We start from the raw sequence: 72089 nt of genomic DNA on the forward strand, positions 1-72089 counted from the left end.
GCAAAGCCTTTTCACACCAACTCCACAAGTATTCTTGCACAGTGCTCCTTTCTGTAAACAGGCCTTTAAATCTCGTTCTTATCTTGTTGCATTTGCTGTACATTCAAAGATCAGAGATGAAATGTCAGGCTCAGTCTTCAAGGGAACTTGGTGTTCACTATTCTTTCGCAGACTTCAAACTGAGAGGATTTATGTGGCAATCTTGCTGGATACTGGGGGTAGGAAAGATGTTTTTCCTAGCACATAACAATATTTAAATGAACTGTGCAAGTATTTCAGAATATATTAGTATTATGATCACACAAATGAAACACATTTTTTGTTTATTCTAGAGTGTGTTGAAAACAAATACTTTACTATGATCAAAACAAATAATGATACTACGTGATACCGTTTCGACACATCATTTGTGCAGTGTTAAGTTTTATTAGCAATACTGTATGCCTATGGAAATGTAACAGTCATTTCAAATGAAAAATGTGTTGTCTATAATGGCAGTGAACTACCTCAACATGCATAATCTGCTCTACACCACTCCACTCTGCACCTCTCCATGCCACTGCACTCTGCACCACTCCACCTTACACTACTCCACACCACTGCACTCTACTCCACTCTGCACCACTCCACTCTACGCCACTTCAGTCTCCACCTCTCTATGCCAATGCACCCTACACCACTCTACTCTACATCACTACTCTCTTCATCACTCCAGTCTAGGCCACTCCTGACTACTATGCACAACACCACTCTATGCTTCTCCGCAACACTGCACTCTGCGCCAGTGCACTCTAAGTCAATGCACTTTACTCTGTAACGCTCGACTTGACCCCCCTGCAGTCTATGCCAATCCACTTTATGCAACTATAATCTACTCTGCACCAATGCACTCTCCATCACTGTACTTTACACCATTACACCCTATACCACTGCACTCTACCCTGCGCCACTAAACACTGTGCCACTTTACTCTACTCTGAAATAGTCTATTTTATGCCACTGCACTCTGTGCTACTCTGTACCACTGAACTCTATGCCACTGAACTCTATGCCACTGCACTCTACGTGAATGCACTCTACACCACTGCACTCTACTCTGCACTACTGTACTGTATGCCAATGCACTTATACCACTGCACCCTACGGCACTCTACTCGGTAACACTGCACTCTATGCCATTGAACTATATGCCACTCTACTCTGCACTACTGCGCTCTATGCCAATGCACTGTTTGCCACACTACTCTGCATCACTGCTCTATGCCACTGTGTTCCTCATCACTCCACTCTACTCCACTGCTCTCTATGCCACTCCACTGTGTACCACTCTGCTCCATGGCATTCTCTGCCACTCTACTCTACACCACTGCACTCTAAGCCACTCAGCACAACTGCATTCTTCCACGCAACACTCTAATCTATGACACTACATTCTATGATGCTGCATGGTATGCCGCTGAATTATGTGTTGCTGCCCTCTATGCGACTGCACTCTGCATGACTGTACTCTGCAACACTGCATACCAATGCGCTCTACATCAGTCCACTCTATGCCACTGCACTGCACTCCACTCTGCACCACTGTACTCAATACCACTGCACTCTATGCCACTCTAATGAACACCACTGTACTCTACGCCACTGCAATCTATGCCACTCTACACTGCTGCACTGTATGACACTCTACTTTGCAACACTGACACTCTACTACGCAACTCTACACTGCACTACTGCATTCTATGCCAATGCACTCTCTGCCACTCTACTCTGCATCACTCCACTCTACACCACTGCACTTAGCAGCACTCCACTCTATGCAACTGCACTCTATGGCACTGTATTCTGCTTAGCACCACTCTACACTACACTACTCTAGTCTGCACCACGGCCCTTTGTGGCACTGTACACTACACCACTCTTCTCTTCACCATCCACTCTTTACCACTGCACTCTGCATCACTTCACTGTATGCCACAGCACTCTACTATCCAACACTTTAATCTACATCACTGCATTGTATGCACCTGCACACTATGCCACTATACTCTGCAACACTCTAAGTCATTGCACTCTACACCAGTCTTATCTACTGTATGCCACTGTACGCAACTCTACTGTATGCTACTTTAATACACAACACTCTATGCCACTCCACTCTACAACATTCTACTCCACTCATTGCCATTCCACTCTGTGACACTCCATGCCACTCTCTTCTACGCCACCAACATTTAGCCACGTTGAACAGCAGCCATGCTGCTGATGTACAACTTGGCTAAAACACATTGTCAAAGCCAATATCTCTTGCTTGGTCAAGAGATATTGGCTTTGCCAATGCTTGTTCTTCCACTGGCTACAGCATACAGCCTGGAGCAATGAGTCAGCCCACTGCAGGCATTGGTCAACTTTAAGGTGTGTTACTGCATTCAGCTCTTTCACTAGGAGCACATCCACACACAAAGCAGTTCCCTTCTGTGCCAGGGGCTAACATAGCAATGTGTCCTTTTTGAGAGCAACAAAATCTGTTTGATTTCTTTTTTATATTGTTGAGGCCCAACAGCTTCTCCAACAACAACCATGGCAAAAACAAAACAAACATTGACAAAGCTAAAAAGCTGTCAGTCAACGTAAAACCTAGTGGCTTGTCCAGTGCTTGCTATATATAAATGGGAGGGGTTCAACATGTGAGAGGGTTTATCCGTAAGATGTAGCCCTGTCCAGCGTCAGATGCCCTTTATAGACTTCTCCTTTAGCCACAAACGTAAATGCTACAGCAATCATCTGCATTTTCAGTTTCTGGAATTTCTTGTCACAATGACACCTCTTGTAACAGCTAAGTTCAGCACCAATTTATTTATGCAATGTCATATGGTATGAATGTGGCCCTAAGGAATTACACTTTAAATTAACGTCAGTCAAATTCAAACAAAGTAAGTTGAACAACAGATGTGCATCAACTTTTAAAGTGCATCACTGATTAAAGGGGCATATGACCGCCAATACAGACATACTAACCCGTAACATTAAAAGAAAGTCAGATCATCTGGCAAAATATAACTCAGGCAGAAAATTAGGGGTAAAACGTTTGCAAAATAGATGGGTAATCAGTTGGCGTGGATGAGAGAAAATTAAATAGGCTAAGTCCACATCGAAAGACAAGGAAGCAATTTTGATGCTGCAGAACAATGCAACTGAAGTAGAAAGCGAATTAAATAAGTACAGTGCAGAGGTTAAAGGCCATCAGTAGGCTTAGATACCACATATAGAGGGAATTAAGGACTAGGATAAAAATGCCTTGGAAATAGGACAGTTTCACTCCTTTGTTGTATTGTATAGTAATTACATTTATATAGTGCCTTCTATCCATGACAAGTTGTGGAAGTGCTTTACCTTGGGCAGCACGCTGCTCCAGAACCAAGGTAATGTTCTCTTAAGGAAACTATTCCATGCATTTGCTCCAGTTTCTATGTAGTAGATTAAATTGATGCAAACTAGGAGTTGTCTTTAGTGGGAGAGGGGGTATGTGTAGTTATGCAAGTAGTTAGCAATATTAATAGATGACCTACAGAACGTTGGTTATTGTTAGGTTGCAAAGGTATGACTTTTAAACGAAGGTATGTGATCTTTGAAACAAGATGTTGGGAATTTGTAGAATGCAATAATGGAAATTAATGCAGACATGCAGGTGAATTACAGAAGGCCGTGCTCAGAGAGAGGAGGCATACAGATAGTCCTGGCCCCTTGATATACCTCCATAAAAAAATTGTTGTCCAGAGATTTTAATTTTTGATTTATGTTTTTGTATCATTAGAGAAGTAGTTTAGCTTGGGTAGACATTGCTAATCCGTTTTTTTTTTTCTGGATTACATTTTTAAAAAGTGGCGGATGTATTGCACTGATGATGTAATATTTCAGAAACTATGAGACCTTTATACTTCATTTTGGTGTCAAAACATAGGTTTTGCGGGTCAAGTAGTCTTATAGTGACAGAAAATAACTCCTCAGAGCAACCTTTCCTCCATTTTCCAAACTGGCGGCTCTAGAATGAGGTGTTTTAGCCATCATATTGGTCATTTATTATTTTATTTTTTCTGTTGATTTAAATTCGTAAATAAGAACGAAGCAGGTGGTAACTGAGGATGTTTATCTCCTGACAGAGTGTTGCTAACTACAAAATCTGAGGACTCCTTCAACAAAGAAAAATGTGTTATATGCCATACTAATTAGAAAGAAAAGCTAACATCAACTGCTGCTGGATAGACAAGAGTTTGTGATGCTGCAGTCTGCAGGAATATGGCAAGACTATGTTCACAAAAAATTCAAAACTGATGGGTGAAGAGGATGAAATATTTGATCATTGTAACAAGAAGTGCTGCAAGTAGTATACGATGGAAATAAAGCCTGGAATAAAATTGTCAAAAAATAACAGAAACCAGTGAATCACAACAAGAATCTGAGTCTTTTGAGAAAAACAACAACCAAACCCAAGGCCCATCCACTTACAAGATTGATGGCTACCCCTCGTCCACCTCCAACAACTGATCAGAAAGCAGAGGATCGTCAATGTGGTTTAGCCAGAATGAAGGCCAAGGGGATTGGCAAAAGAACGCAGTACAGAGTATGTGATTCTCAAAGGCCAAACTTGTTTTATCTGCTGCTAGTTTCTTCCATGATGTAGTTTTCAGATGAGTAGATTATCTAAACAGCGAGGTGAATGTATTTGCAGCAGATTTGTATGCCCACCGAAACTGCATGCATGCATACATTGGAAAATATGAATGTACAATGATTTCCAAGCAACAACGTAATTGCAAGCCTTCAGTTAAGTTTGCACTCTTTGAAAAACCAAATGAAGATTTAAAGCCACTCTTGAGTGCTGGCTACCGATGCACACGCAGTGAGATAAGATAAATAATTGTCAGCATTGATGAAACTGTATTGATCCATGATCATGAAATTACGATTTTTCTGGTGAAAACATGTATTGAGAGAATTCATTTTTGTCAGTCTAACAAAAAGAATGAGCCACTTATGGTATTCTCAGTTGATTTGACTCCTGAAGTTCTTATTGCCCAAATAAGATCATAGGATCTAGTAAAATCAGCAGGTACCATTTTAAGATGCAAAATTAGAGAGCTAATCACTTCAGTTAATAGGATTGGTTTATCAAGAAGTTATAATGACATAGTATGGAGCAGGAACCTGTTAGCAGCTCAAGATTTAAAATCTTGTGAATCTGACAGCACACCACCTCCAAGTCACTTTCCCAGGAAATAATTCACAATTGCTGCTCTTGATAATTTTGATTTTTGAAGACAGCTCTTCTTTGTCTGGAACGTCCAGCACACATGATACTTCCATGGTGCTTTTTCAAGACTGTACCAATTAAGTAGCTGCTGGAAAACAAGCTGTGTCAGCTGTAGGCATAAACAAAGCTGCAAACTTATAATCCAACTGCAGTGCCAACGTGTACAAAATCACTACAAGCCATCAACATGCCCCAGTCTACCAGAAAATTTCAAAGTGGCTAAGGATATGGATCTTCTTCTACCTGATGCTGCTGTCTGCAAAGCTGATTTAACTGAATTTATCACATCAATTATTCTGTGTGGACTAAAGCATAAAGAAAAGCCAGTTCCTCTGTGTGCTGGATTTCATGCTCTGATCTCCCAGAACACCGTCTCACTGAAGAAGGATGGGTTTTTACCAGTAATACAATCTGTTCTGCTTTACTGCAGACTGAGAGGACACAAAAAAATGGAATGCCAAGAATGCAGCACTCTTAGTCTGAGTAATGACTTTATTAAGATGCTTCTCAAGTCTCATGCACAAGCAAAAGTTACGTGAGCTTTTATTTCAGATGCAGAAACACATGTGCAACTCTGAAAATGATCACAACAGTGAAATAATACTGATCATATATATATATATATATATATATATATATATATATATATATATATATATATATATATATATATATATAATATTCACACACGCACAACGCAAAGCTAAAAATAAGAATTAAAAATGCATCACCATGGGGCTTGACATCAACATCATCCCTTTGTTTGCCAGCATCAGGCAGTGGAACCCGGACGACCGGAAAGAGAGAACTACCCGCAATGGGATTAGGTTCTGAGCAAGGCGTCCCTCCTCAGATGAGCTCCGTCTATCAGCCATCAAGCTCCCACTACCCTATATACTTTAAGCAAACTGGAGAGGAGAATTCTGGAAACTCCCCCTCCCATCCGGTAAGTTGTTTTTCAAACGCTGGTCGTACCAGGTCAGTGTTGAAAAGAACACGCTAGAGACTGTCCAAATCTCACAGTGTTTTTCTAAAATTGAGCTGTTCCCTTCCTTACCATAAACATTCTCAGCCTGGTACATCTTATCATCTGTGCTCTTCACTCCCCAAGGTATGTACCCATCCTTCAGTGAAAAAGAGCGAAAACACATCGCATAAGCTGTGCGTGGAAAAATACCTGCACCACCAATGTGACGGTGTGTGAAGCTAAGCTAAGCACAAAATGAAGTCAGCAGTCAAGATGGAGCTGGTGGATAAAAAGAAATAGCATTACACTCCACCCTTTGACCAGTGACTCTCATAACATACTGGTGTGAAATTAACTCTTTTTGGTTTAAACATTGTAAGCAAATTAGGTATGCATTGTACACAGCAACACAGCATTACCATGATGGAAATTGCTACAAGTATCCCACCCAATGCATGGCATAATTGCCCAAAATCGGGCAACCACTGCAACAACCAGTCCCACCACCCTTTGTCTACATCTTGTTTTACTCCTTGCACCAATTCATGTAAAGTGTAAATATGGGATTGGATGGATTTAGAGTTGTCTGACAAATTAAAGCAATACAGACCATCAAATTCTGAGCAACCATGATCATGCTTAAGCAGTAAATAGTCACTAGCAGCTCTGTTTTGCAATGCTGCTTTCCTTGTACCTCGTATATCTAGCAATAATTCGGCCAAAGCTTATGATTGATATTCTTAACCATTAAATATGCTAGCTTATTAATAATTTGAGTATTATAAATGGCTACTCCGGGTACTCCGACAATAGAAAGACTCAAGCTTATATATTCTGATTTGGATAATAATTGAATTTCGGAGTCACAGTCCTTACTTAATTGAACTGCGTCCCTTGGATGGCGAATATGTACAGAGTGAAATGGAAACATCATGAGTCCTAATCGTGTAAGGCTATACGATCCACCAGTTATATTAGCAGGAATGTATGTAAAAGTGATATTTCCACAAGAGAACAACCATCCCACTGGTAGTTTGACATGTTTGATGTGACTATCGGCTGCCACAACTTGAAGGCAGGCCATGTGGTTGGTCATGTTTTTACAATGTTTATCAGTTCGGTAATAACATAGAGTTTGTTGTTCCCATGGTATCTCTTGAGGAGACCTCGTTTTTGCCTCTATGCGCTGTTGGTTGCATTTTCCAAAGTCATGAGAATTGCAAGACATGCTGTAACAGACATCACCGGTGGTGATATTGTACACAATTATGTGGGTAATGCTTTCCCACTTTTCGTCAGTTGTTTCTTGGCAAAACCTATAATATTCATAGGGACTAAAATGGGATACCACATCGTTTTCTTGGACATCTCCATCCCTGTTAGTGGGGTTAAATATTCCAAGTAGTGTTACGACTCTGTCGTCCCATCTCGAGGGGGCGCTGTAAAGGGACTGTCTGTAGCCTGGGAATCACCTTGAAAACTCATCTAGAGTCCCTTTCTGACTCCTGTTCGTTTCCCTTCACACTATGGTATGCTTTTGTAGAATTACATTTGCTTCCTGGGACTGCAAATCCCATAATGGACAGCCTGGTGGTCAGGAAAGCCTGGATTCTGCTATACATTGTTTTCTATTGGAGAAGTCCATTTGTTCCTTTTCACTGGATTCTCTCCTCCAGGACTTGCGAGTGTCTGAAACTACAAGCACCTGAGACTTCTCCTGTGCAGCCCAGTCATGTGATTCCACCAGGGGTTTGCTGCATCCTGGAACTGCTTATAAGCAGCTATTTCCTCAAGATCCTTGTTGTGTATTGGAGTTTGATTCCTTTGTGTTCCAGACCCTTTATCGGATGGTGTTCCAGTCTTGTTCCTGTTCTGTTTCAGCTTGAACCTGCTTTCTGTTTTTCTGCCCTTTTCCTGCTTGTTCCAGCCAGAGCATGCTCCCTGTCTCTTAGCCTTGTTCCTGTTTGTCTCTTCCAGAGCCTGCTCCCTGTTTCTCAGTCCTGTTCCTGCCTTGTTTCAGCCTGAATCTGCTCTCAGTTTCCCAATCATGTTTCCTGCTTGTTTCATCTCCCTGTGTTCCAGTCCTGTTCTTGCTTATTCCAGCCAGAGCCTGCTCTCTTTTTCCCATTCCTATTTCTGCTTGTTCCAGCCAGAGCTTGTGCTCTGTTTTCCAGTCCTATTCCTGCCTTTGCTTCAGCCTGAGCCTGCTCCCAGTTCCTGCCTCCTAGTTTGTTCCTTCTGTTTCCGTTTCCTCTTGGGTATTTGTGTCTGGTAAGTGTAAACACAGTCTTCACCTGTGTATAAATGTTTTCCTTTGTACTGGGGTTGGCTCCTGGTTTCCAGGAGGCAATTCCAGCCCCCATTGTTTGTCTAGTGTTATACGTAGTCTTTAGTGCCTAACTGTGACAGTGTGCTATTGCTGTTTTTCCAGGAATTGCCACTGTGTTTCCAGCTGGACCCACAAGGGCTTGTCTTATGTATGTAAGTACAATCCTTGTTTGTGCTCTAAGGGTCCAGAGACAGAATCACTTCTGCTGCCTCCTTTCTACGGGACTTGTGGGGTGACTATCTGACTACCTGTTGCTGTGGGAAGTTCTGAGCCCTTCTCTGTGTACAACCTTAGTGGTAACCCCAGTGTGTTTGTCCATTAGTAATCCGTTTCCTGTTTGTTCACACTAATGTTGCTCTGCTTTTACTTTCCTGTTTCCTGTGCCTGTCCATAGCTGTCCTTTCTCATGAATGCCTTTAGCTGCTCTTCTGCCCCAGTACACTACCTCTTTGGGATATCCTGTGACCTCAAGGGGTGCCCCAACCAGAGTCCTGATCAGACTCACCCAAAACCGTGACAAGTAGGACTTTTGCAGGTGTTGGTATTGCAACCAGACAAGTAGATATGATGTCCAACATACTTTGCATGGCTCCCATGCAAAAATCTGATCTGTTGAGTACCACTCTTGCCAGACTATGTTCTAAACAGTAATCTTGCACCAATGTTTCTTTGAAATGTGACCCATTGTCACTCTGGAATTGGAGTGGGACTTCATAAAATAACATTAAAAAGTCCAGAGTTTTGATGGTATTGTACTGAGTGGCATGTTTTCAAGGGACGGCAATAAGGTAACCAGAATAAGTGTCCACTACTGTGCACCCTTATTGACACCCTCGAACAGTCGGTAATGGCCCAGTTTAATTAGTTTGCCATATCTGCCCTGGTAACTTCCCTCTCCCCAACTGACCTCTGAAAGTTTGTGGGACAGATCTCTGTTGTGTGTGTTGACAAATAGGACATTGCATGATCACAGTTCTCATCAAATCTAGGAGAATGTGCATCCCACTAATCTTTGCCCATCTGTAAGTGGCTTTCTCTCTCAGGTATCCACATTTTTGGTGCATCCATTTAGCCATTCCCAGGAAATTGAACCAGCGTTCCAGTGAGTCGGTGGGACAGTGGGCATCAACATGAAACACAGTTACAGTACTTTGCACCAGCATTTCCCAAATTTCCTGTCACAACTCTTTGCCCCACACCTCCTTTGAATGTATTTGCCAGTTATGTGCATGTCATGTGGAAAGCCAGGTGGTTAACCCATTGGCTGTGGCCCAAGAATCAGTATAAATGTGACAAATTCCAGGTAATTCTTGTTTCAGTGCCTGATACACAGTGTACAATTCTGTATATTGACTACTCTTCCCTTCTCCTGTAGTGGTCAACAGCTTCTTGGTGATCGGGTTGTATGACACTGCTTTCCAATAACTTTTGCTCCCCACATACTTGGCTGAATCATCAGTAAACCATACATTCTTCCTATCCTCAGGAGACAAGGATTCAAGTGGCTCACCCCATCTCACTGGTGACTCTTTTATTTGCAGTACCTCCGGAACCCTTTCCTAATCCTACATGGGGGCTTGTGACACCTGTTCATGTAGAGATGTCATGCCTGCTGGTCCCACTCAAGCCCTGTCTTGTATGTACCATTTCCAACATCTGATACTAGTTTCTTGTGTATGTCCTATACGGTGAGTTTTAGGTGAACTCATCACCCACAGCATTTTTGGAATCTCAGATCTCAAAAAATCACATTATGACCTAGGGTCATTTGCTCAGTATCCACTAGAGCCCAGTAGCATGCAAGTAATTGTTGCTCAAAGGGACTATATCGCTCCCCATCATCAGGTAGCATTTTAGTCCAGAAACCCATGGGCACCCTCGTTCTTCCCTGTTTTTGCGACATGCTCCAGTTTGCATTGTTCCCTTGAATGGTTACATGCAACTCAATGTCTCCTTCCTGTACTGGCCATAAGTCTAAAGCATGTTGAATGACCGCCTTTGCCGAATCAAACGCACACTGCTGCTGTTCATCTTATTCAAACTCATGCTTCTTTTGTGTCACTTTATACAAAGGGGTTAGAATCTGACTCAAATGAGGAATATGCTGTCTCCAAAAACCAAACAATCCAATGAATCGCTGTGATTCCTGCTTACTACGGGGAGTTGCAAACTCTAAAATCTTTTTTTTTGTCTGCGACAGCACCTCTCTACATCTCGGTTTCCACTGAATTCCTAGACACTTCACACTTTCAGAGGGTCCCTGTGTTTTGTCTGGATTAATCATCCACCCTTTGTTCTGCAAAAGGTCCACGACCTGCTCCAACTGAGCCTGCACCTGTTCTTGTGTCTCTCCTTGAATCATCACATCATCAATGTAATGGGTCAATTTCACCCCTGGAATGACAGATAGTTCATCCAGGTGCTCGGCCACCAGCTGGTGACAGATGGTGGGACTATGTATATACCCTATAGGTACAGATAACATTCGGCATGGTCTGCCACAATCTGAGAAAGCAAATTGTTCCTGACACTTAGGGGCCAATGGTATAGAAAAGAAAGGATTAGCAATATCAGTGGTTGCATACCAGGTCCCTTTACGTTTTTGTATTCTTTCAATCAAAGTGATGGTGTCGGGACTGTAGATGTCAATGGGGGGTGTATGTTTATTCAGCTCCTAGTAATCAATCGTCATTCTATAGCACCCGTCGCCTTTGGGCATGGCCTCAAAGGATTGTTCCATTCAGTGGTGGCTGGAGCTATCAAATCAGCCTCAATCAATTCTTGAATAGTTTTACTTATTTCCTCATGCCCTCCTGGAATGGGATACTGTTTCAGGCAAATTACCTTGGTTGCTGGGGGCACTTTCACTGGGGGTGTCTTCAGATAGCCCACCATCATGGCTGCTACTTGAAATGTATCTCTTTGATCCAAATGGATAACAAACATCATCCAGATTCAAAGCCATTCCCTTTAATTCCTAATATATATTCCTTAAGGGGCACAATCAGAACAGTATGGTCTCTTTTTGGTGTTCTTCCTGTTTTTATTTGAACAGTAGTCTGTACAGTAGGAGCCTTTTTCCCTCCCAACCCTGTGATGGTGTAGTGCCCACCGGTAAACTTTTTGGGATTTCCATCAATTAAAGAAGCCTCCGCACCAGTGTCAACTAATGATCAGACTCTTTGAACATTTTTGTGTTTCCAGTGTATTTCTAAATCAACATGGGGTCTGTTAACTTTACGAGCCCATCCCTGTACCAGAGCTTGGCCTGTTTCCTAATCTGATTTACATCTGTCAACTTTTGCCCAAGTCAGGTCTGGATATATGTTTTCATATCTGCAATCAGATACTCCTCCTTCCTAGCTCTCAGTTAACCACTCGCTGTCCAAATCTTCCTTCTCTTTCCCTTCCATTTACATCCTTCTGCATCTGTGGCTGGCCATGATTCGCTCGTTTATTATCCTGCTCGTTTACTTTTCTACTGCCTTCCTTTTGGTCCAGCTCTCTTTTGAGGCACATCTCCCAGAAGCTTTTAGGTTCTATTCCATCAATCTACTCCTTGCTGACACCATCCTTCAGTAATGCCATATATCTGTGCAACCCTCAGATCTTGAGGTTCTCTCTGGTTTACTTCAGTCTCCTAGCTCGCCTAGCTTGCGAACTGCCTCCAGCACCTCTTTTAAAAATCTGTCTTATTAATTAGGAGAGTCATTAATACTTGCTTGTAAGCTGGAAGGGCAAGGCTAATTATTTAATTTCATACTGAAATGATCAGTGGAGCCTCATCTAATAGAATAGGAATTTTCATACTTTCTTGTTTAATTCTTTGCAAAGCATTTCTCAACGTGTACCAAGGCATATCATTTGGTGACCAATCTGATTCAGTATGATATTTTTGATAACAGCCATTTGTAACAAAATTGTCACTCCTTGATTCCCATAATTCCTGAATTGTTCTTGTATTAAAGTCTCAGTGCTAAGAGTACAAAACGTCCCTGAATCTCCTGCATCTAATGTCATTCCTAAAGCACCCATGCCAAACAACCTCACCATCCATGTAAGCAGTGCTTCCCCACTTTTCGGTTTAAATCTGTCCATGATATCATTAACTTCTTGCTGAGTGTCATTTTCTAGAGAATGCTTTTCCCTCCTCCCGGGTTCTGTGAGGTGCCCTGTATTTTACATCTAAATATTGGCTGTGCATGAACCAATTTTGGCTCACCTGTTTTAAACTGGCATCCACCTTTTTTAGCCTCTTCATTACTGCAATTTGAAAAATCAGTGCTGTCCCAAATATTCATATCCGATTCTTTGGAATTCCAATCTAATCCTGCTTTGGCAATTGTTAAATGAACTTTCTTTTGATTTATTTTACCTCTGTGTTTTTTAAATCTGCTCTAAGCAACTTTGACAGCTGTCCTTTCTGTGGCAGACTGATAGGTATCGACCTTATCTTATTGCAATGACTTATTCTGACAAGACAACATGGTTACAGTATTTGTAGTTTAAAAAATCTGCCTCTCTAATTGCTGGTTTTCATATTCCAATTGCTTACATTTTTCATGCATTTTTCTATAAGTCGATGACAAAATCCATCCCCTTTGACCTAAAATAGGTTAAGAGGTACTTTTTTTTAAACATAAAAGCACATTCTGGGGTTCAGCTTCACCAAGACATTCACCCCACCATTCTGAAAGACCCAAACAACAAGACCATTCATTCATCAAGACATTATAAAGCTCTTTGATGCACCCTGGAATCTCACATGAGACTGTGCTTTTGACTTCTTGCCAAACATTTTTAACTTTCAAATGTATACTTTTCAACTATTCCCTCGTACTGCTGACTACGCCAGATTGCTCTGCTCTACTGCAGACCAAAAGGAGACAAAATAAAAGGAATGCCAAGAATGCAGCACTCTTATTCTGAGTAATGAATTTATTAAGACTCTTCTCAAGTCTCATGCACAGACAAAAATAACGTGGACTTTTATTTCAGATGCAGAAACATGTACAACTCTGAAAATGATCACAACACTGAAATAAAAATGGTAACTGAATTCAACAATGATTATATATATATATATATATATATATATATATATAATATATATATATATATATATATATATATATATATATATATATAGAGAGAGAGAGAGAGATTACGTCTTCGTGCATGCACAAAGCAGAACTAAAAATAAGAATTAAAAGTGCATCACCATGGGGCTTGACATCAACATCATCCCTTTGTTTGCCAGCTACAGACCGTAGAGAACTACCCGCAATAAGATTAGGTTCTGAGCGAGGCGTCCCTCCTCAGATGAGCTCCATTTATCAGCTGTCAAGCTCCCACTACCTTATATATTTTAAACAAACTGAAGAGGAGAATTCTAGAAACTCCCCCTCCCATCCGATAAGTTGTTGTTCAAATGCCGGCCATACCAGGTAGTTGTTGAAAGGAACACGCTAGAGACTGGCCAAATCTCACAGTGTTTTTCCAAGACTGAGCTGTTCCCTGCCTTACCATAAACATTCTAAGCCTGGTACATCTTATCATCCATGCTCTTCACTCCCCCAAGTTATGTACCTATCCTTCAGTGAGAAAAGGCGAAAACACATTGCACAAGCTGTGCGTGGAAAAATACCTGCGCAACCAATGTGACGGTGTGTGAAGGTAAGCTAAGCACAAAATGGAGTCAGTGGTCAAGATGGAGATAGTGGTTAAATACAAATAGCATTACACCATCTCCAGGCACAAACTGTGCAACAGTATACACAGCTTTAACAAAAAAAAAAAAATGTGCATGCTCAGCTTCAAGACCAGCCTATCCTGCCAATTTTCTGCGATGAAGGTGTTTTTCGTATTGTAGCTGACACGTTTATGAGCAAACCAGTAGAATTTGATGATCTTTATCCAATGATGGACATTTTCTACATGCCAAAAGCTGCATTGTGGTGTGCAGGAAGTTATCTCAGCGGATGTGGCACACATAGTGCACTGTTTGAGGCTGAAATCTTTGGAAGCAAAACGGTCCAGTTAGTATTGAGCGGAACTCTTTATGTTATTTTGTTTCAAGGGATGCTCATCATATCTGAGGTTATAGAAACAATGCATTGGAATGCTTTCTGGAACAAGAATGACAAATTAGGTTTTGCATATCTTATCTCAGAAGTGAACAAGGCACAGGGTGCACTTTATTCGAAAGACATAATGCAAAGCCAGGTATGGTCACTACGCTACACTCAGTTCAAAATCAGAAAGCCCGAAAACCAAGTTTGTAGAGTTTATCAAAGAATGTGAAGAAAAATCAGACCTTTGCAAGTACCGGGAAAATGTTTTACAAACAATAGCTCTGGTGAAGAACTTGATACATGCTGACCAGGAAGGTGATTAGGAGCTACAACTCAAGACTGTGGAGTCACTGATTACTGGGTTTTGTAAATTAGCTCGCATAAACTATCTGAGATAAGGGTCCTGGTATTTGGAAAGAGTAAAGAAGATAGAGGTGGAAACCCATATCTCTACAGAAAATAATCCAAAGATAAAAGATGGTGATGAAAGAAGGTTCAGTGCTGTTACTTCAGGTGTGAAACTGGAACATATGATCCAGAGGTCACAGAAATTTTCTAAAGGAATTGTTGGTCAGACGCGTAGACATGAATATGTTGCTCAGTGGCAGCTAGTTTACCATAAAGTCCTTTCCATTTGCAATGTTTTCAGAGAGATGACAAATTCAAAATTAATGGACCATCGTGAAACTGTTCCTTACCACGAACTTGTGGGAAAGAGAGGGAACATTTAATAAACACGTTGGCAGCCTTCTTCATTTCATGCAGCAGCTGAGCCTTTGCAACTACCCAAACAATATATGGATATCAATATAAAGACATGTCTACTAGATGTTGTGGATCATGTATCAAAAATATACTCAGAACTGAAGCAGGAGAGATTTGTATTGAAATAGAACAAACTGTTTGACATAATCACTAAAGCTAAACTTCCACACTTCAATTGCCATTGTAAGAGGTTCATCCAACCAGCCACTGCAAAACAGGTTACAAAAAAACAACTTTTGCAAGCACATCGAGAGATGGATGTAGCAAAATAAAGGGGTGAATTTATTTAGGACATTCTGTCCCATGATCTTCTTCCAACAAACCAATTATTTGATGGAGATGCTGCAACCAAACCAATGAAGCACAAACCCGTACAAGAGCTTGAAAAAAAATTATTACCTGAAGAATTTCAGTTCAAAAAGGTTTCCTGATTGAAAACTGCTGTTGTTGTGGACTATATGTCACAATTGCAAATGGTCAAGGTTTTATCCATGCAAAACTTTAGAGAGGTTGTTCAGACTGTTCTACTGATATCAAAGTCAGTGTGCACCTTGCAAGACCTGCACATTGTCTTTGGCAGTTATCTTTAACTATCTGTTGAAGAATGTGAGAGAATCAGACAAATGTCTACAAGTGGAACAATTGACCTTGCCTGCATCAACAATTTGACACCTATACCTTTTCAACTTGGTAAATTCTGGTCATCTGCATCAAACAAGATGAACTTGGAGATGTTAACTCGTCAAAACATTGCTGATGCTTTGGTGAACACTGAAGTTCCAATCATTGCAAGTGGAATGGTTGTCAATGAGATGTTGGTGCCTGCAGAGATACATTCAAAAGGTATCGGCCATATTGTTCAAGAACTTTACAGCAAATTGGAGGAAGCTGACCTTTGTGTTGTGCCACATGTTGAGTGGGCTGTTCAAAATGGTTCCAATCGAGGCACTGTACTGTCACATGCCACAGATGTTATTATTGTGCTACTTAGATTTGTTGCAATGTTCATAAGTCAAGGATTGTCAAAGGTATGGATACGGTATGGAACAGGCAAAAAAAGACACCTAATTCAGTTTCATATTCTGTACAAGAAACTTGACCCAGAGAAGCCCAGAGTACTTATCAAGGCACATATTCTTACGGGTAATGACTCTGGGAGCAAAATTGGACCAAAGCTTGGAGCTTTAACTGCTGAACCTGTGAAGTTTCTAAATTGATTTGCTGAGACAGAAGAAGAATGTGACTTTAAAGTTGTAGAAAAATACCTTATGCGTGTGTGGAAAATGAGTTCTGACTCACATATTTGACAATCTTTGGTACAGTGGTTTGAAGAGATCAGTCCCATTGAGTGACTTTCCACCAACGTCATATTCTATGCAAGGACACATTAAAAGATCGTTTTACTTGATCAGAAGATGTGTAAATGTTTTGGATCATGCATATGTAAAGACAGATCCTTGTGAATTTGGTTTGGAGGACATTGATGGGGTGCTAAAACCTATGAAATGTCTCAGTCCTCTATGCACAGAAGTTACACATACATGTACTTGCAAAACCTGTGCTACAAAAAGATATCCCTGTCGATATGCTCTTCTCAAATGTTCAACATTCTGCAAATGTACCACTAGCGATTGCCGAAACGAATAAATAAAGTGAACTATGAAGTTGTGTCTAAAACAGGAGTGATAAACATTATTTTTTTCATATTCAGATCATATTATTGTTTGGTGTATACATAAAAAGGATTAAAAAACATTATTATTTGTTTCATTTCTATGTATGTCTCTTGTTCCTCTGTTATAGCCGCTATTTTGAAAAATGGCAGAAGGATTGCTCTGAGGAGGTATTTTCTGTCTCTATAAGACTATGTGACCCCCAAAACCTATGTTTTGACAGCAAAATGAAGTATATAGGTCTCATGGTTCCTGAAATATTTCATCATCACTGCAAAACATCCACCATTTTTAGAAATGTCATCCAGAAAAATTCGGCCCAAATTAGCAGTGTCTACCCAAGCAAAATTTCTTCTCTAATGATCCAAAAACATAAATCAAAATTGAAAATCTCTGGACAACAATGTTTCTATTGAGGTATATCAGGGATTAAGAGGATGAATAGTAAAGGCAGGTTCATATTAAAGAAAAGGAGAGGCAACAGTTGGAAGTTTTATGTCAAGGTCCATTTTTGGGGGAAAACACACAAGATGCTTTTGACATGCATGTAACATGACAGGAACATGCATGTAACTTGACAGGAACATGATAGGAATATGCATATAACATGACAGAAAGACCCTCATTATGAGTAGACTGTTAAATTCCAAACCCTCAATATAAACAAACCCCTATCTGCACAGGGTTCAAAGTTATGAGTAATACAGACTTTATCAAACTCATAATTAGTCAGACTACCGGAGTTCAATTTTGGCAGATCCAACCTGCCGGAATTTAATTGTGGAAAAAATGGCAGATAATTATCGAAATATGAGGATTTTGGTGCCATATGCACCACAATTCTCATGTGTGACCCTAAAATGTTGTATTAGGTGATAATTGTCATGCTCAATAAATTCTGACCCTAATGGAGTCAGATTTTATCAATGTGAAAATGATCACCCCAGGTATCAGGCCACTCTTTATGATAGCCATAGAGATGGTAGAAGCGAGTTCCAAAGTCATGGCACACGGTCTGAAAGTGGTTGAGCCACAGACCTCTTTTTTTTTAATCAGATGTTCCAAGAGAAGAAAATCTGCCTATTGCAGGCGCTGGTGTCCACCAGACACTTTGTGCTTTGCTGCCAAGTATAATGGAATATCAGTGTGCACGGTTTTGTGGGCGATAAAACCATCTTCTGATGTGCTCAAACATAATCAGGACCTATGGACAGTTAAAAGCAATGGCGTGATGTGGTTACATAGGGGGTTATTCTAACTTTGGAGGAGGTGTTAATCCGTCCCAAAAGTGACGGAAAAGTGACGGATTTACCACCAGCCGTATTACGAGTCCATTATATCCTATGGAACTTGTAATACGGCTGGTGGTATATCCGTCACTTTACCGTCACTTTTGGGACGGATTAACACTCCTCCAAAGTTAGAATAACCCCCATAGTCTCCAACCAGAATCATAGTGAACTGCCCAAGTTAGCAAAGCCAAGAGAAGTGATTCAAATTTTAGGTAAACTAATGAGCAGCAAATTTCATAAGTTAAGTCAGGAAAAAACAAGGACTTTTACGAAGGTATTAAGGACTTGTTCAGGTGTAAACTGGCTGATTGTCCAAAGCGATCTCAGTTGAAAGTGAGCACTCTTAGCCATGGCATTAATTTGGGTTACGTTTATTAAACAGGATGGAGCTCCACAATTTTGCATTGTCAACGAGTTGAGGATGCTAAAGAAGTCGATCCATGATTGCACATGTATTACGGACTTCTAATGACAGATTAGCAAGATTTCTGCTTTTGAATGTTGAGCTTCAGGTAGTAGGTGGTAATCCATCTTTGTACTGTGTCCAAGAGTTTACAAAAAAGAGAGATGTCTTTAGGAGACAAGATTGTAAAGTACACCAGTGTAATATTGTCATATTGATATTACAGAATACCATAATTGCTGAGGATTTCAGCAAGTGGTTATATATAATGTGAACAATGTAGGGGGCAGTATGGTACCTTGAGAGACACCTTGATGCAGAATGACGTGCTGTGAAATGCTCGATTTCACTGGGCCAAATGGTGTCTTCCTCTGAGCTGCACAAATGCATTTACTTTTTTCATAGCGTTAAGCAGCTTTCTTTTATGGCAATCTTGTTTACAGGCAGCAGCGCATCCACTCTTCTGCTCATGCTGTGTATTATTTTTGTGCTCTTACCATATTGTGTTCTATGCTTACCTACAGTCTTCAGAATCTAACTAATTGATTCTTTATAGATATTGGTCTATCTCACAATGTGTGACCACATTCGGATCATTTCAATTCACTCCAAATACCCATGTTCATTGCTTTCACTTAGGGGTAGAAGAAAAGCCTCTGTAAGAGCAAGGACATCTTAAGGATTTGTGGATCCCTGGGAAGGCTTAACTTAGGGGCCCTTGTTTGAAGCAGCCTAAGGGTTTAGGAGTATGGTAATACAGTTTTTTTTTAATTTTAAGTTTTTAGAAGACATAGGTGGTCATTCTGACCTCGGCGGTAAAAGGCGCCTACCGCCGGTCAGAAATCCTCCATAATCCCGCCGCGTTCGCGGAAACCCGCCAGCCACAACAGACCGCCAGACCAGCGGTCGGCGGAAAAGTGGAGGTGACAAAATCTCCACCGTCACGCCAACAGAAATACGCCCATGCCATTACGACCCACGAATCCACGCGGCGGTCTTTCCAACGCGGTTTTCCATTGGCGGGACACACCGCCGCGGTCAGAATACACACAAACGAACAAAACTCAGCCACATTGGCCGATTTGAATTCCACACACCTGATACACATACACACACCACTCCCACACACACAATACAATATAAAACACACACCCACATCACCCACAAACCCCTACGACCAAAAATTCCGAAAGAAGGCCAGAGCGAGACACCACCATCCACAAACTAGCAGCCACAGCCACTCAACACCATCACCCACACAATATCCACACACAAAACAACACACACCACCACACTCAACACACTTAACTACACATACTCCACCCCACATATCATACACACCACCCCATGGCACCCCAAAGACACCCCCGCTTCTCAGACGAAGAACTCAGGGTCATGGTGGAGGAAATCGTTCGGGTAGAGCCCCAGCTGTTCGGCACACAGATCCAATACACCAGCATTGCCCGGAGGACGGAGCTATGGCAGAGGATTGTCGACAGGGTCAACGCTGTGGGACAGCACCCCAGAAATCGGGAAGACATCAGGAAGCGATGGAACGACCTACGGGGGAAGGTGCGTTCCATGGTATCCAGGCACAACATCGCCGTGCAGAAGACTGGCGGAGGACCCCCACCTCAACCCCCACAATTTACAACATGGGAGGAGGAAGTCTTGAACATCCTGCATCCTGACGGCCTCGCAGGAGTCGGCGGAGGAATGGATACTGGTAAGTTGAAGCTTCACTACTGCTTCCCCCCCACCTGCATGCCAAATCATACCCCAACCCTCACCCCCATCCTCGAACCCCACCCTCACCCCCACCCCCATCCTCACCCCCACCCTCACCCCCACCACCATCCTCACCCCCACCCCCAGCACACCTATTCCCTGCCAATGTCTCACCATCACAACCCACACATCCCAAAACCTAGGCCTGCATGCGTCCACTAAGCATGGACACCCATCACCAAAGCATGCCCAATGCATATACACATCCCCCCCACAAGCCACCCTCACCAAAGCCCCCACACACGAATGCCAGCACGTGGGGACACGGGAACCCACAGATACACCCATATGCCACACATTGAAACTATAACCATACCTCTATACCCCTGCAGGACCCGACCGTCAACACACCGCCGCGGAGGGCCCAGAATTCTCCACACCCCCCACCCAAGAGGCCGTCAGCGATGACAGCAGCTCTGTCGACCTGGACACCGATGACCAGCCCGGACCATCGGGGACCTCTGGACAGTCGGTTCCCCTCACACAGGCACAGGCCACTACAGACCCAAACCCCTCTGGGAACACCAGCACAGCTCCCACCCAGCGGGCCCATGCCTCTGTCTCCAGGGCGCGTCAATCTGCGGTGTGTCTACCACTACAGGGCACCCAGGATAACCCACCACCCCAACAACAACAGGGACCTGGGGGCAGTGGTAGTGGGCACACCGGCCAGGGGGCAGAGGCCCAGGGAAACAGGGCAACTCGGAGGGCAGCTGTGCGACAGGGGGGGGACGGGCCCAGGGAACCCACTCTCCACGAGGCCCTCACCACCATCATGGGAGCATACAACCGCTCCCAGGAGACGATGGTGACGGTACTGGCCCGGTTCCAGGAGATCCAGGTACTGCAGGAGGAACACTATCGGGGGTACAGGGAGGACATCAGAGCCCTCACCTCCACCCTGGTTACCATGGTCGGGCTGCTGCAGGACCTCATCAACACCAGGACGGACACTCAACAACAACAAAGGGCCCCTGCCACTAGCCTGGACCAAGAACAGCCAACCACCTCCGCCGGCGCTAGTGGACAGGAGGCCCCCGCACAACAGCAGCCCACCAGACCCCCACCTCCTGCAGGAGAAGAACCACCCCGCAAGAGGGCCCTGAGATCTCGCAAGAAGACAGAGTAGGATGTCAAGACCCCCGCCAGCAAAGGATACCACCTGATGTCATCCCACTGTCCCACATTGTCACCCTGTCCATCCTTGAACTGCCCATGCTCCATCTCTCCACAGGCCTCTGGACAATGCACCTGTGTGACTGTTACTCTGGACTCTGCCATGGACATTCCTTCACCATAGCCCCCACCCACTTGAAACCACCCATCCCATTTTGAGCACTTAAATAAACACCTATTTTGCACAAAACTATCTGGAGTCTGGCTGTGATTTCAAAATATTGTAATTGACATGACAGTGCAAATATGTCCTTGTACATAGTGAAGTCAACAAACAGCTGCCACAAAGCTGTAGTCCATGGGGAAACGAAGCACAGGACTCGTAGTGGGGACCCCAGATCTGAAATAGGGAGGGAAAAGCCACAACTCAGTCATCATACACTGGGGCAAATAGACAGGCAGCAGAGATGCAGGAGAGTAGTTCAGATTTACTAAATTATCTTTGAATTGTTACCTGTGTCCTATTGGAAGTACTGTTCAATGATTCTGTCCCTGTTGTCTGTTTCAGCCCCGTCGTCTTCCTCCTCGTCACTCTCCACAGGTTCCACCGCTGCCACAACACCACCGTCTCGACCATCCTCCTGCAGGAAAGGCACCTGGCGGCGCAAAGCCAGGTTGTGAAGCATGCAGCAGGCCACGATGATGTGACACACCTTCTTAGGTGAGTACATTAGGGATCCACCTGTCATATGCAGGCACCTAAACCTGGCCTTTAGGAGGCCAAAGGTGCGTTCGATCACCCTCCTAGTACGCCCATGGGCCTCATTGTACCGTTCCTCTGCCCTGGTCCGGGGATTCCTTACTGGGGTCAGTAGCCACGACAGGTTGGGGTACCCAGAGTCCCCCAATAGCCATACACGGTGTCTCTCTAGCTGTTCCATCACGTAAGGGATGCTGCTATTCCTCAGGATGTAGGCGTCATGCACTGACCCTGGGAATTTGGCATTTACATGCGAGATGTACTGGTCAGCCAAACACACCACCTGGATGTTCATGGAATGGTAACTTTTTCTGTTCCTGTACACCTGCTCCCTGTCTCTTGGGGGAACCAAAGCCACATGGGTCCCATCAATGGCACCAATGACGTTGGGAATATGTCCAAGGGCATAGAAATCACCCTTCACTGCAGCCAATTCGCCCACCTCAGGGAAAATGATGTAGCTCCTCACGTATTTCATCAGGGCAGACAACACTCTGGATAACACCTTCGAAAACATGGGCTGAGACATCCCAGAAGCAATTCCCACTGTTGTCTGAAATGACCCACTTGCCAAGAAATGGAGTACTGACAGGACCTGCACCAGAGGGGGAATCCCTGTGGGTTGGCGGATGGGGGACATCAGGTCGGGCTCCAGCTGGGCACACAGTTCATGTATAGTGGCACGGTTAAGACGGTAGGTCAGGATAATGTGGCGTTCTTCCATTGTCGACAGGTCCACCAGCGGTCGGTACACGGGAGGATTCATCCGTCTCCTCGCCAAACCCAGCGGACGGTGCCTAGGAAGGACAACATGGAGCACACAGTCAAGCAACCCACAGGTACGTACTCACAGCTAGCACAGTAAACGATTCTCTATGCAGTGAATGGCGTGTCTGAGTGGCTATGCAAGGCCTAGGCCTGTGTGACGCAGTTGAAATTGAGCCATGTGGACCCTCGAAATGGCGGCTGCCTGACCTGTGAAGTGTGACAATGGGATGTGAGGTCAATGCGCTGGCGTGGCACACCGCGGCGGTCAGCGGTCGAAGACCGCGGCGCGAAGCCGCATTGGTTAACATTGAAGTCTATGGGTTTCAGGAGCCAATGGCGAAGGGCGCCGGCGGTGGCGGCACGCACCGCCGCGGTACGCACCGCCGCGGACGTGACCGCCATTTTCTATCTACTTATCCACTTGCGACTTGAACTTTCACAGGAGAGGACCTATACTGCAAGTGTTGCTGTGACCTCGGTCTGGAAGGGACAATGGCTGCTGCGCCTGGGGAAAGGGCCCCTGCCTTCACTGGAGAGGAGTTGGAGAAACTTGTGGATGGGGTCCTCCCCCAGTATGCGCTACTCTACGGTCCTCCAGACCAACAAGTGAGTTTAATTCAATATGGATTTGGGGCCACTGGCTGGCTTGGGGGCCTGGCGGGGATGGGGGGCATGTTGGGCCTGGCGGGGGGCATGGCGGGGGGCCTGGCGGGGATGGGGGGCATGTTGGGCCTGGCGGGGGGCATGGCGGGGGGCCTGGCGGGGATGGGGGGCATGTTGGGGCTGGCGGGGGGCATGGCGGGGGGCCTGGCGGGGATGGGGGGCATGTTGGGCCTGGCGGGGGGCATGGCTGGGGGCCTGGCGGGGATGGGGGGCGTTGGGCCACTGGCAACGAAAATGCAGACAAACTTGAACGTGGTATTTCTCCCTCCCTGTACGTGTCACATAGGTCCGCGCCCATGAGAAGATCGGGATTTGGCGTGCCGTCGCCAAGGAAGTCCGGACCCTGGGGGTCCACCATCGACGGGGCACCCACTGCCGCAAGAGGTGGGAGGACATCCGCCGCGGGACCAAGAAGACCGCTGAGTCTCTGCTGGGGATGGCCTCCCAACGTAGGCGGGGTGCCTGCCGTCAACTGACCCCCCTGATGTTCCGGATCCTGGCGGTGGCCTACCCTGATTTGGATGGGCGCGTGAGGGCAGCACAGCAGACACAAGGGGGTGAGTCCAAGCATTATCTACTCTGTTGTCGCGCAGTGGAGGTGTCTGGGTGGGGGAGGAGGGCTGTGGGTCCCCCTAGGCCAGGGCGATATCTGTAGGCTGGGCACCCCCGTAAGCCCCTGTGTCCCCAGCCACCACCCTCAGTAGTGTGTCAGTACAGCCATCCCTGGGCCGTGTCATTCATGGGTGCAGTTGTCAACTCTAGGCGTGTAGGGCATGTTCCACGGAATGCGTAGCGGATCCCAAGTGCGCAACTTAGTGCAGGGGGCATCTGTGTCTGTCATGTCCGCTAACTGTACCGGAGATCCATGTACTCAATATCCCTTTATTTCTCTCTCCCCCCCCCCTTTTTGTTTGTCTTTCTGTGCTTGTGTGCATCAGCATCATCAGGCGGAGGAGAAGTGGCATCGGGGCAGGAGGGAGCTGCATCTCACATGGCCCAGGAGGGCCATGCCACAGAGTCTGACTGGACCAGTGAGACGGAGGGCGAGGGGAGCTCCACAACGGGGACGACTGGACCCTGCAGCGACACGGACACGTCCTCGGAAGGGAGCTCCCTTGCGGGGGTGGCACCATCCGTGCCCCCCGCCATTACAGGTACAGCCGCCACCCAGCGCACCATCTCCGCCCTCCCAGCAGCCCCTCAGCGTTCGCCCCGTGCCCGCTCTGCCAGGAAGCCGGGCATCTCCTTCGCCCCAGGCACCTCAGGCCCTGCCCCTGTTACCCCCGCTGCCCTCAGTGAGGAGGTCATTGACCTCCTCCGAACGCTCATTGTTGGGCAGACTACCCTTTTGAATGCCATCCAGGGGGTGGAGAGGGAGGTTCATCGCAGCAATGCGTACCTGGAGGGCATTCATTCGGGTCAGGCTGCCCATCAGCGATCGTTCCAGGCTCTGGCCTCAGCACTGACGGCAGCCATTGTCCCTGTCTCCTGCCTCCCTCTACTAACTCCCTCCTCCCAGTCTCCTGTTCCTCTGCCTGTCCCACCCACACCATCAGACCAGCCTGCACACACCTCAACACCCAAGAGAAGCTCATCCAAACATAAGCACCACAGATCACGCAGACATTCACACACGCAACATTCCGATGCAGACATGCCAACAGTCACTACCACCTCTGTGACCCCCACCTCCTCGTCTCCCTCCTCCCTCCCTGTGACGTCTACACTCACACCTCCATTCACCTCACCATCAGCCAGTGTTTCCATCACCAGCACACCCTCCAGTCCAGTCCGCACACGTGCAGTCACCACCCCCACTGCCATTTACACGTCCCCTGTGTCCTCTCCCACTGTGTCTGTCACCCCCTCTTCCACACCACACAAACGCAGCCACCCACCCACCCAACAGCCATCCACCTCACGACAGCCTATCCCTCCTGCACCTGCACCCAAAGACAGCAAACGTGACTCACTTACAACCACATCCTCTCCCTCCACTCCCATTACCACTGTACCTACCACTCTCCATTGTCCCAAGAAACTCTTCCTCGCCACTGCTAACTTCTTTCCTGACCCTGAGCCCCCCCCTCCTTCTCGTCGGGGTAAGAAGAGCACCTCAGCCACCACCAGCCCTGCAGCCCCCTTGACAAGGGTGCAGGGGTATTGGAGCCCACCAGCCCGCATGTCTGGATCTTCGCCCAGCAGCAAGGGGACAGCCAGCCCACCCCCTGGGAAGAGGAGCAGAAGGCGGAAGGGGCGCCGCAGGAGCCCGGCTTCTACATCCCCCCCGGACACCACCCAGACACAGTCACCAGCCACAGCTCCAAAGGGAGGAAAGGGCCACAGACTCCCGACTAAGGAGGGCAAGGGCAGCAAGTCGGAGAGGTCAGGCTGCAGGCCTGCTGCCCAGGAGGAGCCCACCACCCCCATAGCCGCTGGCCAGGGAGGACCCAGCCCAGCTGGCCAGGAGGGCCCCACCACCCACAGCCCAGGTGGGCATTGAAGGAGCACCATCCCCGCTGCCCAGGAGGGCACCACCAGGCAATGAGCAGTTGGCCATAGACCGGCTGCCGTCTCAAGCACCGCTGAACTGGGCCCCGCCGTCTCAAGAACCGCTGAACTGGGCCCCGCCGTCTCAAGCACCGCTGAACTGGGCCCCGCCGTCTCAAGAAATGCTGAACTGGGCCCCGCCATCTCAAGCATCGCTAAACTGGGCCCCGCCGTCTCCAGCACCGCTCCGCTGGGGACCGCCGTCTCAAGAACCGCTGAACTGGGCCCCGCCGTCTCCAGCACCGCTCCGCTGGGGACCGCCGTCTCAAGAACCGCTGAACTGGGCCCCGCCGTCTCAAGCACCGCTGAACTGGGCCCCGCCGTCTCAAGCACCGCTGAACTGGGCCCCGCCGTCTCCAGCACCGCTCCGCTGGGGACCGCCGTCTCAAGAACTGCTGAACTGGGCCCCGCCGTCTCAAGCACCGCTGAACTGGGCCCCGCCGTCTCAAGCACCGCTGAACTGGGCCCCGCCGTCTCCAGCACCGCTCCGCTGGGGACTGCTGTCTCAAGAAACGCTGAACTGGGCCCCGCCGTCTCCAGCACCGCTCCGCTGGGGACCGCCGTCTCAAGAACCGCTGAACTGGGCCCCGCCGTCTCAAGCACCGCTGAACTGGGCCCCGCCGTCTCAAGCACCGCTGAACTGGGCCCCGCCGTCTCAAGCACCGCTGAACTGGGCCCCGCCGTCTCCAGCACAGCTCCGCTGGGGACCGCCGTCTCAAGAACCGCTGAACTGGGCCCCGCCGTCTCCAGCACCGCTCCGCTGGGGACCGCCGTCTCAAGAACCGCTGAACTGGGCCCCGCCGTCTCCAGCACCGCTGAACTGGGCCCCGCCGTCTCAAGCACCGCTGAACTGGGCCCCGCCGTCTCAAGCACCGCTGAACTGGGCCCCGCCGTCTCAAGCACCGCTGAACTGGGCCCTTCAAGGCAAGACCCGCTGAACTGGGCCCTTCAAGGCAAGAAGCGCTGAACTGGGCCCTTCAAGGCAAGAACCGCTGGCCCTTTGGCAGACGTGGCAGGGCAGGATCTGTCTCGGGCAGGGCTGCAGGATGTCCTCTGGCCAACATGCCTCCTCCAGTGGCAGTGGAGTCTGTTATGGACTGTTTGGACTGTGGCTTTGCTCTCCCCAGGATGGCCCAGTGGGCAGGCCACCCACTGTATGGACTGTATGGACTGTGGCTTTGCTCTCCCCAGGATGGCCCAGTGGGCAGGCCACCCACTGTATGGACTGTATGGACTGTGGCTTTGCTCTCCCCAGGATGGCCCAGTGGGCAGGCCACCCACTGTATGGACTGTATGGACTGTGGCTTTGCTCTCCCCAGGATGGCCCAGTGGGCAGACCACCCACTGTATGGACTGTATGGACTGTGGCTTTGCACTCCCCAGGATGGCCCAGTGGGCAGGCCACCCACTGTATGGACTGTATGGACTGTGGCTTTGCTCTCCCCAGGATGGCCCAGTGGGCAGGCCACCCACTGTATGGACTGTATGGACTGTGGCTTTGCTCTCCCCAGGATGGCCCAGTGGGCAGGCCACCCACTGTATGGACTGTATGGAGTGTGGCTTTGCTCTCCCCAGGATGGCCCAGTGGGCAGGCCACCCACTGTATGGACTGTATGGACTGTGGCTTTGCTCTCCCCAGGATGGGCCAGTGGTCATGGAGTCCCCTCGTGGATCTGGCGTCGTGTACTCAAGTGGCTGAGGTGCCCCCCTTCCCTTCCCCCTGAGGTGCCTGTCCTATTTTCTTTCTGATGCCCCTGCAGTGTTCTCTCCGTGGAGTTCTTGTCGTGGGACTGGGCCTTGCCCCTTTGCACAGGACCCCTGTGGTCCACGGACAGTGGTTGGACTACATTTAGTAGCTGTATATATTTTGTACATAGTTTATTTATTTATTGGGATTACTGGTGTCCATATTTCAATATATCTGCCCGTTTATGATCTCTTCTTTTGGTCTTTGCATTATTTCGGAGGGGGGGGGGTTGTGGGTTGTGACAGTGATCTGTGGGAATGCATTGATGTGTGTGTTGTAGTGGGTGTGGGTGGGTGGGTGTGTGCCGGTACTCTTTTCCCTCCCCTGTGTCGTAGGTGCAGTACTCACCGATGTCTTCCGCGCCGCCGGGCGTGCTCCTGGTACAGGAGCAGGTATAGGAGTGCGGGGATGACCTGCAACTCGGGTTCAATACTGCCGGAATCTCGCGTGGAGTGCGTAGAGGTGAGCGTTTTCCCGTTCGTAGTCTGTTTCCGCCGTGTTTTTATCGGCGGTGCTCCCGCCCCGGAAAAGGTGGCGGATTGGTGGGTCGTGATAGGGTGGGCGGTACATTGTCTGCCGCCTGGCTGTTGGCGGGGACCGCCGCGCTGTTTGTTTGTTCCGCCGTGGCGGGCGGAGTGTTAATGCGGCGGGCTGTGTTGGCGGTTCCCGCCAGGGTCAGAATTGCATATTTTGGACCGCCGGCCTGTTGGCGGCTTGGCCGCCGCATTATCACCGACCGCCAGGGTCAGAATGAGGGCCATACTCCTTGTTGTAAGTGAAAATACAAAAAACAAGGCCTTGTAGTGATCGTGTCCAAAAATATACAGTATAGTTAATACTGTTGTCTCTTATAAAAAGGTGAATGTAATTGTGAAACTTGTCCTGTACTGCTCCTCATTCTTTATAGCCAATACAAATATATTAAAAATACAGGGGGCGCCTTGGAAGGTGGCGACTCAGGGTAATTGCTCACTTGGACTATGGTTTAAAACGTCTCTACGTGGGAGGGATTCCCTACTAATGTGAAGGTAGTGTATGCTTGCCATAGCCTGGGGTGAGGGTGTGGGAGGCTAGGTGGTGTATGATAAAATTAGATCACGAGTACACAGCTCCTTTGCTATTGATGTCAGCTGGAGGCCATTGCCATTGGCTTTAGGTTGAGTGATAGTGGAGGTCACAGTGTCAGTTTCCCACTCAAAATGGTGTCTTTAACTGATTGCTTCAAGGCATGTACCTGAGGTGGGTATGCGGTGAGGGGGAGGGAAAGAAGTGGTAAACAAAAACCATGGAGATAATGTAGATCCATGTTTGCATTCAATAACTGTGAAACGTCACTATTCTGTATTATTGGCTAGCTTTAAATACCTATTAAATCTCACGTATTGCAACAGATTACATCATTCAGAAAACTCCTGGGCTAGGACTGAAACAATATGAGCCTGCTACCATACCTGTGCCATTTTTCTGTCCTGCCAACCCCACTGGGGAACAGCAAATTTCCTAGGCCAGAGTACTGCTTGTCCTTAGCAAAAGTGCTTGTTTTTCCTGTCCTGAAATATCATTTCCTACTTAAAATTAAATCACATGTTGTGGGTATTCACAAACCATTTCCTCATCCTCTTAAGGAATTTATTGGCATGCAAAAATATATACATATTCTAGCATTCAAAATGGAATTCCCAAACCCGTTCAAGGCACACGTTTGGAAATCTGCGATTGGTGAAGGTTTCCAGACGTAGTTTTGAAAGGCTTTGTGAATTCTACGAAGTCATAATTCTGTACCCATCCGAAGTCACAGACCTGCATATGCAGATATCCAATTTTGTTAATTAATTGAACCCATGGTGTACAGTTGCTCAGACCTGTGCAAGTCAGGGTGAACTAGGCATGCAGTGCAAAATGCATGCTGATAACCAACTGGCCTACTGCACACTGAGAGCCGTGTTGATGCCACTTAGCAATTGTTATTGCACTCACGGGCTGGCGCTTTCCAATCGATCCGTGACACATGACAGAACCAGCCAACCAGCCCTCATGCGCTACAGAAGCAAACTTGTAATGTGACTGATCCTTACCCTCTCTTACCAGTCTTGTACAGGTGATCCTGGCACGTGACCAGTCATTCCTTATTCCCCACAGTCTGTAAATGGAAATCCTGACATATGATGCTATTCTAAGCAAGCCCGCCATTTAAAGATGATCCTGACTGATGACTGCAGTACTGTGAAGTTGGATCAGGTCACGTGTGACAGCTTTAGTCTGTTTGTACTTTTTAGTCAATAGTACACTACTTTCTGGGACTTGTAGTTTTGCATTTCCTTTTGCACGTGCCAGCTGCCATGTCTCAGCATGTTAAATGTTGTTTGATAACAGGCCAGAACTGGCTACAGGTTTAGCACCTGCATGGGACTACTAAGCAGACACATGACTGACTTCTCCATAGCCCTACCAACCTTTCAGCAGATGATTCGTCAGATGTATTGCCTTGAAAAGGCATCAGGATTACTTCTGGTGTTATATTCTATCACTTAAAAAACACAGCTAAAGATGTGCTGAAACAAAGCTAAAAAAACGCTCAAATTCACCAGGTTTAGTGCACGATGCTTCCCAAAACTAGCACTCTCACCAAATCTTACTCTTTGTAGACAACTGTTCTTTTGCCGTCTGCAAGATGGAGTACTGCACATGGCATGGGTGAGTTATGGTGTGCATTGTTTGATCCCCTGCCCCATTGGATCTGCACAAGTCATGAAATACCTACACTGGTTGTAACTTGCTACGTAACTGCCACATATGATGCAGATTCATCAAACAGCATCAAAGCTATAGGCAAATAAAACTTATTTTGCACACCATAACTTTGCCTCCTCCCATCATTGCTTGCCACAAAACTTGATATTCCAATAAAAAGCTAATCCATCCAACGTTCTGCCAAATTTCGTGCAAACTCATTACACAGAGTCAAGGTTATTAGTAAATGAACATTTTTTGCATCTACTTCCTAACTGCCTTTTTTTAATGGATCTGCACAAATGAGAAAATACGAAGAGTAATCTCAACATACTTAGGTCCTGATTATGAGTCGGGCAGATGCTGTGTCCAAATGCAAGTGGGCCAGTGATGTTGCACCTTGACACTGCAGTATCACACATGGAGGATGGGGTCCCAGGTGTGGATGCCAGTGTGGGTAGGGGGGGGCGTGGCCACCTTCCGATTCTTTCAAGAAAATGGCCCAGAGGGATGGGGTCCCTGGGGCCCAAAAATAGCTAATGAGGGCAGGCCCACCCGCCCCCTTTTTACAAGCAATCAGCCCCAGGAAGGCAGCTCAGGAAGGGGTTGCCACATGTGACCCCCACCCCTCATTATTTAGTAATCGGTCCTAGGGATGAGTTCCTAGGGGCCTAATAGAGGCACGTGGAGGGGGACTGCATGAACTCCTCCCCTTTAATGTGATTTTGGTCCCAGGGGATGGGTTCCCCAGGGCCAGGAGTGGGCCCCCACAAGAGTTAGGGGGCAAGGTATCCCTATCCTATCTTTTTCTAAACGCAACCTCAGGACAGTGGACTATGTCACAGAGTCCTGTAATGGCTGCCTTAAACATTCTCTCTTAGGTTGCAATCAGAGTGCTCTCTCCTGCTGGAGCAAATTAGCCCAAGGGGAAAAAAGTCCCTTAGGCCAACCAGAATGCTCTATTTTTTTTAATTGGGCTCGTGGGACTTCTGGGAGACTTCCTCAAACCCAAATGTCTATATACACAAAATGTTTGATCCCTAATTTTTCAAAATCTACTGAATGGAATTATACCACTTATACAATGATACAGAACAGAGGCTGAACAGATTTGCACCCAGTTTGGCAGAAATCTAGATCTCTACCCAGAAAGCGTGATTTTTGAGATTTGGTGTTAATGTCTTCAGCAATTTTAGAGATATTAAAGTTAAAAAACGAGTGCTGTCCAGCGCCACAGAACTCCATCAGCTGTCCGAATGATACAAAATGGCAAAAATAAAGCAATCTGATTGTCTAGGCCAGCGTGACCATGACTGATCCAGCGGGACCAAGAACTGTGATGTCCCCAAGAACTAGAAAAAATAATGTAAAACCCGTATAAAGGGTCAAGGTAGGATTATCCTGACTCACTAACCTTCATGGGGGGGGGGGTGGTCCCAGAGGGAACTACCATAGGGATAACATTTAAAAAAAACATTTTTGGGGTCATCCCAGTCCTGCTGAGCTTCTACTGGTGCCAGTGCGTGCGGCACATGTGTACTCGCGGGGAACCTGAAAAAAAAAAAGTTATACATAAGTAAGGTAATAAAATTTTAACTTATGTAAAAAAAAAAAAACCTTAGAAATTCACTGAAAACACCAGTGTTAATTTACATGAAATGTCATTTTAAAACAATAGCACTGACTTTCACTAGTTATATGTACCTGATTTAAGTATAATTTGCTGATGATATCTGAAAGCTACAGCGGTGAAAGTTATACTTAGATCAGCTATGTATAACTGGTGAATTTCACTGTTTTTTGGGTTTAATACTGTATTGTGTTATTATTATAGAATATAGAAATTCGCCGGTTATAGTTAGAGTTATTTCAAGAAACTATAACTCGTGCCCTAAGACAACTATAATTCCCTCCCCCCATGCGCAGTTTTCTCCTCATTTGTTTTACTGCAAAAATTACAATGATATTATCAATGATGTTAAAAAAGATGTCATGAGTGCTGTCATATCTGGGGAAATCAGCAATGCATGGCGAGGGTGTGAGTTATAGTTATCTTAGAGCACCAGTTATAGTTACTTGAAATAACTCTATAACTGGTGAGTTTCTAAAGTTTTGTACTAGTAAATTCAGAACCTAACTATAACGTCCCTGTAACCTTCGTTTTTTTGGGTGAATTTCTATGTTTTTTTAAATTCTATTTCCTAACTATAATGTCCCTGTAACCTTTGTTTTTTTCAGTGCATTTCTATGATTTTTTAAATGTAAAGTCATTTTCATTACCATACGTTAATCAAACCAAACCCGTGCATAGCCTTTGGTTGTAGGTGGCGGGGGTTGGACTACCCCTGTAACCACCTAACCCTGCGCCGTACACAGCCTGTTGCCAGTTCCTGTGGCCACCACCCCTAACCACCCAAACCCCGCTGAGCATGGCCTTTGTCCTTTTCAGAAGTGGAGCTTTAACTGGGGCACCTGCTATGTTTATATCAATAAGTGCTTCCTGTTGAGGTTCAATTTCTATGAAATGAGCTTCTAGACCAGACCGGCCTAGCCTTTTAATAATTTTTTTGAGGGGGATGCCACCCCTCCCGCTGTTGATTTCAGCCCTGGGGATCCCATCCCCTAGGGCCTGGCCTCACCATCTACCTTTTGTATTAGAGGAGGTGGGGGCCCTCTCCCATGGCCGATTTCAGCCCCGGGCCTGACCTTTTATTATTATTTTTTTGCGGGAGGGGGACTGATTTCTACCCTGGGGACCCCATCACCTGGGGCCCTGCATCTTATTTATTTTTATTTTTTTGGGGGAGGGCGGGCTGCGGAGCCCACCTCCCCTGGCCAATTTCCGCCCCTGAGACCCCATCTCCAGGCACCTAGCCTCACCATCTACATTTTTGGGGAGGGTAGAGGGAGACCGCACAGCCACCCTGCCCGGCCGATTTGGACCCCAAGGCCAGACCTTTTATTATTTATTTTCATTTGTGGGAGGGGGCAGCAGGGCACCATTCCACTGGCTGATTTTGGCCCTGGGGACTCCATCCCCTAGGGCCCGGCTATCAGTCCTGGATGCCGGTCCTCACCATATACTTATTTTGTTGGGGGGGTGCACATGCCCCTTCCCCAAGTGGATTTCGGCTCCTGGGACCCCATCCCCCAGGGCCTGGCTATCAATCCTGGGTGCCCTCCAGGGCACCCAGTGTGCGTTGGCGACTGCAGGGGGAGCCTCAAGGCCCCCACAGTCACAGCCGCCATTGCTTTTGCACACAGGGAGCTGCTAAAGATAAGCTCCCTTTCTGCAAAAGCAACTCACTTGCTGCGAGTTGAGTGATTGCTGTGACTTGGCAGGAACTGTCAAAGTTCCTGCCAAGTCACAGCAAACAGCTATGTCCTGGGGGTGGGCGCCCCGGGACATAGCAGAAGCCGGCACTGGGAGGTGGTGGTCCCCAGGGCCATAAGTGGCTCCTTGAGGGGGCCGTTTGGCCCCCCTCTAACATGTAAATAGCCTTGGGAAGGTAGTGGTCCTTGGACTGGGGGTCTGTGATGGACCTCCTTCATTTTTTAAATTCAGCCCTGGAGAAGTGGCAGCGTGACCCCACCACATAATATACAATGGAAGCCCGCGGAGGTGGAATAGATAAAGAAACCATACTTAATTCACCATTACCGTTTATGAAACACAGACTAACAATTAACACGAATTACACAATATACATTTAACATAAACCCCTGTCCTCACATCAATTGAATTATTTGCATAAAGCACAATCTGTTAAGCTTCAAGTAGTCTTACAACACATCGATCCTCTATTTCCACTCTGACTCATCCCAAATCCATTCTACTACTCTCATCTCCTAAATAACCCTGCTTAAGCTTTTCCCTCCTCTTCAACATCTAACTCACCCAAAACCTCACTTTACTACCATGATCTCCCAAACAACCCTACTAAATTCTCCCTCATTTATCTCACCCTGCTACTATGATCTCCCTTACCCTTTCCACAGACTCTTCCCTCCTCCATCCCCCCTTTACTCATCCCAAGCATAAATCCTATTACCATAAACTCCCAATTAACACTTCTGGATTCTTCCCTCCTCCACACCTCCATTACTCCAGTCAATCCAACTAATAAACTCACATATCCGCGACTCAAATTAACTCTTAATAATACTAAAACTGTACTCATATTTTCCTATAGTAATCCACCATTAATTCCTTTCGGGTTCCGGAGTAACGTGCTACTCGCCAAAAAGCGCTTTGACGCCTCGTCACGGGTAGTAAGCACTATATAAATACTATTACAATACAATACAATAAAATATATATGATGTGTAGTTCACAAACATCATTATATACTATAAAGCTAAAGTAGCAAAACCAAAATGTTTGTATCAGAGAATTTGCAAGGAGGCTCTTAGCCTCAGAAGATAGACTCAAAATTATCAGTACCTACATAGAAGGGACGATTGTTTTGAAAGAGCAGGGGTTCAAATCATTTCAAACAACACAAGCTACAAAATAATTATTCTACAAAATAATTAAAGCAAGTACTTGAAATTACAAAGTTAGGAGGACTTACATAACTCAATTATTCAAGGAGCACATGTAATTCTCACACATATTCATCGCCATCGGTGTCAGAGAGCCATCTCCAAAATGAACCTTGATTCCTTCCCTCTAAGGGTTAAAACTCTATCCGCCCCTCTAGGTTTCTGGGTATACAGACAATGCCCACAATTTTGGCCTTTTTCCAATCCCCACCGTGCAAATTGTTAATTAACTGTGCCATAACTATGATCATTTGTTCGGTATGGCATGCCAGTGTTTGGAAATCTGTTTTGCCACAGGAAAAATGGTAGACCCTATATACCATTTGTTTCAGAGGCACGTAATAGCATATACAACCAATTATGTTTTACATGTGATTAGCTTAGTATTTTTCCAACTTTGATGTATATGGTTCAAGGTAATCTCCTTGGTGTTTTGACTATATTCACATGCTTTGTATTGGCCACAACATCTGTATCCTCTTCCTTGTCCTAACCAATTCCCTGATTTAGGGGGCAGATAACTGTGAACCAACAGATCTCTCAAAGACGTATTCGTTTGAAAGGAAATAGATGGATGTGTCCCCACCTTCTCTTTTAAGATCAGGTCACCTCTCAGTACACCCTATATCTTCCTCAGAAACTTTCTCAGCTGATCAGATTGCCTAATATATCTCATGATGAAATGGATTGGTTCACTTTTATTGGATTTGCCAATTCGATAGAAAGGCATTTGTTCTTGATTTTTCTGATCTGCTTTCCTGTCCGCTTTACTTAATGCCCTCTCTTTTTCAGTCTCGCCATCATCTGGATTTGAATCAACTGATAGTCTTCCTCTTTTGTACTATTTCTTTTAGCCCTAGGAAATCCCTTATAGTATATACTCCATTTTAAATTTGGAGGATGATTGCTTAGGGCATGTAAAATGGAGTTACCTGCCATCACTTTTCTAAAAAGTTTATTTATCAAAGTATTATTATGAATTGACACATTCAGAGCCACGAATTTTATACTTTTCTGACAGTAGTTCATAGTGAATCTTAGATTGAGATTATTTTGGTTTAAGGCTTTGAAAAATTGTCCCAGCTGTTCCTCAGTACCTTTCCAAATACAGAAAATATCGTCAGTGTAGCGTAGCCACACAACAACATCTTCTGACCAAGTTTCCATTTCTTGACCCCAGAGCACCTGCTGCTCCCACTTACCTACCACCAGATTGGCATAGTTGGGGGAAAAGCAGGTGCCCATTGATGTCCCTTAAATTTGCTTAAAGAGGTCAATACGAAACAAAAATACATTTTCAGTTAAAGAAATGTGAATCATCTCGAGCAGCATGTGGGTGTGCTCTAAAAAGTCCATACTGTGCACCAGCAGAAAATATTTACGTGCTTGGAGGCCATCTGAATGTCCTATGGAGGTAGAAAGGCTCTCCACATCAAAACATACCATATAATAAGTCTCCTCACAGTGTATGTTTCGAATTTTGGACATAAGGGGCCTCATTACGAGTGTGGTGGTCTTCAGACTGCCACACTGGCGGTAGTGGTCAGGATCGCTGCTGTTGCGATGGTCCGACCGCCGCATTAAAACCCTTGCGGTCAGACCACCAGGGAACCGCCAGCTCCATCAGGATCCATGATCCCGGCGGCCTGGCAGAGATAATAATGCAGCGCTGCTCTGCGGATTACGACCTTGTTCTCCGCCAGACTTTTCATGGCGGTTACACCTCCATGAAAAGCTGGCGGAGAACAGGTGCAGGGGACCAATGGTGGGCCCCTGCACTGCCTATGCACTTAGCATGGGCAGCGGCTACCCTGCCCAGAACCCTCGCAATGTTCACTCTCTGCTTTGCAGAGAGTAAACATTGCAAGGGTGCTGGTGCATCCTGCTGGCTACAGCATTTATTCCGGCATGATTATGAGCTGGAGACAATGCTGTAGCCTGTTACCCGCCAGGCCGGTGGGCGGAAACTGAAGTCTCCGTCCACCAATCTAGCTGGAAACTCAAAATAACTCAGTTGGGGAGGTCCCCACGAAGGCGCGGCTACCCTGTCTGGAGTTTAGCGGATGGGCTTTCCTGTCCGCCAAACTTGAAATGAGGCCCAAAGTCCTTAGTATGCCTTACATAGGAGTTCAGATCCCTGGCAAAGGGAAACAAAAAGTGATCAATGTATACGGAAATTTTCTCCAGCAGGCTATTCTTGGAAGACACTATTGTTCGCCCAGGAGGATCAGTCTTATGTTTATGAATTTAGGCAGAAGATACACTGTTGGTACAAGTGGTGTATAATTTTTCAAAAAACAAATTTCATCCCAACTTAAAAGTTGCTTATTATACCATTCCCTCAATCATTCATTATATCACTTCTGCAAATCCACAAAATACCCTCTATCCACTTTTACATAGCAAGTATTATCATCAAGCTGTCTTAATGCCTCATTTACATATTTCTCTGTGGACAACAGGACGACATTGCCCCCTTTATTGGAGTGCCTTATCACCAAATTATCATCATCCTGTAATGATTTTGTTGCCTGCCACTGTTCATGACACAAATTCTGGTGGTGTGATTTTGTGTTAACCAATATATATTCCAAACACTTTCCCTATTGTTGCTTTTGTTGGAGTGGAAATAGTTAATCGAACTTCTCCAAAATCCAACATTTTTCCCTACTGTTGCTGAAACTAAGAAAACCAATAGCAGGCAAAGTCTATGCCAATTTTAGTGCAGATCCATCAGATGATGCTATGTTATGAGTAAATCAAAAATATTTTTGAGCTCCTACTTTAACCCCTCCACCTTGGATCTTCACGAAATCGAATATACCTGAACTGTGTATCACATGCTAACTATTTGCAGTTGACACAGAAAAGGTATAAGCAAATAGAAATGTTATGATCCCCCTCTTTAACCATTTCCTCCCTTTATGTATTGAAGTATACTAAAAGTAATGGATTAAGTTCTTCAATTAATCTCAGTCACGTATTTACTAGGGGCCACATCCCACTCCATCGTTATTTTGTACACCATGCCACCTCAGTTTCGATGCAGGCATATGCAAATCAGACTTCACCCTGCTCCAGTGGGAACAGTCCAGTCCGAACTGCGAGGCTAGGTCTTCCCTGAACTGGACCACAAGCAGCCTAGAATGGTTTCACTCTGAATAGGGCTCTTCAGCTAGGTATAGCTTGATTCCATAGACACAGTGGCGGTCATTCTGACCCTGGCGGTCAAAGACCGCCAGGGCGGAGGACCGCGGGAGCACCGCCGACAGGCCGGCGGTGCTCCACCGCCGCGGTCGGACCGGCACCACTGGCGGGCTCCCGCCAGTGTACCGCCGCCCCATTGAATCCTCCACGGCGGCGCAGCTTGCTGCGCCGCCGAGGGGATTCCGACCCCCCCTACCGCCATCCAGATCCCGGCGGTCCGACCGCCGGGATCCGGATGGCGGTAGGGGGGGTCGCGGGGCCCCTGGGGGCCCCTGCAGTGCCCATGCCACTGGCATGGGCATTGCAGGGGCCCCCGTAAGAGGGCCCCTAAATGTATTTCACTGTCTGCTGCGCAGACAGTGAAATACGCGACGGGTGCAACTGCACCCGTCGCACAGCTTCCACTCCGCCGGCTCGATTCCGAGCCGGCTTCATCGTGGAAGCCTCTTTCCCGCTGGGCTGGCGGGCGGCCTGAAGGCGACCGCCCGCCAGCCCAGCGGGAAAGTCAGAATTACCGCCGCGGTCTTTCGACCGCGGAACGGTAAGCTGACGGCGGGACTTTGGCGGGCGGCCTCCGCCGCCCGCCAAGGTCAGAATGAGGGCCAGTGTGTGTACCCATCCAACTTAGTGTGACATACTGAAGTATACAAAAAGAGATGGGTGGAATGCTTAAATTAATCTCAGCCAGTGGTAATTACTCAGGGCTTCTCACCAGTACATCATTATTGTGCACTCCATGCCACCTCAGTTTGGACCCAGCCATATGCAAATAAGCCTTTACTCTGCTCTAGTGGGAATAGTCTAGCAAAAACTGCAAGGCCAGGTCCTTCCTGAACCAGACCACAAGCAACTTACGACTGGTTTCACCTTGATTAGGGCTCATAAATCTGTTATACCTTGGTTCCAGTGACACAGGGTGCATGAGGCCCATGTCTGGGCATACCCATCCCACTTAGGGCGACACACTGACGTATATAAAAAGTGATGGATGGAATGCTTGAATGGAGCTCATCCAGTGCTAATCACTCTGTGATACATTCCAGTCCATTGTTATTATGCACACCACGTCACTTTAGTTTAACCCAGCCATATGCCATTAGTTGTGACCCTGCTCCTCTGGGAACTGTCCAGCCCAAACTGTCAAGCTAGGTTTTCCCTGAATTGGACTACAAGAAACCTAGGACCTGTTTGACCTTTATTAGGGCTCATCAGACAGGTGTAGATTGGTTCCAGGGACACAGTGGGCACAGTACCCAAGTGTGGGAATACCCGTCCCACTTAGGGCAACACACTGACCTATAGGAAAAGTGATGGATGCATTGTTTGAGTTAATGTCAGCCACTGTTAATTAGTCAGATTACATCCCAATCCATTGTTATTTTGCACATCATGGAGCCTGAGTTTGGGTCTAATCATATGCAAATCAGTCTTGACCCTCCTCCAATAGGAACAATCCAGCCTGAACTGCCAGGCCAGGTCCTCCCTGAACTGAACGACAAGCAAACTTGTACTAGCTGGCCCTGATTAGGGCTCATCAGCCAGGTATAGTTGACACAATATGCATTTCACCATGTCTGGGCATACACATCCCACTTAGAGCAGCACGCTGAAGTATACAAAAAGTGATAGATGGGAAGCTTGAATTAATCTAAGCCCTTTACGTATGGGCAACATTTCCTATCTTTTTCTACTATTTTGTGCACATTTGTCACACAGTGTCAAACGCATTCGCGAATTAATACTTTTTCCCTCATCTCCTATTTTTAACTGCCCCCTCTTTATGGATATATGCAAATTTGAAAATACCAGAAGTAATCTGAATATATTAATTGTCTGCCAAATTTCAATCAAATGGTGCCATCCTTATGACTTTCCACCTGATAAGATATACAAAAGTGTTAATCCTTTAAATCCCACCTGGCACCCTTTTTAAATGTGAATATCTGAAAAAATGCTAAACGGATTTAAACCAAATCAAAGTTCTACGATCATGCCAAATGGGATGTCCATCTTTTCTGTAATTTTTTTGCTTCACTCTTTTGGCAAAATTTTCTGTGGGAGCTAAAACAGGAAATTATTAAATTTTTAACCATCTTCAATTTTTTTCCCTGTGAGTGAATCTTCACTAAACTTGGCACATAGTGAAACTTAGCTGACTGACTTAGTAGATGGGGAAGTTGCGTGCAATCCATCCACGGGGTCAAAAGTTATAAGCAAACCAAAAAATGTCTTTCAATGGAAAAGTGCAGCTGAAGAATACTACACAGTTGCAACTCCAAACATGTATATAAATTAATGTACATATATACACGCATATATATCATTGTACTTGTGTAGGTAGAAACTGTAAATTTGTAGTGCATTATTTTGCATATGTGTATTCAGGTAAATATATAAGGGTCAACAGTAAAAGCTTCAGCATACTGGGCCTACTTGACTTGCAGTGGCAGACAACTGGCTTGCGTTACACCTGCAATCTTGATGATGGTGCTTAGTGTTTGTGTATTCCCATTGTTGCTTACAGTAACAACAGTTCAAAAACATCCAAGTGCTAGCACCAAGATTAAGGTTTCTGATAACAAAACGGAAGTGTGGGTAACACATTTAATCTATGTTAAATTCCTGAATTTACCAAGTGTTCGCTTTCTTAACAACCAGGACACTGTGAAAGACTTGGCATAGTATACCAACAAAATGTTGTAACAAAAATATTGTGAGACATAAATATTGTGCCAAACATATTGTGACATCAAAAATATTGTGGGACTGAGTATAGAAGTTAGGAGTATCATTTAAGTCTTTTATACCATTTTTTACATACAGTTGAACCTAATATTGTTTTTAATTATTTAGTTCAGTTTTATACATATCTTGTTCTAAGCTGTTATTATTATAATACTGACTATGTTTAATTATCTTTAGTGTATTATTTGATTTAGTAATACATTTTAAGATTTTTTAAAATTTTATTTCCTTTTTGCAGATTGTTGGGTTTGTAGGGAAAGAGGGTGGTATGTATTTAAATATTTATTTTTCAATTTGTTAAAGAGTCTGTAAATATGTTTTAGTTTCTTAATAGATAATTTTAACACTATAGATTTTTTTTTTGTTAATTGGTTAATTATATGATTGTGTTACTAACTTAGGCCATGATTACAACCTTAGCATTTGGGATACTCCGTCACAGACTTAACGGATATCCTGCCAGCCGTTTTACAAGTTGCATAGGATATAATGGAACTTGTAATATGGCGGGCAGGATATCCGTCACGTTTGTGATGGAGTATCCCATCCGCCAAGGTCGTAATCAGGCCCTTGATGTTTAAATATTGCAATAATAATATTATGTTTACATTTTTGCCTAATATATATTATTAAGTATTTTTCATTTATCCTCTTTATTTTTAAAGTAATACTTTTTGTTAATATAATTGAAAGTGTTCATTTTGAGTTTTAGTTTTTAATAATTGATATACAATATAAAATTCAAAAATATTTTTAATTTTTTAACGGAAATATATGTTATGTGGATTTATTTTAGATATATGTAACTTATTCTGTACTAATTTAGGATAGGGAAATTAACTCTGAGCTTTCAACAGTTTAATATTTACCCTACTTATATTGGAGAGGGAACAGAAGTTCTCACCCCTCCAAAAAACAACACTTTCCCTTCTGTTGCTTACATTGGAGTGGGAATAATAAACCTACCCACTCAGAGTACACCACTTTCTCTACTTTTGCTCAGATTGGAGTGGGAATAGTAAATCTGACCCCTCCAGCATCTACCACGTTCCAGAGTGCTGTTCAGGTTAGAGTGAGAATAGTAAAATCTAACCCATTTAAAGTACAGCACTTTCCTACTGTTCCTCAGGCTGGAGTAGGAACAGTAAATCTGACCTCTCCAAAGTCCAGCACTTGTTTTTACTGTTGATTACAGTGAAGAAGGAATAGCAAATCTGATCCCTCCGAAGTCCAACACTTTCCCTACTGCTGGTTTAGTTGGAGTGGGAATAGTAAATCTAACTTCTCCAAAATCCAACACTTTCCCTACTGTTGCTTACTGTGGAGCTGGAATACTTAATATCACCTCTCCAAAGTTCAACACTTTTCCTACTGTTGGTCAGGTTACAGTGGGAGTAGTAACATTTGCCCCTCCAAGTCTAATTTTTGTGTTTGATTTTTTAAAATTTGTTTTAATATAAATTATACTATATATAATTTTTTGTTTGAACTTATGTATTGTTATTGTATTTGTTTAAGAAAATGTAATATCTAGCGTTTGTAATGATAATTTATTTCATACGTATATTTTATTATTTGTTTAGATACAATTTGTATTTTTTAAATAATATGTTTATTATTTTTTGTAGTTATTTGAAAATATGTATGTTCATTTTATGTTTCTAAGGTAGGCATTTTTATACATTAAACGTACAATTATTTTTAAAGTTAATATTTCTTTTACAGTTCACATAATATATAATAGATCACATTCAATATACTACCCATTTTTGACAATATTGTGGCTATCTTTTTGACACCAATATTTTTGTGGCAGATATTTCATCATACAACCACAGGCACATAGTTAATGCAAATATAGCCTCTACGAATGCCCAGCATTGTACAACCTGCATTTCACTGTGCCTAGCGTCTCCAGTTCCAGAGAGAAGTATCTTGTTTGACTTGTAGGGGATTTAAGCAGGGCATGACATTGATTGCTAAGCAAATGCTATTACAGTCCTAAGGATCTACTGCAACTCTTGCCACATCCACAGGAGGGCTCTGCAGAGGGCCACCTGTGCACACAGTAGTGCTCTTGGCATACGATTTTTGATAGCCAACTGACTCACTAATACCGGGCCCCCTTTAATTAATTTGCTTTGTGTATTATTGCAGTGAAACTGGCATATTGACTGACATCTGATTCAAATGTATACAATTTTTTAATGGGGTATGTATATGTGCATATGTATGTCCGCCATTTGCCTTTGTTTGAATGTGTGTAAATGTGCCAGGTGTGCATTTTCTTTTAATTCTCTATATTTTGTCAAAAGCATGTTATTGCCTTAGAGTAAACTGTAATTGCTGCAGCAATGTTTTCTTTCTCAATGCTAACCATGTCTGAAGTGCTCCTCTCTGACGTTTCAAACTTCTTTCCCACCTTGGCTCCAGAAATGAGAGTGTTGACTAGCTTGCTCAGGTGAAAAAGTTTACATTCTTCTTACAAATAAAGGTGCTCTCTCTTTATCAGGATCTCAGGCTAAGGCAACTTTGTACTCACTTTGTTTTACAAATTAATGTTATCCCCTTTGGAATCCTGTCTTTATAGTTCCACAAATTGGTGCTTTGCCTTGCATAAGGAGCTTGCTCAAGCACAGTTGCTTGGGGACTTATTGATTGACTCTATCTTGTGGCGGTGAAAGTTTAAGGCTTCCTTTCTCATACAAAAGGGCTTTTGTCTCCTTGTTCCACCTCTGTCTCCAGAACCTCCACAGGAGTACAAAGTAAAAAGAGAAACAAATAGGTAACAAGAAAGCTCCAAAAAGGAAATCTGAAAACGAGAAAAACCTCTGAAGTTAAACGGTTCAGATGAGTGCAGGAATGGTGAAGCAGAACTACTTTGGAGGCTGGTTAGCAGAAGCGGAAGGGCATCTGACACAAGCAACAACTCAACTCAAATGTTTATTCAGACTGGTTTTGACTTCATCAGAGATCAGCACCCAATTACAGACTGCGGTAGATACAACATACAAAATAATGCCATTACAAAACTTATACACCGTAAAAGAAAATCCTCAATCAAATATAGACACTATACATTTTCAAAACATTCGTAAAAAAATCTTGAAAAATGTAAACACCTTAAAAAACACAAGTGAACTAGGGATGCTCCGAGTGTAACTATTAGCCCACTGTTGTATGATTAGTAGCAGTCTATGACCCATGACCGGGTTCACAGGAATTATGCGTCAGGGCTGACTGTATTATACAGCAAGAAAAGACAAAGTATGTGGCATTACACGCATTTGTTTGTAATTTTTTTACACATGGTAATACTGTCTGGGCAAAGATTTGACTTTTGTACTTTGCGAAGGTCTTTTCACTGCATGTGAACTCGTCACCATATTTTTAGTAACTTGTGATCTGTTTGCGCTATAAACAATATTTTTATCTGACGGAGCTCTAGTTCGAGATTCCTTACCTTAGAATTTCCCCCAGGCGTCAGACTGGCTTGGGGGATTTTTCATCGAGCAGTACCCTTGCGCGCCGTCAAGCGGCATCGGTTCACTCCGCTTCCGTCATTGGCGTCGTGGTCGCCGTGCTGACGTCGCGGTCGTGTATAGGCTTCACCACAGCACGCTGACATCAGTTCTTTTCTTTCTGCACCAGCCTAGGAGCAGATCCAGAGAGAGCTACCCTCAGTCATTATTTGACTGACTTTGACCGTTTTGTCAAAGTTTTTTTACCTTTTTGGTGCGTCAAGGAAGTCCTTGGAGGGCCTTGGACCCTAGAGACTAGATGGTAGAGTTGGACTTGCAGTACGCCTACTTCCACATACCCGTTGTGCCTGCCCACAGACGTTACTTGCGTTTCTTGGTAGGTCACGAGCACTTTCAATTTACTGTGCTCCACTTCAGTCTTACTAGTGCCCCTCGGTGTTCACAAAAGTGATGGTGGTGGTCGCAGCTCATCTGCGCAGATCAGGGGTTTCACTCTTCCCCTACCTTGACGACTGGCTGTTGAAGGCGAGCATGCCCCAGAATGTCCTCTTCCACCTTCCCACTACGACGAACCTCCTGCATTTGCTGTAGTTCACTATAAACGTGCCGAAGTCACACCTGACTCCCTCTCAGACGCTCCCTTTCATTGGAGCTGTTCTGGACACAGTACAGTTTCGAGCCTATCCTCCCAAAAAGTGAGTCCAGTATATTCAAGCTATGATACTGATGTTTCAGCCTCTATCCTGGATTTCAGGGAGGATGACTCTGAGGCTACTGGGCCTCATGGCCTCATGCCATATGCAGGCTCTGCAGTGGGACCTGAAGTTCCAGTGGGCGCAGCATCAGGGGAACCTCTGAAGCATGGTCCCGATCTTGGAGGGAACTGCGTAAGATCTGCAGTGGTGGCTTTTGAATCAAGATTGGGTCAACGGCAGAGCCCTCTCCCTTCCCCAACCAGATCTCACAGTAGTGACAGATGCACCACTCCTGGGATGGGGCAGCCCAATGAGAGAGGCGGAGATCAGAGGACAATCTTTTGGAGCTCCAGGCAGTCAGGCTTGCATTTAAAGCATTCCTCCCCTACTGCAAAGGGAAAGTGGTGCAGGTGTTCCTGGACAACAACACCACCATGTGGAGCGGCAAGAAGCAGGGTGGAGTGTGGTCACTGACCCTTTGTCAAGAGGCTCTGAGCCTCGGGACATGGCTGGAACACCAGGGCATTTCTCTGGTGGTTATCATCTTGTGGGCTCTCCGAACGCCAGAGCAGAAAAACTCAGCTGTCGATGCATAGTCGATCACAAATGGGGCAGAGAACCACAATGTCAGCTGTTTTGCGCACTAGAGTTTCCAAGGCAGCACTCGCTTGCCAAAGCTTTTTGTCTCGAATGGAACTCAGGCCTCCTTTACGCCTTACCACCAATACCATTTCTTCTCAGAGTTCTGAAGAAGATCAAGAGCGACCAGGCCCAAGTAATCCTTGTGGCTTTCGACTGGTCACGAAGACTATGGTATCCCAAGCTCCTGAGCTTGGCCACGGATCCTCCGATCAGACTGCCCCTTCGAGAAGATCTTTTGTTGCAGCAGCAGAGGACGGATCTCCACCCGAACCTGGAGATTGAGCAGTGGCAGTTCACAGCTTTCCACCTTCTGCCCAAAGTCAGCAATGTTATCTTGGCAGTCAGGTGTCCCTCCACCAAAACGGTATATGCCTGTCATTGGCACAAATTTGTGGCATGGTGTACCAACAGGTCTGCTGATCGCCTTTCTGCACCTCTGTCTGAGGCTCTATTGTTCGTCCGCTGTCTTGCCCAGCAGGGCTCAGCTTTGAGCACCCTTAAAGGCTACCTATCTGCCATCTCGGCCTTTCTCAGATTGCCAGATCAACCTTCCTTGTTCAAGTCTCCAATTGTTGGGAGATTCCTGAAGGGACTCATCCATTTGTTCTGACCTACCTGTTCATAATGCCCCAGCGGGATTTGAACCTGGTCCTTACCTATCTTATGTGTGCCCCTTTTGAGCCACTACATAATTGTCCTTTGCGGCTCCCCACACTAAAAACTGCTTTACTTATTGCCATCACCTCTGCTCGTAGGATGAGTGAGCTTCAAGTTCTTTTCGAAGCCACCATTTTTATCTGTCCATCCTGACAAAGTCATGCTTCATACCAGGGCCTCCTTCCTTCCTCAGGTGGTCATGCTCTTTCATGTAGGCCAATCCATCACATTGCCTGTTTTTTACGCACCTCCACATCCTTCTCATGAAGAGGAGAGACTCCACCATCCGAATCCAAAAAGAGCGTTGGCGTTCTACCTCAATCGTACCAAAGATTTCCGGGTGGACGATCAATTCTTTGTAGGATATGTGGGTGTGATTAAAAGACGGGCGGTGCAGAATCAGACCATCTCACGATGGTTAGTGCTCTGCATCGAGATGTGCTATGCTTTGGCAAAGAAGCAACCCTCTGATGGTTTGCGTGCTCACTCCACTAGAGCAACTATTGCCACCACAGCGTTAGCACGTGGAGTTCTTGTCCTGGATATCTGCCAGGCAGCACCGTGGGCATCCTTGAACACGTATACAAAGAATTACTGTATGAACAGTCAGGTCCACAGAGAAGGCTACTTTGGCCGTTCGGTAGAGACATATTCTAGTTGCGGCTTCCTTGCTGTCCCGCCCATCCTTCCCGCACTGCAAACTGATTTCTAGGGTCGGGGATTTCCTTTTCAGGGCCCTGGCGCACCATTCTCAGTGTTCTTCATGGCTCTGCACTACGGGCATGGAAAGTTGTGAAAAGAAACTGATGTCAGTGCACCAGGGTGACGCCTATATACGACCGCAACGTCATCACGGCGATCACAACACCAACGACGGTCGCTGAGTACTGCTCAAAGAAAAATCTCCAGATCCAGTCTGACGCCTGGGGGAAAATTCTAAAGTAAGGAATCTGCAACTAGAATATGTCTCTGTTGGATAATTTATTACTGGAGGTCAGTAACTTGTTCGTTAAAACCTGCAGATTATGTAAAGGTGATGGATTATGTGGCCAATGAGGCAAATACATAATTATGCGAAAATAGCTGCCGCTGCAGAATCACAAAATTGCAGTCACTCTACCCATGACCTGGAAATAAAATGAAAGGATGCAGGAAATAAAAGAACACCCTTTTGGACTGGATTTTTACATTTCAAAGATTAACTTCATGTTTAATTCTCTGTCTTATTCCTGGACTAAAGTAGGAGAATCGCTGGACATAAGACAAACTGCAGCAGCACCCGCTTGAATCACTATTGAATCATGCCATACTCCTTCCCAAAAAACAAGTGGCAATCCACAAATGCCGGCACGTGACACCAGGCCTGGCCATCCCTCGTAGCTGGTTGCTACCAAGCCCATCAAAAAAGCAAGACCGCTGCACCATGCACTGTGAAAATATTCTCCTAGACTGCTAGACAGATAAGGTTTGTTTCCAGTCTCTCCATATTGTCGTCATGTTTCTGTCTGCAGCGTAATGGTACCACAGAGGGACCAACCTGTTGATGACACTCGTCATAAATAAAGTGGGCAGTGGCTGTATCAGCAACACAGAGTTGTGGCAGTGTGCAGGTTCGGATTGGCAAAGCAGGCAATCGTGCCAGTTGTGGGCTGTGTTTTTTTTAGGGCATCTGTCAACTGCCACAGTGTCTTATTGTCCTCTAAGGCTTCCACCATGTCTACCTGTCTAGACCATTGTCACATGGGCCCTGCACAGGAAGCTGGCTTGAGACACGTAGTGCTAAGCTTTGAGGTGGGTTAGGGACATGGGGCTTGCATCGTCGTTCTTGGGAGGCCACCTTGACACCTGTTAGGCTGGAGTGACCCAAGAAGCAGTTTTTTCCCTCAACCCTCCTCCACCAACCGCCACATTTGGTCCATGGTGAGGGGGCGAAGAAGGAGTGTGAATGACGAGGCCAGCTGATGTTGTGCCCTTGGTACTACCTCACCACCGACCCCTTGGCTGACCCAGAAGCTGTCTCTTTTTGTGAACTCTACCCTATAGCGCTTCACATTAGTTGGGCTGTTCTTACCTCTGCTGCATGGGGCTAACCAAAAACTACATCAGAACTAAGGCAATGTCTTTCACCTTCCACCGTCTTTCACCAGGTCTTCACATTTAGGTCATCGAGGGCAGGATTGAGGAGAGTGCATAAAGGCTGAGAGACCTCTCTGGAAGTCCAGATCAGGTGGTATGGCCATTTTCATCTCTACCTGGCCAGTCCAAATTTCATTAATTAACTTACCCAACAAAATATGTAGCAGGACACTTGGAAACAAACGAAACCGGAGTCTCAAAATAAGTCGGTGTGTTTATTCATCATAAAAGGGACCCACGCACGTAGCTCCCTCTCCGTCCACAGTCCTGGAAAAATGGCTGACTCAGAACCGAGCCCACCGCACTCCAGAACCCAGAAGGACAACCAATTATACAAAGGTTCCATTGGAGCCATGCGCGTGAGTGAAATACATGCAAGAAGAAATTACATATTACAACATCTCCCTCCCTTATAATAAATTAGCAAAAAAAAACATTAAGACAGAATAAAATCTCGAAATTTAACAGGTAAGTTAATTTGTCTCAAACTTTTAGTTGTAACACATTTTGAATTAGCACCATCAATGTTTTTGTCACCATCGTCACCATCCGGATCTGGACCATTAGCATTAGACTGATGATCAGGAATATAACCTTGAATCTCAGAATCATTCATGGGACCGGAATCTAAACTATAAGATTTCAAAGACCACTCACATGCAATTTCTTGCAAATCTGTTGCTAACATTGAATCCTCCTCTTCCTTTAAATGAGACATGTTCCTGAAAATCTTGAGTTGCTCAGAATTAATAGGAATTACACAACTTCTGCTCCACCAACCTCGTCCATCTAATAATACAGAAGCTCTGGTAACTTTGAGAACTTTAGATGGAAAATAATATCTAGATTCTCCTTTCCTTACTCTAAAAGGTTTTTTAAGTAAAACCCAATCATTGACCTTTAATTCAACTATTTTAGTAGTGAACCTGTGATCAAAATAACGTTTCTGCTTAAGTTGTTTATCAAAAACAGTACTTCTCATGGTGTTACTAACCCCCAACTGAGATTTTTTGTCAATATCACTTAAAACATGAAACATCCACCTTGGCACGAGTTTGGTTCTGGGATCCCTTCCCTTCAGCAACCTGAATGGAGAACAACCTGTAGTTGAATGGGGAGTAGATAGGTATGCCCAACTTTTCTCTTGCAGAAATTCTGCAACATCAACGTTTGATGCTAAAGCTGTTTGAATTCCTTCCTTAAGAATCCGATTGACCCTTTCTACTAATCCATTCGCTGACAGATTGTGAAGAGCCACTCTGAGATGTTTGGTGTCATGTAAAGTCAAAAAATCTGAAATTTTTTTAGACAAAAAATGTGAACCATTGTCCGTAACAATTGTGTTGACAGGCCCCTCGGACCTAAACAATTTGCTTTAAAAACTGACAACCACATCCAAATCAGTTTCATAAGTGAAAGAATAATAAACCCATTTTGAAAAATAATCCACCACCACTAAATATCTCATGTGCCTTGGTAACAAATGAAATGGCCCCGAGAAGTCTAATGCAACTTTATCCCACGGTTTCTCTGGCAAAGGAACAGGAAATAAAGGCTTAGGGACAGTCCATCAATGTTTATCTGAAACAATACATTTGGGCACCTGTTGATAAAAGAAGTAACTTGCTTATCTAAACTTGGCCACCAATAAGACATTTTAATTTTTCTGGAGGTAGCGGAAATACCCAAATGACCCTAGTGAGCTAGTTTAATTATCTTGTTCCTGATATTGGTAGGAGGAACAATGAGATCATCCCTCAGACAAATACCATTTTCAACTGTGAGCTCATTAGACACATGATAAAAAGCTCTAAGCTCCCCTGACAAACTTCTCTCCGCTGGTCTTCAAAAATCCTACTACCTTAGACAAGATAGAGTCTGAGGACATAGCAGACACCCATTCTTGCTCCGAAAGATGATTGTTAGACACAGCCAAAATGTCCAACAGGGCTACCACACATTCTTTTTCTGCATCAATTTCCACTGAGGCCTCATAGGGTAAAGGCAAACGAGACAAACAATCTGCACAAAAGTTCATGCCTCCTTGCACATATTTCAGTACCAGTTGTATTCTTGCAACTTGGATAGAATACAAACTAATCGTGCTGATGCTTTACCCAGACCATTTCCATTCAACAAATGAACTAAAGGTTTATGATCTGTGAACACCTCACACCTATTGCCCCAAATATAGGTTCTAAATTTCTGAACTGCCCACACACAAGCTAGGGCCTCTCTTTCGATTGTGCTGTAATGTTTCTCCGCCTCCAATAACATCCTAGACGCAAAAGCAACAGTATTTTCACCACCATTCACCCACTGGCCAAAAACAGCTCCAATTCCAATTAAACTGGCGTCTACCATGACAAATCGATTACCCTCAGGATCAAAGGGTTTTAATGCAGGATCATTGATAACCAAGTTTTTAACTCTATCAAATGTAGAATTTAAATCATTTGTCCATTCAAATTTAGTTCCTTTTTTAAGTAATGATCTAAGAGGTTGCACTTCCATGGCATACCCCGGAACAAATCTAGCATAATATTCACAAAGCCCTAGGAAGGATTTTAACGCATCTTTGTCAGAGGGTGGACATGCCTTTCTAACCGCATCCACATTGCTAAATTTAGGTCTGATTCCCTGACCAGAAATGACATGACCAAGATATTCCACCTCATTGACAAACAATTTACACTTCCCAGGCTTTACTGTCATACCCTTTTTCCCTAAGGATACTTAAAACCTTTTTTTAAATTTCTAGATGCTCTTTCTCTGACACCGTGTGTATCAAAATGTCGTCTTGGAAAGCCAAGACCTGAGGCAAGTCAGCAAATAGATCGTCCATCAACTTTTGAAAAACGCTTGCTGCTGAAGCCAGACCAAAAGGCAAGCGTAAATATTTGAATACTCCAAACGTAGTTACAAAAGTGGTTATTTCTTGAGAAACTTCTCTCAACTGAATTTGGTGGTACGCAGAGTGAAGGTCTATGGTTGAAAATACTTTGGATGTACCCAGACTCGTAATCATTTCTTGAATACGTGGAAGAGGATGACTATCTATGACAATGTTTTGGTTAACCAATCTCAAGTCAACACATAGTCTCAACTCGCTGTTTTGTTTCTTGGTAATTACAATTGGTGATACCCATTCTGAGGCATCTGCAGGAGCGATTATCCCTTGAGATTGAAGTTTATGTAATAAGGATTTCAAATCTTCTCTTACACTCAGGGGTATGGGTCTCACTTTATGTACAACGGGAGTTGCACCTTTCTTGAGTTTAATGCTATGCTCATAGCCCAGAACTTTCCCAATTTGGTCTTTGAAGACTTCTGGAAACAAATCAATAATGCTTTGCGTAGTGTCTTTATATATGCATAGATTGGCTACTGAGTCTGATAGTAATAAATCAGGTAAATCCCCTAAAATCACAGGAACATCATGGCCAGGACGCAATATTATTCCCAAACGTGCTAAATCCTTCCAGCCCACAATATTACGCCCTTTGACAGCAACATAAATTTTTGTTACAATGGATCTACCAAGACATTGTAGATCTGACACAAAATAACCCAAAAGGTTAATGTCTTGTTCCCCAAACGCTTTGGGAGCAACATCAGGATATTGTAAGTCGATAGAACCTCTCCACAAGTTAAAAAACGTGTGATCTGCCAAGATCGTGATGGGGGCTCCTGAATCAGCCAAAACAGGAATGGTTTGAGAACGAATCACTACGTCACACACAGCCCCTTTAATAACTTTCTCAGTTTTCCCACCCTGACCAACCGGAAAGTCAATGGTTAATAACATATTAGAAAATTGATTGGAAGACTGAGCAATTTCTTCGTCAACATCAACACTGTTGATCTTAACCTTACTATAAGAGCCTCTATTTAAGGGTTGTGACTGGCACACAGCTTGAAAATGCCCCACTTTGTGACAATTAGTCAATTTTTTGCCATGTGCCGGACAGGAAGTGTCATTACCAATATGAAATTTTGAGCCACAACGGAAACACAGTTTTGAGTACTTAACCCCTTTAGTCTTTGCCTGTTTGGTCAGTTTACTATGAATGGCACAAATATCTTCTTTGTCACTAATAAGATCAACAGTGCTGTTCTGACTAGCTAAAACTTTGGAAGTATTTATGGACCTCTCAATCCCTTTGGCCAAAACCAACACTTCATCCAAGGTTGGATTACAACATGACAGAAGTCTTTCTTGAATCTTTTTGTGAAAACAATGAAACACAAACTGATCCCGAATATAAATATCAATATTTGCACCAAATTCACATTTAGCTGCTAAAACTCTCAGATTTGCGATATACTCCTCAATTGATTCATCACTCATTTGTTTGTGCACGGCAAAATTAAACCTTTCTAGTAGTACATCAGAGTCCCCAGAATAATGCTTTGCCATACGTTCTTTCGCTTCAATATAGCAGTTCCATAGTGCGTCGCCTCCAGCAGGAGATGAAATAGCTGGTAGATTATCAAATATTCTTTGAGCTGCAATTCCTAGAGGGTTAAATAATAAAGCCTTCTTTCTGTTAGGAGAAAATTCCACAGCATCAATGGCTGCCAGATAGTTTTCGAAAATGCGGATCCATTCAGCCCATTTAATGTCAGGTTTACCTGCTTTCTGTAGAAATACTGGTGGTTGTACAATATTTTGATTGGATGCCATTATAAATTTGAAAAACAAAAAAATTAAACAAATGTATATATATATATATATATATATATATATATATGTTTTTTCCTTTGTGTTTGTTTTTTGTTTTTTAAATAGAACACAATAGCCAAGACAAAGCCTGAAGAACCACGTAGGGGGTGCACCAACACGAAGAATCCGTTTTCAAAAAGACGCTAGCAGCTCCAGCTTAAACAAAGCCACGTCTTTAAAGAAGCACGAGAAATCCGTTACCAATGGCAACCACAACACACTCCTGCGTAGCGCGGTGAAGCGTGAGTAATCGGTCACCAAGGTAACTTTAAAAGCATCTCCGCATGATGCGTGTAGAGCGCGAGGATTCCATCACCATAGTAACCATGGCCTTCCAGTAACGTAAAGCGTAAGGCCTGTCCAATTAAAGAAAATAATGTGCCCCTCCTACTCACACCTTCCAACTTTGCCAATAGCTTCGCAAGTCTCTTCTCAGAGATTCCCTTTTTCACCAAAGATGAAAGGACGCCGGAACACAGCACACAAAAAGGCAGCAATTTCCCGATGGGTCCCGTTTTTTGGCAAACCCCACTCCTGGTACCAAATATGTAGCAGGACACTTGGAAACAAACGAAACCGGAGTCTCAAAATAAGTCGGTGTGTTTATTCATTGTAAAAGGGACCCACGCACGTAGCTGCCTCTCCGTCCACAGTCCTGGAAAATCGGCTGACTCAGAACCGAGCCCACCGCACTCCAGAACCCAGAAGGACAACCAATGAAACAAAGGTTCCATTGGAGCCACGCGCGTGAGTGAAATACATGCAAGAAGAAATTACATATTACACATGGCCAGTTTTTATAGAGCGACGGATGTTCTTGCTGGAAAGATTCATGTTTTGGCTGGACACTTTTTAACTCCTCATACGTTAGCACAGTGGCTTGGGGTACCTGCTGCAAAGCATAATGTGTATTTGATGTAAAATAGGTCCGTGGGTTACTGCATAGCAGTCCTTTTGATACTTGAAGCTCATGAGTTATAGTCAGGGCCAGTAGAATTAAGTGGAGGGAGGACCAAATTTTGTGGATGTGTTGACTAAATTACTCAGCAAGAAAATATTTATTGTACATCATAATCTGGCAACTTTTGTCATAGTATTGCATCATGATGTTGTCATTTTTTAAACACTGTAACCCAGTCTGGGCAAATGTTTCACCTCAGTACAAGGTTAACAACAAAATACAGCAATAAACAACTGAACCATGACTAGTCAACATTTGCGAAGGGCCTTCGAATACGCAAGAACACGTGTCATCACATTTTTAGTAACTAAAACCGACTGAGATAGAAACAATACTTTTTTTCTTAGAATCTGCATATTATGAGGCTGATGAAGGATTAAGTGGAAAATGCTGAAAATCCATAATTATGTAGAAACTGCTGTGGCCACTGAATCACATAATTCCAGTGGCCCTAGTTTAAGTCCTCCCAGTGTAGCACCGTGAGCAATGAATCAGCATTAGGGAGCTGCATGTAAAGTGTAAAGCATTGGTTTAGAGCCTCTTTGTCTTTTTTATCTATCTTTCTAATTCCTGATATTGCTAAACAAAACGGTTCTTTGGGTAGTAATAGAATCTCATTAGTGCAGACAACCCAAACGACTGTGTTATGTTTCAATTCTTGGCTCTCTTAACATATTATGCCAATTTTAGCACCGGCGTCCCATATGCCAAGAATTACATCTTATCTGTCTGCATTTGTCTAGGTACCTAATATACCGAGAATTACCTCCTTCACTCTTATTCATTCTCACTCAGTCACTCTAGCTCACACACACTTGCACTCAGTTTTACTCTCTAACAGGCTCACTTATTGTCACACCCTGATACACTCATTCTCACTTAGTTACACAATCACCCATACACATAGACACAACATTTCACAGGTTTTTATTTTAGTTACATACTTTCAACTACTTAAGCTGTTGAGCTTTTGCTGATTGCACTGAGTAAACTCTCAGGGCAGGTACACAGCTTCTTTAAGCTTCAAGAACTGAAGCAGAAAGCTGGGGTCTGTGCAAGGATGCACAGGCTTCAGCTGTCAGTTTCTTGCCTTTTCACCTCCTCTTCTCCTATTTTATCAAAGTAGGGTGTGTTGATAGAGACTGTTGCCATCCCCTCTCCCCTGTGATGAGATTGGAGAGAATTAGATGACGGCATGATTGACGGGTAGCCCTTGGCACTGGAGGGATTAAGGCAAAAGCACCCAGGGCTACCTGTACCACTGACGGTACAGCATGTCCCTAATGGAGAGGTCCTGAGACCTAGTAGGACACTGGGGCCAGTGCTGGGACTTCAGTAGTCCTAGTGAATGTCTCAGATTGCTGTTGCAGGCCTCTTTGCTCCTTTGTCAGCCATCAGACACATTTACTGCCTCGGCAAGGTGGGGCATATTGTTTATTGTACTACTAGTGGATAATAATGTATTAGTCACTGTTGGTATTATTAAAAAAGGAGGGTAGAAACAAGGTTGAGCCATCACTGAAAGTTACTGGTTTTATTCTCTGGAACCCCTCAGTAGTGAATGATCAGAAAGAGGAATTTCAGAGCTGTCTTTTCTCTTTTTTAGGGTCGAGCCTGCGTTACATGCGCTTGCGCATGTGTTTTGCTTGCGAGACGCTTTACGAGTTAGAAAAGGGCTCGGAGCCCTGTTCACGTCACGTCAGTTGTCTTTCATTGGTTCGTGGGCTTGCCTGTTGAAATATGCTTGCTTTCATTAGTTGAAGGCACGCATACGTCCTGCCTTTTCCGGTGGTTAGCCCTCCTTGAGCGCAGCGACCAAGTACTGAAAACATGTGAGGCTCACTGTTTCCCATCCGGTTTGTGGACTACTTTTTATCTTTTGTTCGCAACGCGATCTCACTTGGCAGAAGTCGAGCGCTTTGCATAACATCGACCTTGTTACATGGTTAATTGCACTTTTGCTGGTTACGTAGATAATTGGACTTTTGCCCATAGTTTTCATTAGAGTGAACTGTAGCAGCGCGATTGCGCTGTTTTTTTTCTTTCAATGTGGAAAGAAAAATCCGGTTGGTAGTTTACAACTGCTAATAGCTCTAACTCGGAGAAATGAGAGATCCTAGTGCATTGCAAATGCTTGTTGTCATTGTAAGTTCTTTTCCCAGAGTTCCTGACTTAACCCGGTTTTCTCCTTGGCTTCGTACTAGATTTCTGCCTGATGTGATAATCACGGTCGAGGACATAGTTGATTGGGAACGGCATTCTCACAACCTTGTACAAGGTGTTGAGACTATAACTAAGTATTTCGTTTAGACAGGTACTGTGTTTCCAGTCAACCCCAACGCTACTGTCCACACAAGCTTCGGAATGCTTAAAGTACCACACATTCCTTCAAAAATTAGCTCCCTGATACTAACCAAGCAATGTTTTGTGAAAGATTGTGCTCCTTCATTGTAGGACACATTTTTGGAGTTGCTGGATTGGTTGCGGAGAGGGGCAGAAGTGAGATGGAGAGGGGAAGGGACGAGACAGGAGATGAGACGGATGGATGGAGGTCTGAATGCCAGTTTTTTCTGTAACTGTATGCCTGCAACAGGGTCTGTGCCTGATTCTGCCTACGTGGTGTGAGGGCCTGTCTCTGCATAGTTGATTTGTTTGTATGTATTTTTCTGATAGAGGAAATCCACCCGCCTACTTTGTGCATTCTTGCAATGTCGGTCCCTGCCCTTATCTGACAGTGTGTGTATGTGTGTGTACGTGTACGTGCGTGGGGTTATGTGATTTTCTTCCTTTCTTGACATGTAAGCCCTCCTACTGTTGCATTTGACCGTGTGTGTCTTTCAGACTGGGAACTGTATGTTTTCCTGCTTCAGTGTATGTATGCCTACCTCAGCGATGCAATTCGTTTGCCGAAATGGTAGTCCGTGTTGAATTTTACAATGCTTTAAGAAAAATATAATTGCTTCATCATTTGCATCAGTAATGAAAGTATACAAACCTTGCGTTTTCATTGTCTTCAAATAATTCAATACATCCGTGGTTGTCTTAAAGACAGATTGTCAGTGCTGTCCAAGTTAACATCCACTATTGTTACTTAATGTTGATGGAAAATTATTAACAAAAGTGTGGGTCACAAGAAAGTAAACCTATTAAACAAGCACGGACAAAGCCAGTGGCTCCCGCGTCCGGGACCTATTAGCTTTATCAATGCCTGTTAGCCATTCTGTGCGGTATGACGCAAAGGTGAAAAAAAAAGAAGAAAAAAAGTTGCAATGGAGTGGCTGCAGTGGCCGCGCCCGTTTGTTCGTGCACGCATGTGTGATGACGCACGTGTGTACGCAGTATTATGCCTGGGTGTCTACGAACTAATGCAGACTCCATTATTGGTGATTCAACATGAACTGGTAAATAGAAAAACGAAAAAGAAGTTGCACAAACGCGTTTTACAAAAGCGTTTTTCTTCTAAGGTGGAAAGGTGGCATTATTTTGTTGCATGGACTTCCACAAAAATGGTGGGACAAGGAGGAGTTGGGGACACAACGTGAAGTGCGTGGGGGAGGATAAAAGCAACACGAGGGACAGCAGCGCGTGGTTTGAAGAGAAACACACGAGTGACAAAGCAGCCCAGAGAGCAGGAAAGGAATGGAGTTTAATGGGGAGAAACACTAAAGCAAGAGCTTGCAACACAAGGCAGACAGCAATATTGGGGGGAGTACAGGAGGCAGCAAGACGGAAAGCATATGCACTCTTATGGAGTGCTTAAGGAAAAAGAAAAAAGTACTTTTCTAAAGGTGAGCAGTGGGAGGATATGAGCCAGCCAACCAGACAGAGGGGAAACAGGATGTGCTTCAGGGAAGGGAAAAAACACAAGATAGAAAGGAAAATGCAAGCTGTTGAGTAGGAAGTAAATGAGAGTGTATTAGACCTGACAGCCTTAGGGTGGTCACCCCTACCTTTTTGTCTGCCTCCCTCCATTTAGTAGATACTGTTTTTGCTGTTTTTAAGACTCTGCACACTTTACCACTGCTAACCAGTGCTAAAGTGCATATGCCCTCTCCCTTTAAACATGGTAACATTGGATCATACCCAATTGGACTATTTAATTTACTTATAAGTCCCTAGTAGAGTGCACTGTATGTGCCCAGGTCCTGTAGATTAAATACTACTAGTGGGCCTGCAGCACTGATGGTGCCACCCACTTAAGTAGCCCCTTAACCTTGTCTCAGGCCTGCCATTGCAAGGCCTGTGTGTGCAGTTTCACTGCCAAAGCGACTTTGCATTTAAAAGTACTTGCCAAACCTAAACCCCCCCTTTTTCTGCCTTTAAGACACTCCTAAGGTATGCCCTATGTGACCCATAGGGCAGGGTGCTGTGTAGGCAAAAGGCAGGACATGTACCTGTGTAGTTTACATGTCCTGGTAGTGTAAAACTCCTAAATTCGTTTTTACACTGCTTTGAGGCCTGCTCCCTTTATAGGCTAACATTGGGGCTGCCCTCATACATTGTTTGAGTGGTAGCTGCTGATCTGAAAGGAGTAGGAAGGTCATATTTAGTATGGCCAGAATGGTGATATAAAATCCTGCTGACTGGTGAAGTTGGATTTCATATTTCTATTTTAGAAATGCCACCTTTAGAAAGTGAGCATTTCTCTACACTTAAATCTTTCTGTGCCTTACAATCCACGTCTGGGTGGGTTTAGTTGACAGCTCCTTGTGCATTCACTCAGACACACCCCAAACACAGGATACTCAGCCTCACTTGCATACATCTGCATTTTGAATGGGTCTTCCTGGGCTGAGAGGGTGGAGGGCCTGCCCTCACTCAAAGGACTGCCACACCCCTTACTGGGACCCTGGCAGACAGGATTGAATAGAAAGGGGACCTGGTGCACTTCTAAGCCACTCTCTGAAGTCTCCCTCACTTCAAAGGAACATTTGGTCATATAAACAGGGCCTCTGCCCCTACCAGCTCAGACACTTCCTGGAGAAGAAACTTGAACCAGAACCTGCATCCTGCCAATCAGAACTGCCTGGCTGCCCAAAACACTCACCTGACTGCTTTCTGTGAAGGACTGCTGCCTTGCTGTTGCCCTGCTGCCTTGCTGCTCTCTGGCTGTGGTAAAGAAGTGCTCTGCAAGGCCTTAGATAGAGCGTGCCTAATGTTCCCTGAAGTCTCAGGACCAAAAAGACTTCGTCTCTAGAAGAAGGACTCCTTCTGCTGCAAAATTCGACGCACAGCCTGAGAGAAACGATGCATGCCGAACCGGAATGACTTCACAACGAGAAGATCAACGCAGCGCCAGCGAAGCAACCGGAAATTCGACACACGCCCCACTGGATCAACGCACAGCCGAGCCGGAACGACACAGCCCGCCTTCCAGAGAGGAATCGACACAGCGCCTGCCGTGAGGTAGAAAATTCGACGCAATTCCCATTGGATCGACGCAGCACCTGTGACTTCGTCATCCCAGGGCAGGAAATCCACACATCGTCCCCGGGCGTATGAAAATCCCGCAACCCGAAGAGGATCCACGTCCGAGCACCAGAAATTGACACACAGCCGTCCCTGTATGAAAATTAAACAACACATCGCCGTGTGCGGCCTGAGAAATCAATGCACACCCCTTTATTTCCACGCATCTCCTCCTCTGTGGTTCTTTGCAGAGATTTTTCACGCGAACCAGGTACTTTGTGCTTGAAAGAGAGTTTGTTTACTTCTAAAAGACTTAAGACACTTTGGGCCAGATGTAGGTAGCAAAAAAATTGCGAGTCAGAAATTGCGATTCAATGCGAATCGCAATTTCCGACTCGCAAAATGTAATCCAAGAAAAAAGTGCAACACCAATTTGCGACTTGCAAATGTGTTGCACCACATTTTGCGAGTCCGCTTCTAGCGAGGTCGCATTTTGTGACCTCACTAAAAGCAAGCTCGCAATTTGCGAGAAGGGTGTCACAAATTGCGACTGGCCCGCAAATTGCCTGTAGGTGCTGCACAACAGTTTGGAAATTCACTTCCTGGCTCTTGGTGATGACATCAGAACCAGGAAGTCATCAAATACACTTGGGAGGAGGGAGGACCACACCCTTTCCAAACTGCTGTGCAACACCCAGGAGAAAAGACCTGCTGGTACAATGAAGAAGAAAGCTGAAATTTTCAGACAAAGAACTGGAGGTGCTCACAGAGGAATGCTGCCAGCACCACGACAAACTGTTTGGGAAGGCAGCCCTGACTGTCCCAGACACAGAAAAGAAGATGATTTGGCAGCAAATTCAGGAACGGATTAATGCCATAGGGGTGAGCCACCGCACCCTGGAGGAAATCAAGAAAAGGTGGTATGACCTGCGCTCCAGGACAAAGGAGAGGGTAGCAGAGCGGCTGAGAGAAATGAAGGGCACCGGAGGAGGCCCATCCACTGTCCCACCATCAACAGCCATGGAAGCAATGGTGGAGCAGACCCTGGAGCCTGAGGCCGTACTCGGAATGGGAGAAGTGGACAGTTCTGCGCCAGGGACATCCAAAAGTGAGTACCATGAGATACCCATTCTTTCACACCTACAAATTCAGTATACACACTCTCCCAGTACACAGCAGCAGGCACCACCAGACTAGCTCCATTCCATTCTAGCAACCTCTAGAATAGTGCATTATGGGCAATGTAGTACAGTAGTCAGCATATAGGCAAATGTTTATTATGAGGCGTAAAACAGATGTGAGAGACTGACAGTGTATTCCCTATGTCCCACAGGTCTCCCACAAGACACCCCAGCAGCGACAACAGGCAGGGAGGAGACCATGGGCCAGAGACAGTGCAGGAGGCTGCTGCAGAAATTCCTGGGCCCAGCAGGACACCACCAGAGTCCTATCAGGAACAAGAGCAGGAAAAGGGGGCAGCTGATACGACCCCTGGCCCCATCCCCACAGCAAGTCGTTCTGAGCCAGCAGCAGGACAAAGGTGCAGACGCAGAGTTCTGGCGGTGCCCCAGGAGGAGATAGGGGAAGCAGGCTTTGCAGGAATGGAGGCATCCCTCATCAACGGTCAGCGCCTGCAAAACAGACAATTGAGGTCAATCTCAAGAACATTACACAGGATGCAGAGCAACATGACCACTGGGCTGGCTGAAGTGAACACGCAGTTCACTAGAATGAATGAACATATGGGGGATCTCACCCAGGCCGTCTGCCAACTTGTGATGGAACTGGTGGCAGACAGACAGTACGCAATGCGCAGGGAGCGCCACACAGTGGCACGATTCAACCGCATGGCTGCTTTAATTGGGCATCTTGCAACAAACACAACTGGCCTGTCTAGACGGACAGTGAGTTTACAGGTGGAACTTGGCCACTTTGCGGGCGATGTGGCACGTGGACTTGGCCGCATCAGCCACGCAGTGGACTTGATGGAAGCTAGGCAGGTGGCAAGGGACACAGGTGAGACCCCTCAGGACAGTGAGGAGGGGTCCACAATAAGTAGTGTGTCTGCCATTGAGTCCGGTGTGCTAAGGAGTGCAAGTGCACGGCAGGGGTCAGCTGACCCACCTGGGATGAGCCATGCTGGGCGCACAAGGAGGAGGGTGTGACCCATCGGACAGCACGGCTCATGAGGCACATGATGTTAATGTGTCCTCATTACATTAGGACATGTACAGACTTTAACAAACAGCACTTAACTTTCACCATTTAGTTTACAAATAAAATGGTTTTGTTTGTTTCACTACACAACTGGGCTCTGTTTGTCTGGCATCAGTGAGTATGGTGACAGTTGCCACGTACCTGCCAAAGTATTGGGTTGCAATGTGGTTCGGTCTCTGTCTGCCTTGATTTGCAATGTTTCTATCCCCAGGCTGTCGGTGTGGTAGCTCTTGCTCCCCATCCTCCGAATCTGTGTCTTCAGGGGTGAGATGTAGCCCACGTCTGGTGGCAATGTTGTGTAGGATTGCACATGCGGCAATGATCTTGAATGCTGTTTCTGGGGCATACTGGAGCGCACCTCCACTTTTGTGGAGGCATCTGAATCTTGCCTTTAACAATCCAAAGGTCCTCTCAATGACAGTTCTGGTCCGCCGATGGGCACTGTTATATCACCTCTCGTTCTCATTGCCAGGTATTAGGTACGGGGTAAGTATCCATGGTCTTAGAGCATATGCACTGTCACCTGTTTGACAAAAATAAGCAATGTTAGCAGGGCATGGATGGTTTCCACAGTGACCGGTATGTATGGCTTCAGAGTGTATTCAGCAATACCTAATAGATATCCGTCTCCAAACTCCCCACGTTCTAGGTGTTGATGTATCCCACTGTGCCTGAATATGTATGAGTCATGTGTACTCCCTGGAAATTTGGCTACAATGTCAGTGATGACATTATGGGCGTCGCATACTACCTGGATGTTTAGTGAGTGGGTACATTTCCTATTGCGAAACACATATTCCAGATTAGCAGGAGGGCAAATTTGTATATGTGTCCCATCCAAACACCCTATTACATGGGGGAAGCTGGCAATTCTGTACAAGTCCAACTTGGTGCTGTTAATTTCTGCCTCATTCCTGGGTAGGTATATGTATCTGGACATGTGTGCGAGTATGGCATCTAGGAAACATCTGAAGAATTGTGAGAGTGCACCTTGGTATACCCCACCTGCCACTGCAATCACCCCTGATAGCTACCCGAGGCCAAGAGGTGCAGTGAGCATAGCACTTGCACATGTGTAGGGATGGCGTTGCCGCGCATTGTCTGTTGTTGAAACTGCGGATTGAGTAGTTCAATTAATTCTAATATTGCTGCACTGCTCAGTCTACAGTATATGTGTCATAAATCTCCTCCTCAGTTTGTTGGAATAGTGTCTGCCTGGTTCGGTATATCCTCTCCTGTCTCTGCGTCCTCCTCCTCCTTTGCTGGGCAGCGTGGACTCTCCTCCTCCATGCTATCACATACAGTTCAGCCATTTTGAGTAACCCAGGTGCCTTCTGGGTCTCCTTTTATACTTTGGTTCTGGTTACCACCTGCTCTGAATCAGTGGTAATCTGTATGTGCAAAATGGGCTTTTTGCGACTACTCGCAATTTGCGACTTGCTTTTTCATATGGTTTGCGATTTGCAAATTGCGACTTCCTCTTTGCGGGTCGCAAAATCAGGTCGCACATTTTGCGAGTCGGTAATGGCTCGCATCGCTATTTGCACTTCGGAAATGGGATTTTTGCATCCCATTTCGGATTTTGCGAGGTCACAAATTGCGAATTGGTGCCATTTGCGACTCGCAAAATGTTGCTACATCTGGCCCTTTATATCACTTTTCAGTGATATCTCAACATATACTTATTGCATTTTATTCGTTTTGACCTGCATCTTATCAGATAAATATTATAGCAGGATTTAACTTTGCAATGGGGGTGCTGGCCGGAGTGCTAAGAAGTACTTATCATATATTGGGATCTCTTTTTTCGCAAGTGACAATAGGATCATGCCATTCACAATCACAGTAATGCTTATAGACAATTCTGTGATGTCCCTCTCTGCCACAAATTCACAAGCCTTAGCATTCATTGGCAAAAATCCACACTGATGCGAACTCCTTGCTTGCACATACATTCCTTTCATAAGTATGACACCGCATGAACAGAAGTCTACTTTAAATATTTTGACATCAAATTTTCAGGGAACATTAAAAGATTAATATATCTGAACATAGATCCTGTTGTCATATAAACCAAGTTATTGCTACATAGTCTGTTTTGAAGCTGAGCTGGATGACTAATTTTAGCAAATGGTGGTGTTGCTTGAACTCATCTATATGCTTAACACTTCCTACAGAAATGACGCATCTAAACACACCGTCCTGGGGGGGAGGACTGCTGCTTTTAGGGGAAGGTTAATTGTACAGGAGGTTGGCGGTAGGGGTTCTCATTAATGGTGCCAAAGGGCTAATGTAGGGGCCTTTGTTTATCTGGTTCCAGACCCTGCAAATTTGGGTTTCTGGGGAAGAGGTGGAGGCGGGGTACATGTTGTCCAGTGGGGACTGGGGCATTCCCAGCCAGACCCCTTAAAATGGTTGAGCAAAGATCAGGTGACTGTCTTGTTCCCCATTGACCAGTAGCTACCTTTGGCCCTTTGATCATCACCATTTATTGTTTACCGTACCTGGCGGGATCTTTGCAAATTCCATAGAAGTGATTATTAATTTTTACCCCACTGGGCTTTTGAAATCCGACTAATGACAGGTGGCTGGAGTGGGCATTTACACAGCTGTTTCTACCCTCTGATTAGTCAGATGCTCCATTATGTGGCTCTTGAGTTGAGTGTGATGACCACATTATCGCCTGGCTGCCAAGGCATATCTCCCGAAGGGTGCAAGTGGTGTACTGAAGTGATGGCCTTTGGCATGGCTATTGAGGGCTGTTTCTAAGCTGGAATTGCGATTCGATGGGGGAAATGAGTGTGCTGAATTATTTTGGTATGGGCCCTTTGGTTTCATGTGGGGTTGGGCTCCTTCGGTTTCACGTGGGGTTGGCCTGAATTTAAGAGACAACATGTTGAGGGCCAGACATAAGTCAACCCATGTTAAAAATGGGGTGTCTCTAGTTGGTAGTGGCTTGCATCCTGTCCAAGTAGGGCTCTTCCTTCTAGCCAAGGTAGGGGAATTACAAAACAAAGATAATCCCTGCACACCCCCTTGGTAGCTTGACTCGAGCAGTCAGGCTTATCTCAGAGGCAATGTGTAAAGCAGTTGTTCCTAATACACACAGTAACACAGTGAAAACAGTAGAAATGGACACCACACCAGTATAGAAAAAAGACAATATTTATCTAACCTAACCAAAACCAGAATGACAAAAATCAACATACAGAACTCAAAATATGACTCTTTAAAGGTTTAAGCAATTCTGTCCATAGAACCCTATGGATGTGGGGATGTTACACACAGTAACTTTGGGTGCGTCACAATCCAAGGCAGAAACAGCCACAAAGGAAGAAAGCATCAAAAAGCACAGGGAGGTGTTGGTTCCTGAGTTCACGAGGAGGTGAAGCATCAGTTCTGCTGCATGCAGGTGAACTATTGCATCGAATCCAGAAGCGAGACGTCGAGGTCCACGGCAGTTCCTTTCAAGGGTGCATCGTTGGAATCTTGGGTGTACAGATGTAATGCGTGGAAATCCAGACACACTGAAAGTTGATGCGGTGGAGGCAAACAGGCACTGCGTTGATTTCATCAGCTGCTGTCCAATGATGTGTTGATTCTTTCAACTGCACAGCCTGCATCGTAGTCAGCGCGGGGGTCTCAGGCATCAGAGACATGGAGCGCTGGACTTGGGCGGCAGCAGTTCTTTATGCCACGCATAGGTGCTACATTGATTTCTTTGGCTGAACAGAGGCGATGCGTGGAAATTTCTCCTGCAGGGCGGTGTTGCGTCAGATACACAGACGCTGCACGAGCAATGTGTCGATTTTGTAGTTTTTTTGCAGCAGGGACAACCACCAAGGGCCCAGAACTGGTCAGAGGTGCTGCAGGTGAAGTCTTTTCTAGCCGTGAGACTTCAAACAGGAGGCTAGCACACATACTCCCCTGGATATCCTTCACAAGCAGGCTACACAGCAAAGTCCAACCCTTTGTCCCCTCCAAAGCAGAAGCATCAACTGTAGGCCAATCCAACAAAGCAACACACAGCAAAGGGGCAGTATTCCTCCGTACAGCTCTTCAGCTCTTCTTCTTGGAAGAGTCTCCGCTTGATCTAGAAGTGTTCTGAAAGTCTGGGGTTTTAGGTCCAATACTTATACCCCTTTTGGCCTTTAAAATAGGCATACTTCAATGGAAAGTCTTTGTTGTTCACAAGATCCTGCCTTGCCCTGGCTACATACACACTCCAGGAGGGTGGAGACAGCATGGCGAAAGGACAGGCACAGCTCTAGCCAGATGTCAGTGACAACTCCTCCCACCACTCTAGCTCAGGAAGACCCATCAGCTATTTGATGGGTCATCAGGATATGCAGGGAACACCTCAGCTCCCTTTGTGTGACTTTCTAGAGCATGGGTACTCGCATACATCTTCCCAGGGGCTAAAAAGCTTGGCCTGTGGTGTGACTGGGGTCCTATGTACGACAGGTATCATGGATGCAAAGCATGCACATCTAAATTCACAATATGAAACCAGAAAACATGAGCTTAACCCCGAATTCCCTGCTTGACCAAATTGTACGATCCTAGGCAATTGTTTACTTTCACTTCCCATCCTTTTATTCATTATCACATATAATAGGGAATGGAAATATGTGGCTTCAGGAAGTGTGCTGTAGAAAACTTTCTCTTGTGCTTGATTTAATAACTATGGTGTTGTTCGTGTATAATAGCAACCCAGGCCTCCCAGAGGGTGCACATAACAACTGACTTGCCTCTTAGTTCACTATTGGCATTGTTGTCAGGTTAGGGGTGACCATGAATGTTTCTAAATTCTTGTTTGAATCATCACTTTAAAAGTTCCTTCTGAACACCCTGATATAATTTGTTGTATTAAGATGAAGCGCATCTGCATGTACAGGGAGTGCAGAATTATTAGGCAAGTTGTATTTTTGAGGATTAATTTTATTATTGAACAACAACCATGTTCTCAATGAACCCAAAAAACTCATTAATATCAAAGCTGAATATTTTTGGAAGTAGTTTTTAGTTTGTTTTTAGTTTTAGCTATGTTAGGGGGATATCTGTGTGTGCAGGTGACTATTACTGTGCATAATTATTAGGCAACTTAACAAAAAACAAATATATACCCATTTCACTTATTTATTATTACCAGTGAAACCAATATAACATCTCAACATTCACAAATATACATTTCTGACATTCAAAAACAAAACAAAAACAAATCAGTGACCAATATAGACACCTTTCTTTGCAAGGACACTCAAAAGCCTGCCATCCATGGATTCTGTCAGTGTTTTGATCTGTTCACCATCAACATTGCGTGCAGCAGCAACCACAGCCTCCCAGACACTGTTCAGAGAGGTGTACTGTTTTCCCTCCTTGTAAATCTCACATTTGATGATGGACCACAGGTTCTCAATGGGGTTCAGATCAGGTGAACAAGGAGGCCATGTCATTAGATTTCCTTCTTTTATACCCTTTCTTGCCAGCCACGCTGTGGAGTACTTGGACGCGTGTGATGGAGCATTGTCCTGCATGAAAATCATGTTTTTCTTGAAGGATACAGACTTCTTCCTGTACCACTGCTTGAAGAAGGTGTCTTCCAGGAACTGGCAGTAGGACTGGGAGTTGAGCTTGACTCCATCCTCAACGCGAAAAGGCCCCACAAGCTCATCTTTGATGATACCAGCCCAAACCAGTACTCCACCTCCACCTTGCTGGCATCTGAGTCGCACTGGAGCTCTCTGCCCTTTACCAATCCAGCCACGGGCCCATCCATCTGGCCCATCAAGACTCACTCTCATTTCATCAGTCCATAAAACCTTAGAAAAATCAGTCTTGAGATATTTATTGGCCCAGTCTTGACGTTTCAGCTTGTGTGTCTTGTTCAGTGGTGGTCGTCTTTCAGCCTTTCTTACCTTGGCCATGTCTCTGAGTATTGCACACCTTGTGCTTTTGGGCACTCCAGTGATGTTGCAGCTCTGAAATATGGCCAAACTGGTGGCAAGTGGCATCGTGGCAGCTGCACGCTTGACTTTTCTCAGTTCATGGGCAGTTATTTTGCGCCTTGGTTTTTCCACACGCTTCTTGCGACCCTGTTGACTATTTTGAATGAAACGCTTGATTGTTCGATGATCACGCTTCAGAAGCTTTGCAATTTTAAGAGTGCTGCATCCCTCTGCAAGATATCTCACTATTTTTGACTTTTCTGAGCCTGTCAAGTCCTTCTTTTGACCCATTTTGCCAAAGGAAAGGAAGTTGCCTAATTATTATGCACACCTGATATAGGGTGTTGATGTCATTAGACCACACCCCTTCTCATTACAGAGATGCACATCACCTAATATGCTTAATTGGTAGTAGGCTTTCGAGCCTATACAGCTTGGAGTAAGACAACATGCATAAAGAGGATGATGTGGTCAAAATACTCATTTGCCTAATAATTCTGCACTCCCTGTAAATGAAATACATTTTTTGAATTTTGAAGAGCCATTATCATATTTTTACATGTTTGTTGCAAGAAATGAAGGTGTTCTTAAAATGAATTGGTGCAGGACAACTTAATTACTTCCTTTCTTTAACCTCAGTTAACCTGTAAAAAAATGTCTGCCCTTTTATTTAACACATTTCTAAATGTTAATGCTGAGTCAAATAAACAGCAGGCCAGGGACCTGAGGGCTGCATGTAAAGCTCAGGAGGGCCTCATGTGGCCAATGGGCCGTACTTGGACTATCACTGGTCTAGAGTGTATGCCAGACCAGTCCCTGTCAATCTAAACTAGATGTTGATTCCACAGGCAGGCAGAGACACAGAATGGCATAGTAAGAAAAGTCTCACTTTCTAAAAGTGGCATTTTCAAACACACAGTTTAAAAACCACTTTCACTAAAAGACGTGTCTTAGAATTCTGAGTTCAGGGAACCCAAACTTCAAATCTCTATCCCTTCCCAATCGAAAGCTACACTTGTAGGGTGTTACAAGGCAGCTCCAATGAGCGAGAGATAGGCCTTGCAATAGTGAGACACAAATTTAGAAGTATTTCCTATTAGGACATGTAAAACACACCAATACGTGTCCTTCCTTTCACATACACTGCACCCTGCCCATTGAGCTACCTTGGGCCTACCTTAGTGGTGCCTTACATATACTAAAAGGGAAGGTTCAAGCCTGGCAAGTGGCTGCACTTGCCAGGTCGACGTGGTAGTTTAAAACTGCACTCACAGATACTGCAGTGGTAGGTCTGATCCAGGTTTGCAGGGCTACTCAATCAGTGCTGCAGGCCCAATAGTAGCATTTGATTTACCTGCCCTGGGCACACACAGTGCATTCTACCAGGGACTTACCCGTAAATAAAATAAGCCAATCATGGATAACCACTCATATTCACAATTTACACATGGAACACCTGCACTTTAGCACTGATCAGCAGTGGTAAAGTGCCCAGAGTACCAAAACCAGCAGGAGAGAAATCCAGCACACATTCAGAACTACCATAGAGGCAAGAAGACAGGGGAAACCACGCCAAGGATGCAAGGTTTAACAACCCAATATTTGAGAGCATGGTAAGGAATTTTTTTGTTTAGTGGTCTCTGTGATATATTTTGATTTGTGCTGATTTTTATTGTGTGATAAAGTATTGTATATACGGTTCGATTTTTTGGGGATTTGTAATAAATATGAACGTTTTCAGTTTGGATTTTACTGAAGACTGTACGAACCAACCTGCAAAACAGTTTTCTCTTTCCATGCGTTTAGGAGTTTATGACTGAGCTCCAAACCTACTCAGACAAGGTCATTTTTTTTTTTTATTTCACCATATCACAAATATAATTTACCATTTGGTGTGGTCGACGTCTGGGAGAAGGGAAGGCACGTGAGGGGGTATAGCATTAAAGGAGCAGGGTAAAGGGAACATTAAACCTGCCGTCTGCATGGGGCATCAATAATCCTTGCATTGCCCCTGTGCCTAGCAAACTGTGCTGAACCCTGGTAACCTGGTGCATCAGAGAATAAACTCAGTCGCCTGGAGAAAGCAAGGTCAGGGGCAGAAGCCCAGCAGTGAAGGGCCAGCTCTCTGGCCAGCATTTTTTCTGTTTTCTAATACATGCTAGCACATAACTATCTGATTATGATATCAACAGACCACCAGTTAATGGGTCAGAGTTTTATTCAGAAAAGAAAATACCAGTTTCCCATTGCGAGCCTCCGAAAAATGTATCCTGTCTCATATGTTACAATGAAAACGTTAAGGTGGGCTAGAATTTCTTTGTAAGAATGCCTTGGTCACAGGTGTGATAGATTGAGAGCTGGGTCTCGTTTTACTTCAGAGGTCATAAGCGAGGTAATATCTTTACTGCATGAATCTGCTTGTCGTAGGCATGAAATATAGGCTTGCTAACTCTGGCGTCCATTTTCCCAGGTCGAGTAAAATTACATATAGCTAATAACACCTATTGTTGCTCGGGTGCAGACATCAAATGCAGTAGGGTCCTGGAGTACAAAAAATGAAATTATTATCACTATGTATGCACTAGTAACACGAGCTCAGCCAACCAGGAGGCTCAGAACGAGGATGTGATCTAATGTTTCATTCATTCGATGTTCAGTGAAATGGAAATGAAATCAATAGGGAAGGTGGGCCTATGTGTCTGCAATTGGGTGATGTGGTGGGGTAGGATCGGGAAGAATGTCCCTGTGTCCACCAGGACCATTCCAAACCTCCCCCAAATTAGGAAGGAGCTGAAATACACATCTCTTTAAACTACACTGCATTACTTCCGCTGTGAGAATGGAGCTCCTGCTTCAATAACTCATTGGCTGTACCTTTGCCTTTGACCCTGGTCAGGGCTTCTCTGCCTTTTGGCTAGTATTGCTTTATAGAAGTGCTCCATGCATACATATATTCATATGGTACCTGCTACCACAATGTTACAGGAATCTAAATACCAGATGTCACTTTGACTTAATTGAATGATGGACCTTTTTTCATCTGAGAACGATGATTGGATGAATAGATTTTACTATGATTCAACCAGAGAACTGTAGTGGCAAGCGTTTAACCTGCTGAGTTACTTGAAGGGTTTTCATTTCGACAAGAGAGTTGTCTACCTTACTTGGTCCCTGGGCAGATGATTGGCTCGAGCACATATGAGGACGCAGGGGCCAGAGAGTTTCAAAAGGTATGGGGCTGAGATTCTGCATAGGTGGGATAGGTGTGTATAGGTGAAAGGCGGTTTCATCCCTCCCTAGACTGGCAACACCCTTTTTACTTGAATTGGGACCTTTCTTACAGCTGTGCTTTGCTGTTGATGTGACTGTCTTACAGGTACACGTGGTAATCGTCTCACCTGGTCACTACCTCAAGTTCCCAGAAAGTGGGTTCATACTGGAGCACTCTCTCCTTAATGGGTGGAATATTCTAATAGCTTAGGAGCCTGCCACAGGGCCCCCAGTCTTAGTCACAAGGGAATACCCACTTTGAGATAACAAAAAGTCACAAGTGTGCTAAAAATGCAAGCCCCACCTAGAGCTGGCATTCTCGGCATTCGTCCTGGCAGGAGTTCTTTTTCCTGAGCAGATTTAGAATAAATTAACAAATCCAAAGCGGGTCTAGCTGCTTCCAGCCTGTGGTTGAGATGTGTAGAACTGTGATTTAGGCCTTCTGTCCTACCTTTGTTGACCACTACCTCAATGTCTCTTGCCCTCATACCGGTCATTATATATGAGATGACCCCA

The sequence above is a fragment of the Pleurodeles waltl genome, chromosome 8 (assembly GCF_031143425.1).
Source record: "Pleurodeles waltl isolate 20211129_DDA chromosome 8, aPleWal1.hap1.20221129, whole genome shotgun sequence".
Lineage (NCBI taxonomy): Eukaryota > Metazoa > Chordata > Amphibia > Caudata > Salamandridae > Pleurodeles > Pleurodeles waltl.